The sequence below is a fragment of the Mercurialis annua genome, linkage group LG2 (genome assembly GCF_937616625.2).
Source record: "Mercurialis annua linkage group LG2, ddMerAnnu1.2, whole genome shotgun sequence".
NCBI lineage: Eukaryota > Viridiplantae > Streptophyta > Magnoliopsida > Malpighiales > Euphorbiaceae > Mercurialis > Mercurialis annua.
This window is the reverse complement of record NC_065571.1, coordinates 54,886,986-54,958,164: the sequence shown is the minus strand read 5'-3', so window position 1 is coordinate 54,958,164 and position 71,179 is coordinate 54,886,986. Positions and strand designations below refer to the sequence as shown.

Genomic DNA, 71,179 nt, shown 5'->3' with positions numbered 1-71,179 from the left:
AAAAATATTGTTTAATCCTCCTATTTGTTCTCTTTTTATTGTATCCCACACACATTAAATCCAGTCGATTTTTAATCTATATTATTAAAGTTAAAATGCTTCAATCAATTAAGAAGGCTACTGCACTTCAATTCAAAACTGAATTCTATATCCGATAGAAAAATAACCCCATGACTCATAAATAACGGTAATTTTGAGGATTCAAAATCATTCTTATCATTTTTCTGTCATTATTTATGCATGTTATCTGATTTTCAATTGTTAGGATGAACGTTTAGTTGTTCTTATCTTTTTTGCCATGAAAATTTCCATAACTGTACAAATTCGGTTCAAACATACGTGATTTGCCACGCTGGGTTAGATCGGCAAAATATTAGAAGTTGAGGGGGTTAAATGAAGTAAAATTAAAAATTAAGAGGTTTAATAAAAGATTAAAAAAATATAAGCTGAGTAATGTTTAAAAAAACAAGATGGTATAATTTTTTTTATGAATAAGATGGTATAATTTAGAAGGAAAAATTATATGTTAAGCTTCATTTTCCAAGTCTTATATTCACAATAATGGAGGAATCCCATGCCCATTATACAAAACCGCTTATAGTCTTATATTCACAGTAATAATTAATTTTACCCGTTCGCTTATAGGCTTTTAAAGCAGACTGTATTTTTATAGTATGACGTGTATTTTTCCTCTGTTTAGTTTACATGCCTTCATTTAGACATGAAACAAAAGCTATATATGTTCACACACATAAATAAATTAAATTACACTACTCTTTGAATTACTCCCTCCGTTCTTTTTTAGTTGTCCATTTAGCAAAATATATTTGTTTCTAATTAGTTGTACATATAGAATTTCAATGTGATTTTAGCTATTATCTTCCAAATTTATCCATCCCTAATAAATGACTCCATGTTTTCATTTGAAAAATATTTATTAACTAATAGGCTATAATAGTATTTTTTTTCATAATTTAAGACAAAAGGAGCATTATCTTGATATGTGTAATATTGGCTAAATGGACAACTAAAAAAAACGGGGGGAGTATTAATTTTATTAATAACTGAAAGATATTAAATTAAATTGAATTTAAGTGATAATAAATGTGTTATTTTTAATGGCCGCGTCTGTCCAGTTTAGTCATGATAGATGAACCAGATGAACTAAATTTATATTTTTCGTAAGTTAGTTGGTTTGTTTCGACCAGTTCAACCAGTTGGTACAATTTGATTTTTTGATTGCTAGTGTAAAGTTCAATTTTTATGTCGATTTGGTTAACAAATGTTTAAAAATTAAACCAAAAACTAAAAAAAAGTATTTTTCTATAACTTAAATACAAAAAATCATTTTTATCCAAACTTAAATAAATTTTGATTTGGCTTTGTTCATAAGAAAAGTTTGGTTCCATTTTTGCTCAGTCTATGGTATGGACATGGTATGCATTAGTCGGTTCGATTTCTTAGTTGAAATATTAAAAATATTTGATTTTTGAAGAGGATAAAAACTAAACCGAAATATAGAGAAAAGTCGGATCTAATTCTTTTCTATTTTTTTGAAAATTTATAATCATTAGGAGTAATTAACAAGAGCCGTCAGTCTGCTTATTTTATATTATAATATTATTAGAGTATATTTAAAATTCTCTAAATAAAAATTGATATATTCTATATGTTGATATGTCTTATATTTAATTAAAAGTAATGATTAATTTATGTACTCTTGAGTTAATTACAATGACTATTGAATTTTGTTCGATATTTAACAATTTTTAAATATAAATTGTATAGTTAATTTTTTTCCTATTATCTATATAAAACTAAGTATGATACGAAAAGATATAACTAAAAGTAAATTTTTCTTACCCGTAACTGAATTATATAAAACCGATTTATAACCGAACCGAACTAATTACTTGATTTGATCAGCTACTTCGATTAACTAAATACAGAATTGCATTAAAATTTATTATAAAATAAAATAATAAGCGCTGGCCCGTTGGACAATACTCTACTAAAATTGCAAGTATAGTTTCTCCCACGAACGTTTTTCCTTTTCCAGAATTATTATATTCGCTCAAATCAAGCCTTGAAATTACAATCATGGTTGGTTTACATTCTAACTAAAACTATTTTATGTCGTCAACTCTATCTTTAATTAGCAAGTTAACGACGTACTATTATTTTGTAAGTTTGAATATTTTTCTTCCTAAATCTTAGAATAATATTTTTATCAAACGATAATAATACTTAAAATTATGGCTTATTTGAAATAGTTTATCTTAACTAGCACTTTTGCTTAATTATCTAATTAATATCTATATTAGTAATATAGCTATTTTTTAATATATATTTAACCTATATACTATAACATTAGTAGTTTAGTTGAAGTAGTTTAACATTTAATAAGTAAAAAGGACAATAATATAAATATATTCCTCTTCTCTATCCGTTCATTCACACACACACACACACACACATATATATATATATATATATATATATATATATATATAAAAGACATAAAGATTATAAAAGACGAACTTGATATATTTATTTTGGATTAGTACATTTTAAGGTCCCTTAATTTTATATTTTTAATTTATCTAGTCCTTAAATTTCCATTTGATCTTATTTGATCCCTATTTTTTTATATTTTTAGTTTATTTGGTCTCTAAATTTTTATTTTGTTTTATTTGGCCCATAAACTCTATATTTTTTAGCTTATCTGGTCTCTAAACTTTCATCCGTTAGATAACCCAAGGAAGCGAAAAAATCAAAGTTCAAGGACCAGATAAACTAAAAATGTAAAGTTCAGGGGATCAAATAAAACTAAATGGAAGTTTAAGTATTAGATAAATTAAAAACGTAAAGTTGAAGAACCTTAAAATATTTAATCCTTTTATTTAAATAGACACATAATTAGTAAAAACTACTTGGGGTGTTTAAGTTGAGGAAACATTTGCCATTTTAATATTAAAATTGATGGACTTACCAACTTACCTACAGAAGATATTTATAATATAAGATTTGGTACGTGAACTCTGTGTGCATGCCTTCATTAAGAGATCAAATAACTTTTGATATTGACATGCAACAGAAGATATGCATCTTCACACACATTAAAGAAATTAAATTACATTACTCGTGAATTATTAAATTTATTAATGCGAGAAGGATATGAAATTAAATTGAGTTTAAGTGAGAACAAATGCATTAAAAGCAGATTAAAAAGGAAATTAAATTACATAAACAAATGTATATATATATATATATATATATATATATATATATATATATTGTTATAAGTTAAACTTGAAATGAATTAAACTAAGAAACGTAATTAATAAAACTTAGTTTAAGTTACCATGTATTAAGTGTTAGGTTATGGATGTGTTATGAAGTTACTTGCATTAAATCTATAAGTTAGCTTTATATTAATTAAGCTAAAGTTAAATAAACTTTGTATACGTTGATTTACAAAGTACTATAAATAGGCATGTAATGTTTCATATCAAATCAAGAAAAGCAAATATAAAAGTTTAAACATATTGCTTACTTCCTTTCTTTCTTTCTTTGTGTGTGGAGTGTGTTTGTGAGTATTATTAATTAAAGGGCCTACCATCTTCCAACAAAGTGGTATCGGAGCCATAATAGTGAAATGTCATCGAGAGGGAATTCTTTTTCTTTTCAATACCCACAACTCACTAAAACCAATTATGAGAATTGGTCGAATAGAATGAAAGCTATCCTTGGTTCACAAGGTGTGTGGGATATAGTTGAAAATGGTTTTGAGCTGGTCGAAGATGAGGCGGCACTAAATCAAGTCCAAAGAGATGCTTTGGAGAAAGAGAGAAAGAAAGATCAAAGTGCTCTCACAATCATTCACCAAGGTTTGGATGATGATATGTTTGAAAAGGTGGCTATTAATACTACCTCGAAGCAGGCTTGGGAGACTCTTCAATACTCTGTCATGGGAGTTGAGAAAGTAAAGAAAGTTCGGCTTCAAACTCTAAGGGCTGAGTTTGAATCACTCTTTATGAAGGAGAGTGAAACCATATCAGATTATACCACAAGAGTGTTGGTGGTAATTAATCAAATGAAGAGACTTGGAGAAAGAATAGAAGATGTTCGTGTAGTTGAGAAGATTTTGCGATCTCTCAATATGAAATTTAATCATGTTGTGGTTGCCATTGAAGAGTCAAAAGACACTGAGACCATGACAATTGATCAATTGTGTGGATCTTTGTGTGCGTATGAAGAAAGAATGAATCGTGGAAAACAAGAACATGTTGATCAGGCCTTGCTAACAAAATCCTTTAGCAAATCAAGAGGTGATTCTTCTACTAGAGGTGGTCGTGGACAACTCCGTGGAAGAGGCCGTGGTCGTGGATATGGACGTGGTCAAGGAAGAGGCGAACAAAACTCTTTCAATGAAAATAGAAATCAAAATTTTCATAGAGGTCGTGGCAGAGGAAGCGGAAGAAGCAATTATGGGGTATACGAAAGGAAAAATGATAAAACTAGAGTGCAATGTTACTCTTGTAGCAAGTATGGCCATTATTCACGGGAATGCCAAAATGAAGCAGTAGAAGAGGAGACAAAGCTTGTAGAACGCCAAGATAATGATGCAGATCAAGCTTTATTCTTTTCTAATAAGGAAGAAACCATAACTCACAAGAGTGCTTGGTATCTTGATAATGGTGCCAGTAATCATATGACTGGAGATAAAAGCAAGTTCGTGGAACTCAATACTAAAGTTAGTGGCAATGTGCGATTTGGCGATGACACAAGGGTGGAAATTCATGGCAAAGGTACAGTTTTATTTGAGACAAAACATGGCAGTCATAAACTTCTCCAAGATGTTTATTATATTCCAAAATTGAAAAGCAATATTTTGAGTATTGGTCAGCTTTTGGAGAATGGTTGTAAAATTAATATGGAAGGGCGTACTCTATGGCTTAAAGATCGTGATGGTAATCTTATTGCCAAAGTGGCGATGACAAAGAATAGAATGTTCATTCTAGATATGAAAGCAGGTGAAGCTATGTGTTTGAAAGCTTGTGTGGAAGATACATCATGGATCTGGCATATGCGATTCGGGCATTTGAATTTTGAAAATCTGAAGGATTTAGGAAGAAAGAAATTAGTGAAGGATATTCCGGTTATTGATCATCCAGGACAGTTATGTGAAGCATGTTTACTTGGAAAGCATTCAAGAAAGAGCTTTCCAAAGCAATCTGTCTCCAGAGCTACCAAGCCACTCCAGCTTATTCATTCAGATGTTTGTGGTCCAATTAATCCTCCATCGCTTGGTAAAAGCTCTTATTTCGTGTTATTCATTGATGATTATACTAGAAAGACTTGGATTTATTTCTTAAAGAATAAATCTGATGCTTTTGATTCTTTTAAGAAATTCAAAGCTCTTGTTGAGAAAGAGAGTAGTTATAAGATAAAATCTTTGAGAACTGATAGAGGAGGAGAGTTTACTTCTAATGAATTTAAAAGTTTCTGTGAGTTGCATGGAATTCGGAGGTTCTTGACCGTTCCAGGATCACCCCAACAAAATGGAGTTGCAGAGAGGAAGAATAGAACAATTCTGAATATGGCGAGATCAATGCTGAAGAGTAAAAATATGCCAGAAGAGTTTTGGGCTGAAGCAGTTGCATGTGCTGTGTATCTTTCAAATCGGTGTCCAACTAAGAGTTTGAAAGATGTGATCCCTCAAGAAGCGTGGAGTAAACAGAAGCCAAGTGTGTCCCATTTGCGAGTTTTTGGATCAGTTGCTTATGTACATGTTCCAAAGCAACACAGGACCAAGCTGGATGATAGAAGTGAGAAGTTTGTTTTCATCGGTTATGATGAGAATTCAAAAGGTTATAGATTGTTCAATCCTGACAATGGAAAGATAGTGACTAGCAGAGATGTCGAGTTTAATGAAAAACAATCGTGGGACTGGAGTTCACAAAAGGAAGGATCATATGATTTCCTGCCTTACTTTGAAGATGAAGAGCCAATAGTTCATGAAGCTGAAGTTACACCACCAGCTTCACCAGCTCCTTCATCCCAGACATCGACATCAACATCACCTTCATCAAGTTCAAGTGACAGGCCAAGGAGATATCGAAATCTTGAAGACATTTATAATGAAACTGGAAGGTTTGATGACATGAACTTATTATGTTTTCTTGCTGATGTTGAACCTTTAAGTTTTGAAGAAGCTAGCAAAGATGAGAGGTGGATTCAAGCCATGAATGAAGAGATTCAGTCCATCCAAAAGAATGATACTTGGAAACTTGTTTCTAATCCAAGTACTCATCAACCAATTGGAGTCAAATGGGTGTACAAAGTCAAGAAGAATGCTAAGGGTAAAGTAGAGAGGTACAAGGCTAGACTTGTGGCAAAAGGGTACAAGCAGAGACAGGGCATGGACTATGAAGAGGTTTTTGCTCCTGTTGCTCGCATGGAGACTATCAGACTATTGATTTCACTTGCAGCACAAAATCATTGGCAGATTCACCAGTTGGATGTCAAGTCAGCATTTCTAAATGGATTTCTTGAAGAGGAAGTTTATATTGAACAACCCGAGGGGTATGTTGTTGAAGGCTATGAAGACAAAGTGCTAAAACTTAACAAGGCTCTGTATGGGCTCAAACAAGCACCGAGAGCGTGGAATAGTCGAATTGATAAGTATTTTCAAGAGAATGGCTTCCGCAAATGCATGCATGAGTATGCTCTTTATGTGAAAGAGCAAGATGGAGATTTGTTGTTTGTCTGTATCTATGTAGATGATCTTATTTTTACAGGTACTAATCCCAATATGTTCAATGACTTTAAGAAGGCGATGGAACGCGAATTTGAGATGAGTGATATGGGACTCATGTCCTATTATTTGGGAATCGAAGTGAAGCAAATGGAAGATGGTATTTTCATATCACAGGAGCGCTATGGAAAAGATATACTCAAGAAGTTCAATATGACAAACTGCAAGCCTGTCAGCACCCCTATGGAGATTGGAGTAAAACTTTCAAAAGTGGAAGTAGATGCTGGGAGAATAGATTCAACTTTGTTCAAAAGTCTCGTTGGAAGTTTGAGATACTTAACTTGCACGAGACCGGACATCTTGTTTGCGGTTGGACTTGTCAGTCGGTTCATGGAGAAACCCACAACTTCTCATATGAAAGCAGCCAAGAGAATTTTACGATACTTAAAAGGTACACTTGATTATGGAATTTTTTATTCAGTGTCTGATGATTTCAAGTTGCTGGGTTATTGTGATAGTGATTTTGCTGGAGACATTGATGATAGAAAAAGCACTAGTGGTTTTATATTCTCAATGGGAAATAGTGCAATTTCTTGGTGTTCGAAGAAGCAACCAATTGTGGCACTTTCATCATGCGAATCTGAGTATGTTGCAGCTACTTCATGTACGTGTCATGCAATTTGGTTACGAAGGTTATTGAAAGAAGTTCACTTAGAGCAAGGAGAAGCTACCAAGATTATGATAGATAACAAGTCTGCTCAAGCACTAGCAAGAAATCCAGTGTTTCATGACCGAAGTAAGCATATCGATACAAGGTATCATTTTATCCGTGAGTGTATTGAAAATAAAGAAATTGAATTGGAGTATGTGAGAACCGATGATCAGGTTGCTGATATTTTCACGAAGCCTTTGAAATACGACAGTTTTCAGAAACTGAGAATGATGCTTGGAGTTACAAGAAGTTCAAGTTTACAGGGGAGTGTTATAAGTTAAACTTGAAATGAATTAAACTAAGAAACGTAATTAATAAAACTTAGTTTAAGTTACCATGTATTAAGTGTTAGGTTATGGATGTGTTATGAAGTTACTTGCATTAAATCTATAAGTTAGCTTTATATTAATTAAGCTAAAGTTAAATAAACTTTGTATACGTTGATTTACAAAGTACTATAAATAGGCATGTAATGTTTCATATCAAATCAAGAAAAGCAAATATAAAAGTTTAAACATATTGCTTACTTCCTTTCTTTCTTTCTTTGTGTGTGGAGTGTGTTTGTGAGTATTATTAATTAAAGGGCCTACCATCTTCCAACATATATTACTATAATTCATCCTAAAAACAACAAAATCATGAACACAAAATTGCAAGATTCATAGTTACAACAGGAGGAAGATGAAGTGGGAGTTGCTAAATGAGTTGGTCTTCTTCTTCTTCTTCTTCAGCCATCTAGTTACCGGCCGGTCACCGGATATCTTCTTACCGTCAATTTGTAGGGTTAGGCTCGGCCAAGAAAGTAGGATTCTGGTCACCAGCCATAATAACAACAATCTTTGGCTCACCGGAATCCACCCTTATTTCAACTTGTTTCCCTGCAACATCATCCTCATCCCCAGTTCTTGATCGACTATGATTACCAAAAGAACACATAAGAGCTACCAAAGAAAAAACAATAAGACCAAACGTCAGAGTTAACCCAATAAACAGATATAGCGTCAGAGAATTCCAATGCCAAAATCCAGCAGCTGGTGAAGAGTTGCTAGGAGGAGGACTACTCATTTCCATTTTTTTTCTTCTCACTTTTTTTTAGGGTTTTTAATGGAAAGGGTGTTACTGTTTTGTGGTGGTATATATAGAACCAATAGAGGTAAAAGCTGTGTTTAAATAGTGCAGAATAGTTAATATTTTCGATGAACCGGGTGATTTGGCGTGGTTAAAAAAGGTTTATTGAGGACTTATATTCATCAATTTGAAATTAAAAAAAAAATTATTGTATACAAATATTATACGTAAAAAATACATCTCCAAGGTATTTATTATCTGAAGATCAGTCATTACAACGTCATCAATTTTCTTTTCACCAACATTCTCAGCTCGTTTAACGACAAGCACATCATCCGAAAGAAAATATTGTTAACAATAATAATTTAAGCTACAATTCCTAAAAATTATAAAAATATAAAATAACACAATTATACTTACAAAATTAATTGCATCTGTATTTTCATCACCAAAATCCTTAAAGTCTTTACTAAGATTAGTCGTCATCAGCAGTCGGATTAAACTGCAATAAAAAAATTAGCTAAAAAAACAAACTTAAATAATAACAGTAAGCAACTTGTCTTGAATTGTTGCTCGATGCCTAAATATTTCTCGATCACAAGCACAACATCGTAATGACACTCAGCTTATTTTCAATGGATGCAATTGCAGAAGATTGTTCTTTTTGATTTGCAACAAAAACATCCAATTGATTCAATCGGGAGAAACTGGTTCGTTGCATAGATGATTCACCCTTTTGAACTTCATAAAATCACCAAGATTTTGATCATCACTTGAATCATCGATATTTTCGACAATTTTTGTTTTACCAGTTTGGAAAAATCCAGAATATTTACGTACCAATTTCGAATCCAACACGAAAGGATTGATGAGTGCGTTAAGTAGAGATGAATGGTCGAAAAGAATCTCAGATTATAACTAAAACAAACGAGATATGAATCAAGAACGATAATAACGATATCGAAACGAATAAACAAAGGAAACAAATATGATTTACTTACCGAATTTGATTTAAATGAAAGGGATAATGGGTATTGTTTTTCAGAGCGTTATAGGATTTTCGGACGACTAGGGTTTTGTTTAAAATCTCAAAAAAAAAATATGTGCGATGACATGTCTATTTATAGACATGTCAAACTCGCTGAGTGTGGGGGGCACATTGCACACAAGCAGGCCCGGCCTAAACTGGACCGGTTCGATATAAAATCGAACCCGGAAGCATCCCGAATCAAAATGTAACCCAAAACGAAACAAACCACCAGAAAACGAGCCCAAAATCAACTTGAAACGTGATCGAAAAACACGGGATATTACATTTAACCTGTTATGGAAATTAAAAATTTATTTTTTTATATTTATTGTTATAAATAATACATTAAGGAATCACATTATCAATCATTATATTAATTAACCATGTGCATCACACTTGCATTAAAAGTAGATAAAAATAAATTGTTACAAATTCTATAACATATATAAAAGTGTTTTAGCGGGGGAAATATTTTCATTCACCTCTTCATAATTTATAAACTTAAACTCTTAGAAATTGTTTCTAATCATAATCAACCACTAACACTTTCATAGAAATAACTAATTTCTTTACATGACATCTCAACTTTAACTATTAATTTTTTTTCCTAATTCTAATTAATCATTTAAAAGTCATGCCCAATAATTTCAAATATAAATAGTAAAATACCAATTAATAAATTGAAAATATATATTTATTAATAAAAAATTATATATTAAACATGTCATGTAAATTAAAAATTTATCTTATTATATTTATTATTATAAATAATACATTAACGGATCACATTATCAATCACTATATTAATTAACCATGTGCATCACACCTGCATTAAAAATAGATAAAAATAAATTGTTACCAATATATTTACGACCGTACATAGCTTAAATTTTGGGGATTGCAAGAAATGAATTTTAAAAATCATATACAATTAGTACATTTTATATGTTGCCGTCTTTATATGATTATAAGTATTAGCTTATTATATTATTATAAAAGAAAATTACATGTAGTAATTTCAAATATAATTACGATACATATATAATTAAAAAATTATGTTTAACAATTTTAAATATAAATTATGATAAATAAATAAAAAATATAAACCACGTACAACGCACGTACACAATAAACTAATTGAGAATAAAAATGTGTTACATAACAATTCAAATATAGAATTACTAACATTTTGAAAACAAAAACTTTACATCTTCCACTACTAAAAAACAGCTATTTAGCGACGGATTTTTCCTTCGCTAAATGGCAGAAATCCGTCGCTAATCACATTTAGCGACGGACTTAGTCCGTCGCTATATTTCTCGTCGCTAAAATTTTAACGACGGGATAAAAAAAATTAGCGACAGATTTTTAACAAATTAGCGACGGATTTAAATCCGTCGCTAATTTTTAAAAATAAAAAAAATTAATTTTTTAATTAAAATTATAAAATGAAATATTATTTAATCGGTCGCCCTTCGTAACACACCCACCCGCAATTTTCACAAATTTTCCAACTTCCCAGTAGGTCACCCATCCTTCATATTGCTCCCACCCAATCCTCTTTAACCTTATAATTCCCTCGCGCGTAACTCCACCTCAACTAACTCATATTCTAGTTATATATCTATGTATATTATATTTAAATATATCTGAAAGTAATAAAAAGTTACTCCCGCAATTTACTCCCGTAATATAAAGTAATTATTTTTTCATACTAATTATTTTTAAATAAATAAGTAATAAATTATTTTTTAATAATTATTTTAAATAAAAATAACAAATAATAAATTATTATTTTTTTAATAAATTATTTTTTAACTAATATTTTTTAAATTAATATTTATTTTTTTAATTAATAATTTTTGAAATTAATAATTTTTTTATAAAAATAATACTTTTAGCGACGTATTACAAAATCCGTCGAAAAAGGAGAAAACAAAATTGGCGGGATGATTCCCGCCAATTTTTTTTAGGATTTAGCGACGGATTCAAAATCCATCGCTAAATCTGTCGCTAATCGACTGTTTTCTAGTAGTGTTCATTGGTTGCTAACAAAAAGCTAAGAAACTGCATATTTGCCCCTTGAAAGCACCGTATACCTAAAAATAAAAATAGAAATTAAGATTAGCTAAGCACCCAATATGTTTTTGATTACTTGTTATATTTTAAATAATTCTAAAAAACCAAAAAAATGTTAAGCATATTATGCATGTACCAATTGCTCAATTGCTCAATTAAACTATTTAATCTTTTATTTCAGTTACAAATTTTAAACAAATAACAGTCATAACAACTTTATTCAAACTAACATCTGCTTCTTATGCTTTTTTTTTAAAACTTTTTCAATAAATCACTTTTTTAAATATGATCCTACTTTAACTCTACTTTCTCAATAAATCACTTTTCTTTAAATTTTTTATTAAGTCAGTTCTCATTATCATAAAAAAGAGCTGAGATAAATGTTTATCTATATAAAACATATAAAGAAGAAGTGAAAAACACTGTACATTGTATAGTAACTTTCACTTCCCCTTATAACCCTTCCTAATTTCTGCTTTGGGCAACCTGTAGTTAGATATTTAAGATAATTTGTAAGTTTTGTAGTCCATTAAGGACTTTTACTTCGTTACAGTCCATGTGGGTGGAGAAATTTAACACCGTTGGTGAAAAACCGTCCATGCAAAAGTTAAGTTAATCATTACTACATGCCGACAAAGACTTTTACTTTGCATATAGACACATGATGTAATTTAGCAGAAACGGTGCTAAACACCGTTACAACACCGTTATTTCCCTGTTGCAATTGAAGAAGCAACTTTATGAGTAAGTTTCTACGGTTGAACTAGCTTATGTGGAAGCGACATGTCCATATATTTTTCCTTGATCTTATATTCTTAATCCTTATAAATATACTGAACACTGTAAATTAGTTTTTGCAAAGAGAGAACATACAATTTTAGAATTATTGTTGTTCATAATACTAGAGTTATATATTACAATTATTATTGCAGGTGTTTATCAATTCTTTTCTAATCCACTTTTTAATTTATTTAAAGTTTACAAATCGGGAAGTTCGATAAAAAAGAACAAGGTAAAAGAGCAATTTTCCGGTAAAGATGCTCTGCAGCAAATTGCTGCTCCAGATTATCAATTCGGTTTTGATCTGTTGGGTGTAGCCATGGCTGTAAGATTTCATATGAGTTAATGGGTGCGGCGAGAAAGAATGTCCTTTTTGAAATAAAAAGGTGTTTGGTATTTGTGTGTTTAGACTTTAGATTGAATGCCCAATTGTTTGTGGTGGGATGAACGGCTTCGATTAAGATTCGCTGAGATGCAATGTGTATTTATTTATTGATTAAAAAAAAGGAATGGTAAATTATATTATTAATTGTTAAAAATACTCCATTATATAAAAGTTTCATTTCATTACACATTGCATTTTTAGCAGTTAAATAATGCTTTGTTAATAATTAATTACTCACAACGAAAACTCAAAATTGAAAAAATATGACGAGTGAAGCTCTCAAGAAAGATTTCAGAGAACCTTCGACAGAAGATAGGTCGATGATAGGAGTATTTTACTCCTATATTTAGGGTCGATTTTACTCGGTTTTCATCATGTGTAGTATTGTTTTTATACATTATTTGGCGTTTTTACGTTTAATAGTGTTTGTTAGTGTTTCAGTGGAAATTAGGTGAAAAACGACTATTTGGGGCAAATTTATGGTGGATTGCGTGTACGAGTAAAAAGCGTAGCTTGCGGACGAAGGAATTGAAGTTCACGAACGAGATTGAGAAAAGAATAGGTTGTTCCCGTTCGAAACAAAGGTTTCCCGAACGGGAACCATGCAGAATGAGCATGAGTCCCGAACGAGAAGGCCTTGTTCCGTTCGGGACTCAAGAAGAAATCACATCTCAAAGCTTTCGGATTCAAGTTTTTTCGAACGTGAAAGAGGTTCCCGTTCGGGAAAGAAGAAAATTGGGCATGTCACGAACGGAACTATGGTTTCCCGAACGGGAAAGAAGAAAAATACACGTGCAGCAGACTTTGAATTGGACTGAAATTCCTCCTCAAATTACAATTACAATTCCTATTACAAATTGATTTGTAATACGAATTAGAAGACTCCGGAACTTCTCCTACTATATAAAGACCTTGTACTAGACTCAATTTAAGATGTAGAATAATGTAGAATAATTTAGAATACATTAGTTTTAATTATTTTCTCTTAGATTAGCGTTTTAGTTTAGTTTTTTCCAGCAGTTTATAAGTAGTTTATAATTAGTTTCTGCAAGACGATTGTTGAAGATTTCAAGCTTAATCAAGACGATTCTTTCCGAAATTGACAACTCCGGTATTTATTGTTTAATTATGCTTTCTTCTTCATCATCCTTCTTGTTTTGTTTCAGTTTTATTATGAGTAACTAAAACCCTTGTTCGAGGGTTGATATGAACTTATAAATTGGTAATTATTTGGATTGGATGGATTAGTATTAATTCGTGTCTTAATTATTAATCTTATTGCTTGGATTAAATTAGCTACTTAGTTCATGATTTTGTGTTTAATTAACTAATTGAGAGATTGTTAATTAAATAGACATAGATAATTAAGAACTTAGAGAAAAACGCCGTGAGAGCGGGTTGGAATTTAGGTAGTCATTGAGTTTGCTTCATAATTATAATTTGATTATTTAATTCAGTTTTAATATCGTGAGAGCGAGTTAATAATTGGTTAGTTAATTAGGTTGTGATTTTATTCGGATCTTTGAGGCTTGAGAGGGCGGGATTCGGTGCTTTAGAATAGCTCGATTCGCGATAAAATCACTAAAAAATCCTATTCCATAATTTTACTTATTTATTTGGGATTATCAATCCTTGAACTTTTTAATCTTATTGTTTTAAACCCTATTTTATTATTTGTTTTCAGTTTATATTAGTTTAATTAAATTACAAAATCCTATTGATTTTTCTAGCTAGCCGATTAAAGAATATTTGAAATTAGTGATTAAGTCCATTGTCTCTGTGGGATCGATACTTGGTCTTCCAAGTTATATTACTTGAGCGATATCGTACACTTGCGATTATTTGCCAACAAGTTTTTGGCGCCGTTGCCGGGGACAATTGCGTATTTAATAAATTAAGAGTATTATATTCTTGATTGTGTTAGCTTTTATTTTCTGTTTTTTATTTTTATTTTTTTGTGTTTATTGGATTTTACGTGGGGTGTTCTTGTTTTTGGGTGTGCAGGAAATTTGATATTTGTTGGTTTTTTCTCAATTTGTTTTTGGTGTACCTATTTTGGAAAGAGTAATGGCATGGAATCAAAATTATATGCAGTACCGAAATTTTCAGTATAACTGTGAAATTTGTGGGGATTTTGGTCATACTCGAGCTGACTGTCATGTACTCTATCCAGATTGGAATGGACATGCCAACTATATGGGTGATCAATGGCAAGATAGTGAAACTTATGGTTGGAACGATACTTGGGAGAACTTCAATGAAAATTTGAACTTTAATTCAAGTTATCACCCACATCATAACGAATGGGATTTCAATTCCAACTTTGATAATGAACCACAACAATCACCGGATTTTCAGCAAAATTGGAATGTGGATGAAGGAAGCAAGATTGACGAATTCATTGAGGAGATGAGAACCGGTTTCCAAAATCAAGCCGCGGTCAACCACCGTCTTGAGACGCAAATTTCTCAATTGGCTATTTTGATTCAAAATATAGCTCAAGATGGTCTACCATCTACAACAGAATCAAATCTAAAAGAGCAAGTAAAAGTAATTGAGCTTCGAAGCGGAAAATCACTTGACAGTCCATATGTTACGAAGGTGGTTCAAGTTGACGATGTGCCGATCAATAGTGACGATGAGATGGCTGAAACTCCATATGTCAATGCTTTAGTTGGACATCATCCAATAAAGGTACATGTAGAGGTCGAAAAAGAACAGTGTGAGGATGGCGAACTTGAAACTCCGATTTTCCACCCAGTTACAACACCCATGAGCTTAAATAATGAAAGTGGAGAGCAATTTGGTATTACGGTACTCTACAAGGAATTTAATAAAACCTTTGATTTTAAAGATCCATTCTTAGAAGGATTTGATTCCGAGTATGATGGAAATAATACTAAATATATAAATATGCTTCATACTCCTCATGTTCCCTACTATAGAGTACAAGCATACTCTATATCATCCGAGTTTTATTCGAAGGAGCCAACAAGAAAAAAAAGGGAGAAGATGCTACCAAGACGGCTTCCTCATGTTAGGTTTTATTTTTAGCAACCTTATGCAAAGAGTCAAGCTTTAGACTCTAACTAAAGCGCACTTGGGAGGCAATCCCAAGAGGTATTATTTTCCTTTCATCTTACACTCATGTTTTTTTAATTTTTTTTATTTCATTACACTGAGGACATTGCATGAAATAGTGTGAGGATGGGGGAAAAACATATCGTTTAGTTAGGATTTTTTATTTATTTTATTATTATTATATTTTCTTAGGGTTAGTATGTGTTTGTTTTTTTATTATTATTTTATTTTTCTTGTGTTTTTATGCTTTAATAGATTGTTTTAGGGTGTTGTTAGGGTGTTAGTAGTTTATTTTCAATGTCTTGTATCGCTTTAAATCTTTGTCTTTTAAATATGAAAGTGTTAGTTGATTTGGTGTGTATCTTAATTAATTTGTCAATCTTAGATTTCCCCGAATCAATGAATGTATGAACGCGACTTCTTAATTCGACAATTGATAAGTGATGCTTGCTTAATGACTTAATAATTCGTTGACATAATCCGATGAAATAAGGGTGAATTCAAAATTTAGACTTGTTCAAATCGTTGAAACATAATTGAATAACTTGATGCGGATTCATGACATGTCGATTGTTTATTTGTATAGTCGTTTTCAAACTTTTGGCATAAGTAGCATAATTCTTGTAGGAATTGAGTTTATGGTATGACACTACACACTTTTGAGAGTTTTGAGCTTAATTTCCTTGTTGTGAGTGTTGATTTTATGTTTTATTCCTAGAACTTGCTCGGTGTCCGTTTAAAGTTACACGGTTGAGTTTTCAACAATTAGATGATTATGGCAATTAGGTATAACCTTTCTTTTAGACCACTTAAATAGACTACCCTTTATTCCCTAGATTACACCAATTTGAGCCTTAAACCTTTTTATTGTTTTTACCGTATTTTACCCTTTACCGTTCTATGCTTTACCTCTTTTGTTTACCTTATCGACTTTATATATTATTTGTTATGACTATGATAAATATAGGTGATTAATAACTCGAGATTAGTGAAAAGAGAAAGTGAACTACATTGTGCTTAAAAGATTAAGATTGCGCCTTGAAAAAAGATTGAAAGAAAAAAAAAAGAGTTAAAAAATTTGCAAGTAATAGCTAAAAAGAAGAAAAATTTCTGAGATTGCAAAAAGCAATGAGGAGAGCGTAATTCAAAAAGAAAAGAAAGTTATAAGTTCATATAAACGCAAAAGCGGAGTTAGATCGACCTAGAAGTTAATAGTAGTAATAAATAGTTTATTAAGTTGATAATTAGCCTTTGTTTTATCCTTTTTACCTACCCTTTACCTTAGCCACATTACAACCCAATAAAAGACCATATGATTTTTGTTGATTACCGAATCAAGTAGCGGAGTCCGGGACTATGAGCAAGCTTATGGTGAGTATTCATGTTTTCAATTGTGAGCTTTCTTTGTTATATACCCTACTTGTTGAAATATTGATGCCATTAGCTTAGTTTTTTACTAAATTGTGCTATGATTTGCTTAAGTGGAAAAATTGATTATTTTCCATGTCCCGCAAGTGATAGTGAAGCTTGAAGTGTGATTCAATTTGACCTTGTACTAATGAGTTAGTAACCGTTGTTATATTGAATTATGTCATAAAATTATTATTGTTATTTGATTGCATCATTATTTAGTTGTCGGTTTTAGAAGATTGTTTTTCATATTATTCATAGGGTCGGGGATTTCTTTTATTGATTTATTGTTAAGTTATATGCTAAGGATTTCTAACATATTTTGTAGAGTAAGATTTATTTCTTGCTTGAGGACAAGCAAAGGTTAAGTGTGAGGAGGTTTGATAGGAGTATTTTACTCCTATATTTAGGGTCGATTTTACTCGGTTTTCATCATGTGTAGTATTGTTTTTATACATTATTTGGCGTTTTTACGTTTAATAGTGTTTGTTAGTGTTTCAGTGGAAATTAGGTGAAAAACGACTATTTGGGGCAAATTTATGGTGGATTGCGTGTACGAGTAAAAAGCGTAGCTTGCGGACGAAGGAATTGAAGTTCACGAACGAGATTGAGAAAAGAATAGGTTGTTCCCGTTCGAAACAAAGGTTTCCCGAACGGGAACCATGCAGAATGAGCATGAGTCCCGAACGAGAAGGCATTGTTCCGTTCGGGACTCAAGAAGAAATCACATCTCAAAGCTTTCGGATTCAAGTTTTTTCGAACGTGAAAGAGGTTCCCGTTCGGGAAAGAAGAAAATTGGGCATGTCACGAACGGAACTATGGTTTCCCGAACGGGAAAGAAGAAAAATACACGTGCAGCAGACTTTGAATTGGACTGAAATTCCTCCTCAAATTACAATTACAATTCCTATTACAAATTGATTTGTAATACGAATTAGAAGACTCCGGAACTTCTCCTACTATATAAAGACCTTGTACTAGACTCAATTTAAGATGTAGAATAATGTAGAATAATTTAGAATACATTAGTTTTAATTATTTTCTCTTAGATTAGCGTTTTAGTTTAGTTTTTTCCAGCAGTTTATAAGTAGTTTATAATTAGTTTCTGCAAGACGATTGTTGAAGATTTCAAGCTTAATCAAGACGATTCTTTCCGAAATTGACAACTCCGGTATTTATTGTTTAATTATGCTTTCTTCTTCATCATCCTTCTTGTTTTGTTTCAGTTTTATTATGAGTAACTAAAACCCTTGTTCGAGGGTTGATATGAACTTATAAATTGGTAATTATTTGGATTTGATGGATTAGTATTAATTCGTGTCTTAATTATTAATCTTATTGCTTGGATTAAATTAGCTACTTAGTTCATGATTTTGTGTTTAATTAACTAATTAAGAGATTGTTAATTAAATAGACATAGATAATTAAGAACTTAGAGAAAAACGCCGTGAGAGCGGGTTGGAATATAGGTAGTCATTGAGTTTGCTTCATAATTATAATTTGATTATTTAATTCAGTTTTAATATCGTGAGAGCGAGTTAATAATTGGTTAGTTAATTAGGTTGTGATTTTATTCGGATCTTTGAGGCTTGAGAGGGCGGGATTCAGTGCTTTAGAATAGCTCGATTCGCGATAAAATCACTAAAAAATCCTATTCCATAATTTTACTTATTTATTTGGGATTATCAATCCTTGAACTTTTTAATCTTATTGTTTTAAACCCTATTTTATTATTTGTTTTCAGTTTATATTAGTTTAATTAAATTACAAAATCCTATTGATTTTTCTAGCTAGCCGATTAAAGAATATTTGAAATTAGTGATTAAGTCCATTGTCTCTGTGGGATCGATACTTGGTCTTCCAAGTTATATTACTTGAGCGATATCGTACACTTGCGATTATTTGCCAACAAGTTTTTGGCGCCGTTGCCGGGGACAATTGCGTATTTAATAAATTAAGAGTATTATATTCTTGATTGTGTTAGCTTTTATTTTCTGTTTTTTATTTTTATTTTTTTGTGTTTATTGGATTTTACGTGGGGTGTTCTTGTTTTTGGGTGTGCAGGAAATTTGATATTTGTTGGTTTTTCCTCAATTTGTTTTTGGTGTACCTATTTTGGAAAGAGTAATGGCATGGAATCAAAATTATATGCAGTACCGAAATTTTCAGTATAACTGTGAAATTTGTGGGGATTTTGGTCATACTCGAGCTGACTGTCATGTACTCTATCCAGATTGGAATGGACATGCCAACTATATGGGTGATCAATGGCAAGATAGTGAAACTTATGGTTGGAACGATACTTGGGAGAACTTCAATGAAAATTTGAACTTTAATTCAAGTTATCACCCACATCATAACGAATGGGATTTCAATTCCAACTTTGATAATGAACCACAACAATCACCGGATTTTCAGCAAAATTGGAATGTGGATGAAGGAAGCAAGATTGACGAATTCATTGAGGAGATGAGAACCGGTTTCCAAAATTAAGCCGCGGTCAACCACCGTCTTGAGACGCAAATTTCTCAATTGGCTATTTTGATTCAAAATATAGCTCAAGATGGTCTACCATCTACAACAGAATCAAATCTAAAAGAGCAAGTAAAAGTAATTGAGCTTCGAAGCGGAAAATCACTTGACAGTCCATATGTTACGAAGGTGGTTCAAGTTGACGATGTGCCGATCAATAGTGACGATGAGATGGCTGAAACTCCATATGTCAATGCTTTAGTTGGACATCATCCAATAAAGGTACATGTAGAGGTCGAAAAAGAACAGTGTGAGGATGGCGAACTTGAAACTCCGATTTTCCACCCAGTTACAACACCCATGAGCTTAAATAATGAAAGTGGAGAGCAATTTGGTATTACGGTACTCTACAAGGAATTTAATAAAACCTTTGATTTTAAAGATCCATTCTTAGAAGGATTTGATTCCGAGTATGATGGAAATAATACTAAATATATAAATATGCTTCATACTCCTCATGTTCCCTACTATAGAGTACAAGCATACTCTATATCATCCGAGTTTTATTCGAAGGAGCCAACAAGAAAAAAAAGGGAGAAGATGCTACCAAGACGGCTTCCTCATGTTAGGTTTTATTTTTAGCAACCTTATGCAAAGAGTCAAGCTTTAGACTCTAACTAAAGCGCACTTGGGAGGCAATCCCAAGAGGTATTATTTTCCTTTCATCTTACACTCATGTTTTTTTAATTTTTTTTATTTCATTACACTGAGGACATTGCATGAAATAGTGTGAGGATGGGGGAAAAACATATCGTTTAGTTAGGATTTTTTATTTATTTTATTATTATTATATTTTCTTAGGGTTAGTATGTGTTTGTTTTTTTATTATTATTTTATTTTTCTTGTGTTTTTATGCTTTAATAGATTGTTTTAGGGTGTTGTTAGGGTGTTAGTAGTTTATTTTCAATGTCTTGTATCGCTTTAAATCTTTGTCTTTTAAATATGAAAGTGTTAGTTGATTTGGTGTGTATCTTAATTAATTTGTCAATCTTAGATTTCCCCGAATCAATGAATGTATGAACGCGACTTCTTAATTCGACAATTGATAAGTGATGCTTGCTTAATGACTTAATAATTCGTTGACATAATCCGATGAAATAAGGGTGAATTCAAAATTTAGACTTGTTCAAATCGTTGAAACATAATTGAATAACTTGATGCGGATTCATGACATGTCGATTGTTTATTTGTATAGTCGTTTTCAAACTTTTGGCATAAGTAGCATAATTCTTGTAGGAATTGAGTTTATGGTATGACACTACACACTTTTGAGAGTTTTGAGCTTAATTTCCTTGTTGTGAGTGTTGATTTTATGTTTTATTCCTAGAACTTGCTCGGTGTCCGTTTAAAGTTACACGGTTGAGTTTTCAACAATTAGATGATTATGGCAATTAGGTATAACCTTTCTTTTAGACCACTTAAATAGACTACCCTTTATTCCCTAGATTACACCAATTTGAGCCTTAAACCTTTTTATTGTTTTTACCGTATTTTACCCTTTACCGTTCTATGCTTTACCTCTTTTGTTTACCTTATCGACTTTATATATTATTTGTTATGACTATGATAAATATAGGTGATTAATAACTCGAGATTAGTGAAAAGAGAAAGTGAACTACATTGTGCTTAAAAGATTAAGATTGCGCCTTGAAAAAAGATTGAAAGAAAAAAAAAAGAGTTAAAAAATTTGCAAGTAATAGCTAAAAAGAAGAAAAATTTCTGAGATTGCAAAAAGCAATGAGGAGAGCGTAATTCAAAAAGAAAAGAAAGTTATAAGTTCATATAAACGCAAAAGCGGAGTTAGATCGACCTAGAAGTTAATAGTAGTAATAAATAGTTTATTAAGTTGATAATTAGCCTTTGTTTTATCCTTTTTACCTACCCTTTACCTTAGCCACATTACAACCCAATAAAAGACCATATGATTTTTGTTGATTACCGAATCAAGTAGCGGAGTCCGGGACTATGAGCAAGCTTATGGTGAGTATTCATGTTTTCAATTGTGAGCTTTCTTTGTTATATACCCTACTTGTTGAAATATTGATGCCATTAGCTTAGTTTTTTACTAAATTGTGCTATGATTTGCTTAAGTGGAAAAATTGATTATTTTCCATGTCCCGCAAGTGATAGTGAAGCTTGAAGTGTGATTCAATTTGACCTTGTACTAATGAGTTAGTAACCGTTGTTATAATGAATTATGTCATAAAATTATTATTGTTATTTGATTGCATCATTATTTAGTTGTCGGTTTTAGAAGATTGTTTTTCATATTATTCATAGGGTCGGGGATTTCTTTTATTGATTTATTGTTAAGTTATATGCTAAGGATTTCTAACATATTTTGTAGAGTAAGATTTATTTCTTGCTTGAGGACAAGCAAAGGTTAAGTGTGAGGAGGTTTGATAGGAGTATTTTACTCCTATATTTAGGGTCGATTTTACTCGGTTTTCATCATGTGTAGTATTGTTTTTATACATTATTTGGCGTTTTTACGTTTAATAGTGTTTGTTAGTGTTTCAGTGGAAATTAGGTGAAAAACGACTATTTGGGGCAAATTTATGGTGGATTGCGTGTACGAGTAAAAAGCGTAGCTTGCGGACGAAGGAATTGAAGTTCACGAACGAGATTGAGAAAAGAATAGGTTGTTCCCGTTCGAAACAAAGGTTTCCCGAACGGGAACCATGCAGAATGAGCATGAGTCCCGAACGAGAAGGCCTTGTTCCGTTCGGGACTCAAGAAGAAATCACATCTCAAAGCTTTCGGATTCAAGTTTTTTCGAACGTGAAAGAGGTTCCCGTTCGGGAAAGAAGAAAATTGGGCATGTCACGAACGGAACTATGGTTTCCCGAACGGGAAAGAAGAAAAATACACGTGCAGCAGACTTTGAATTGGACTGAAATTCCTCCTCAAATTACAATTACAATTCCTATTACAAATTGATTTGTAATACGAATTAGAAGACTCCGGAACTTCTCCTACTATATAAAGACCTTGTACTAGACTCAATTTAAGATGTAGAATAATGTAGAATAATTTAGAATACATTAGTTTTAATTATTTTCTCTTAGATTAGCGTTTTAGTTTAGTTTTTTCCAGCAGTTTATAAGTAGTTTATAATTAGTTTCTGCAAGACGATTGTTGAAGATTTCAAGCTTAATCAAGACGATTCTTTCCGAAATTGACAACTCCGGTATTTATTGTTTAATTATGCTTTCTTCTTCATCATCCTTCTTGTTTTGTTTCAGTTTTATTATGAGTAACTAAAACCCTTGTTCGAGGGTTGATATGAACTTATAAATTGGTAATTATTTGGATTTGATGGATTAGTATTAATTCGTGTCTTAATTATTAATCTTATTGCTTGGATTAAATTAGCTACTTAGTTCATGATTTTGTGTTTAATTAACTAATTAAGAGATTGTTAATTAAATAGACATAGATAATTAAGAACTTAGAGAAAAACGCCGTGAGAGCGGGTTGGAATATAGGTAGTCATTGAGTTTGCTTCATAATTATAATTTGATTATTTAATTCAGTTTTAATATCGTGAGAGCGAGTTAATAATTGGTTAGTTAATTAGGTTGTGATTTTATTCGGATCTTTGAGGCTTGAGAGGGCGGGATTCGGTGCTTTAGAATAGCTCGATTCGCGATAAAATCACTAAAAAATCCTATTCCATAATTTTACTTATTTATTTGGGATTATCAATCCTTGAACTTTTTAATCTTATTGTTTTAAACCCTATTTTATTATTTGTTTTCAGTTTATATTAGTTTAATTAAATTACAAAATCCTATTGATTTTTCTAGCTAGCCGATTAAAGAATATTTGAAATTAGTGATTAAGTCCATTGTCTCTGTGGGATCGATACTTGGTCTTCCAAGTTATATTACTTGAGCGATATCGTACACTTGCGATTATTTGCCAACAACGAGTGAAGCTCTCGAGAAAGATTTCAGAGAACCTTCGACAGAAGATAGGTCGACCAAAAAAGCCAGATTCAGAGAGGAGGATCTACCAGCTAGTAATCCTCCGATCATGTCCTTTAGAGATAAGGTGTTGCAAACAGATAAAGCTAGAGAGGATTCGTTGGCTGGTGAGTTTGAAGATTTTGTTGTTTCAGAATCTGATGTGGTGGTCTATAGAGAAGGAGGGATGCCTTCCATCACCTTCTCTAATCGCATACAGGAGGAACTATCAAAGCAATGGAGAACCACTGTTATTGTTAAATTGCTTGGTAGATCTATTGGGTACAGAAGCTTATGCAATCGTTTGGAGAATCTGTGGAATTTCACTCAAGGGTTCGATGTTATTGACCTTGAAAACGATTATTTCCTCGTTAAACTCAAGAGTGGTGGAGATGTTGAGGCTGTCCTTACAGGTGGCCTGTGGGTGATTCTAGGGCACTATTTGTCGGTACAGTCATGGAGTCCAAATTTTAACTGTAGAGCAGAAAAAATTCAGAGAATTCAAGCGTGGATTAGATTACCGGGTATGCCAATCCATTATTATAACAAAAAAGTCCTGAGATATATTGGTGAGATGGTGGGGAAGGTAATCAAAATCGATTATTGCACGGAGTCCGCTGAAAGAGGGAAATTTGCCCGCATTGCTGTCGAGCTTGACCTGAGCCTGCCGCTTGTAGCTCAGTTCCACCTTGACGGTAAAGTCCAAATGGTTGAATACGAGTGTCTTCCTAGAATATGTTTTAATTGTGGCAAATTCGGCCATGTTAAAGAATTTTGTCCTGCGATCATTGTTAGGGATAAACCTGAGCATTCAGAAGTTGTTGACAATGTTCCGATTAACCAGGATAAACCGGCGGCCAGGGATGTTGGCGAGAATAACCCTAATTTTGGGCCGTGGATGATGGTCAGTAAAAAAGGAAAGTCAACCTACGTTCAAGGTAAAAAGAATAATTACAGCCCTGGTAATTCTATTAAGGGAGCAAATCTCAAAGGATCCGGATTTCAGATTTTGGAAGGTGATAATGATGAAATTACACCTAATTTAGGTAAAGATCAAGTCGTGGGGGATGACTATATTGATCTGACTCCTAATTTTTAGCATACTATCCGGAAAATTACTGACCGCAAATCTCATGCAAAGAAAGACGATTCTGTCCCTTCTGTTCTACGTGATGTGAGTAATGTTATGGATCAGGATAATAGAAACCCAAGCCCATCCATTCCAGGAAAAGGCCGGTTTGTGGTTAACAAAGCCAGTACTTCTTTGAATCTAAAGAATCATTCAGTTGTTACAGTTCAGTACAATACTGACAAGGAAAATACTACCATTTCCACCGTTATTCCATCTCAAATTTCTAAAGATATGCATATTCAGAGCATTGATGATCCTGGTCCAGGGGCGGTTGAGTTGAAGAGTCATATAGATAGTATCTCTAAGTCTATTTCTGGACGACAGAGTGATATCCAAGATTCAGATATTGTCATGATGGATGAGGTTGTGGAAACCACCATTATTGACGGAGAAGAAGATGTTGAAATGCATGGGAATTTGTAGGTGTCGTAGTTTTCTCACCTTAACTTATTTTATGATGATAGACAATAAAAGGATAATGGTGTGGAATGTTCAAGGAGCTGGTTCTAAGAAGTTCAGTAGGACTTTTAGAGCTTTATGTCATAAGTATAATTTTGATATTGTTGGCATTCTCGAGCCCCGGATTAGTGGTGCAAAAGCTGATTATTTTATTGATAAGTGTGGCTTTGACTCTTCGCATAGAGTTGAAGCTGTTGGTTTTTCAGGTGGGATATGGGTGTTGTGGAGACATGGGCTTTCTGTTTCTATCTTGGAGAATAACAAGTATTACATTCACATGGAAGTTACTGAAGGAAGCACCTCCTTCTTGTTTACTATAGTATACGCTAGTCCTGTTGCTCATCTTAGAATGCATCTCTGGGCAGATTTAACGTTACTGGCTGAATCTATTACGGTTCCGTGGGTTCTAGGTGGAGACTTTAACGCAGCTCTCCATGATAACGAGAAGAAGGGGGGTGTGATTGGTCGTCCTGGAGGGTGCAGTGTGTTTAAAGGCTGGTTTGAGAAATATGGGATGATTGATTTGGGGTTCTGTGGATCACCTTTTACGTGGAGGAGAGGAAATCTAGTGAAGAGACTTGACCGGTACTTATGCAATGATGTTTGGGCTAGTAAGTTCTCTTTCCATTATATTCTCCATTTGCCGAGAGTTCACTCGGATCAAAACCCGATTTACTTGCAATTCAATACCTCTCGCAATGTTAGTAAAGGCAAAAAGCCGTTTCGTTTCCTTGCGGCCTGGACAGGAGACAAGGAGTTTGAGCAGATTGTCCGTCAAAGCTGGGATAATTCTACTCCCTTCACCAACTCAATTAACAACTTCACTGTGCTTGCTCAGAAGTGGAATTCTGATGGGTTTGGTAATATATTTAAAAAGAAAGATAAGCTGTTATCTCGGCTTCGTGGTATTCAGAAAGCGAGAGATCATTATAACTCTCAAAAGCTTATTGACCTCGAGAAACAACTTACCCATGATCTTGATGAGGTTCTCTTCCAAGAGGAATTGTTTTGGTTTCAGAAGTCCAGAAACGATTGGGTGCACGATGGAGATAGAAACACTAACTTTTTTCACAAGAAAGTTGCGGAGAGGAGGAGAACAAACAGAATCTTTGCGCTTAAAAATTCTGAAGGGGTTGTTATTGATGACCAAGATGAGTTGAAAAAGATGGCCTTTGATTATTTTGCTAACATCTTCTCTAGAACTTCAGTTGTAGATGTTGAGTTCCCTATTAGAGGTAGTTTTCCGGAGATGAGTCAGTCCAGTATTGCGAATCTTGGCGCACCAGTTCTTATGGAGGAGATTAAACGTGCTCTTTGGGACATGAAGCCGTTCAAAGCTCCGGGAAGTGATGGGTTACACGCTTACTTCTACCAAAGCCAGTGGCATATTGTAGGAGATAGTCTGTACAAGTTTGTTAAAGGTATTTTTAATGGAGACCAAAGTCCAGCAGAGGTAAATCATACCTTAATTACCTTGATCCCTAAAAAGGCCAATCCGGATTCTCTTAAGGCTTTTCGGCCAATAAGCTTATGTAACGTCTCTTACAAAATTATTACAAAGCTTATTGCGAATAGACTTAAGATTATTATGCCCTCTATTATCAACCCGGCTCAAACTAGCTTTGTAGCGGGTCGTCACATCACAGATAATATTATTTTGGCTCCAGAAGCCATGCATTCCATGCGTTTAAAGAAGGGGAACAAATGAATTATGGCGATTAAAATTGATTTAGAGAAGGCGTATGATAAAATTTCGTGGAATTTTATTAGGGATACTTTGGATGATGTTGGCATTCCTAGCTACCTCTCGGATGTGATTATGAAATGTGTTTCTACGCCATCTATGAGTATTCTCTGGAATGGTTATGCTTTGGACTCGTTTACCCCTTCGTGTGGTGTGAGACAAGGGGACCCCTTGTCCCCCTATCTCTTTGTGATGTGTATTAAGAGACTTGCCCATCTCATTAATCAAGAATGTGCTGAGAATAGGTGGAAACCGTTTGTTATGAGCCGAAGATGCCCTCCTCTTGCGTATTTGTTTTTTGCCGATGACCTGCTCTTATTCAGTGAAGCCTCTTTGGAGCAGGCAAATGTTATTAATAAGATTCTCTCAGATTTTTGTGCTAGTTCAGGTCAGAAGATAAACAAGGACAAAACTAAGATTCTTTTTTCCAGGAATGTGTCGAATGGTCTTGGAACAGCGGTGGCATCTAAGCTTAATTTTTCTATCACTTCTGACCTAGGTACGTACCTAGGTATACCCCTCCTGCATGGTAGACTGACGAAGAATCATACCAGGGGTATTATGAGTCGCATTAAGGCCAGGATGTCTAACTGGAAAGTTAAGTCTTTGTCTCTAGCTGGTCGTGCTACTTTAGCTAAGTCAGTTGTTGCAGCGGTTCCTCTTTATGCCATGCAAACTCTAGCGCTTCCTAAAGGAGATTGCGATTCTATAGAGAAGAGCTGTCGGCAATTTCTTTGGGGTTCCTCTACCGATGGAAGAAAGCTGAGCTTAGTTAACTGGACGACGATTTGTCAACCCAAATTGCGCGGGGGTCTTGGCTTTAAAAATTTGAGTTTTATGAACAATGCTTTGTTGATGAAGCTTGCCTGGTCTATTATTACCAACCAGAAAAGCCTTTGGGTTGAGGTGATTAAGGCTAAGTATAGCGTCAAAGAAGACAGCATAACCAGTGTTCGAAGGAGATCTTGTAATTCTCATCTCTGGAAGGCTTTAAGCAAGATATGGCCGCAGGTTTGTGAAGGTATTAGGTGGGCTGTGTGCGATGGTAGGACAGCGCGGTTCTGGACTGATCCTTGGCTCGGTGAAAGTACTACGCTAAACCAGGTGTCTTCTATCCCTATTCCTTTGGCTTTGATGGATGATACTGTTAGTGGTTATGTGGATATTAATGGTCAGTGGTGGTGGGAAAAATTTGCTCATTATCTTCCAAACTCTTGGATTATCAAAATAGCAAAATTTATCCCTCCTAATCCTGGTTATGGTAAAGACCTTATTTATTGGGGGTTCTCAGCGTCTGGTCAATTTACTACAAGCTCTGCGTATAAACATTTAGCTGATCCAAATTGGGACAATGAAGAGTATTGTTGGAAGGTGGTTTGGCAATGGAAAGGTCCTGAGCGTATAAAACATTTATTATGGCTCGCTATACATGGTAAAATATTGTGTAATGCTGAAAGAAGTCGTAGGCATTTAACGAATGATGAGTCATGTCCGAGGTGCTTTGCGACTATAGAAGATGGTGATCATGTGTTCCGCCACTGCATGTATGCTAAGCAGATTTGGCTTAGATTAGTTGAGGGGCCTTCGCATAGCAGGTTCTTTAGCTTGGATTATAAGTCCTGGATTTTATCCAACTTGTCCCCTAATTCTATCTTCAATCATAGTGAGGATTGGAATTGTAAGTTTGGTGTAACTCTTTGGTGTATTTGGACTTGGCGCAATAATACGGTGTTGGGTAATAAGAAGACTTCGGTGAATCAGATTCTTAATGATATATACAGGCGAGTGGATTATATTACTAAGGCATTCAATGATCGGCGGGTGCATATGAATCCAGTGCACAACACCAGTGAAGTTAATATTAGTTGGGTGTGTCCCCCTGATCAGTGGACTAAAATCAATACGGATGGAGCGTATAATGCAATTACGAATGTTGCTAAGGCAGGAGGGATCGTCAGAGACACCTTGGGTCGTTGGCTTGCTAGCTTCGAAGCTAATATTGGGACGGGATCAGTTCTTGAGGCTGAATATCGTGGTGTTCTTCATGGTCTGCAGTTAGGGTGGAATCTGGGTTTGAACAAAGTTATTCTTGAAGTTGATAGCAAGATAGTGGTGGATAAGATTGTGAGCAGGACTGATGCAGGCGAGTTCTCAAACATTGTTGCTGCCATTCGAGAGCTTATGAACCGTGACTGGGAGGTTCAGATTTTTCACATTTTCAGAGAAGCGAACTTCGCTGCGGACCATCTTGCGTCTCTGAGCAACGACAACTTTTTCGGGTTAATCTTTCACGATAACCCTCCCCCTAGCCTGGTTCCCTGGATCATGCATGATCTTCATGGGACTTCTTATATTAGAAGAATTGTGTCTTAAGTGTTTTTAGGCTTTGCCTCTCATCCTTGTACCAAAAAAAATAATAATTAATTACTCACTATTTTCTTTCAAAAAAAATTACTCACTATTTTAATACTCTAACAATTACCTTTCTGTTACATAAATATTTCCAATAAATTGTATAAATTTGATTATTGTTATGTATTTTTATTAAACTTTATGTCCTATTTTTAAAATATATTAAATTATAAATTAATTATACTACAATTCATATTAAAACATGCTTGATTTGTGAGGTATAGTTAAATTTAGTTTATGTATATTTTGTTAATATATTATTAGATATTTATTTCATGCTGTTGTCTGACTTAATGATGTATTTACATTTTGACATAGTTTTTTTCGAAGCAATGTCAAGTTCCGTATATTTATATATAAAAGATTACGCCCCTATATTATTTCCATAACTAAATGTTAGTTGGGGTGCAAATTTTACACTAAAAGAATATGATTCTAGAAAATCTATTACAACATATATTATTTTTTAAACTTCTAAAATAATATTTGCATTTTGTATATAATAGTAGATCAATGATTACTTTATTCGTTACTTTATGCCATTTTTAATAATTTTCACTGAAATAACTTAAATAATTTAATAATAGGTGTTCATATTTTAACTTTTATATAATTAACTTTACTGTTATTTTATCAAACAAATTTAATAAAATTTAAAATAATTAATGGTTTTATGATGATTATAAAACGACTATATTTTTCAATTTTAAAAATCAATTGCTATTTGTTTTCACTATGCAACTTATTTCATTTCTTTAAAAAAAATTAAGTCCTTAAAGAACAATTCAAATTGATTTTTTTTAGTTTTGATTGTTATAATTATAATTTTCTTGTTCATTAGTATGTTTAATCTGTCATAAAAGAATTTTATTTTTTTAGTCTTTTTCTTTATTTTTGGTTATACGTTTATTAGCTCTTACAATATTTGTACACTACGAATTATAAATATGAAAATTAATAATGCATTTTTATTTTTGTACTATATAATTAGCATGTTTATCAATTTATTATTTATATCAAATTCCATTTCGTTTGGGTTCAGTTTATTTTTCTTTTAGCGATAAAAATTGCTCCTTTAGTTTTTACTAAAAAAAATGTATTCGAATTGTTATAGCTTGACCTCTGTATGATACAATTTTATCTATTTAAAAATTGCAGAATTAGCATGAAGATGCTCCAAGCCTACTTTCTTTGCAACTTTTACAGTTTCTCAATTGTGCCTGCTTCTTTCTGCAACACTTTATGGAATCTGTCGGTCTCTTCAACTGGTGACGGATCTTCTTTGAAAGTAGTATTTAGTTTGAAGTATATTTTAATATTGTAGTGAAAACATCACGAGTTAAACATTTGCGTTGGTAAATGTTACAAATATAAACTGTAATTGTAATAATGTTATTAAAAATATTTATGTCTTTAATATTTGGAAACTGTGTAAATAATTAATATAACATTCAAGTTGTCTTTAAATGAAAAAATAGTTTCACCCAAAGCAACGCGAGGGTTTCGTACTAGTATATAATTATTAAATATGCTCCCTCCGTTTTTTTAATTATCCATTTAACCAAAATTGTATATATTAAAATATTGAGATTGTTGTCTTAAATAATAAAAATAAATACTAATATAATTTTAGTATGTAACAAATGATTTGCAAGTTAAGTTATAAAGTCATTTATTAGTGAGGGATAAATTTGAAGATACTCTTTCCGTTTTTTTTTAATTGTCCATTTAACTAATATTGCACATACCAAGATAGTACTCTTTTTGTCTTAATTTATTAAAATAAAATTAATATAATCCTATTAGATAATAAATATTTTTTAAATAAAAATATGGAATTATTTATTAGGGATGAATAAATTTAAAAGATAATGGCTAAAATTATATTAAAATTGTAAATGGACAATTAATTAAAAAAAATATATTTTACTAAATGGACAATTAAAAAAAACGAAAAAAATAATAACTAATGTTATTTTAAAATTTTAAATGAACAATTAAATATTGACAAATTTATTTAGTTTATTGGAAAACTAAATAAATGGAGAAAGTATTTAACTTTTCTAATTAATAAAATAGACTACAATCAATTAAACCTTGGTGTTGGACCAGGACCACAAGATAAATACTAGTACAGTAGTACTCCACTGTTGGTGACCCACACACTCCACTAAGATAGAGGACAATCAATTCAATCTGCCGATGCTTATTTTCAAGAAATTTATATCTGTTTTTTTACCGTCAATTTCTTTTGCATGGAAGACACGTTTAGTAATTTTTTATACGTGTCCTTCATGCTAGTTTCTTTGCATGAAATCGTTTTGTGAATGGGATTCTGTGCTATTTATAATCACCATGTCGTTTTTAAACGAAGTCGTTTTGATGCCGCGTAGTCCTATAAAATCGTGACCGTTGACACAGTCACTTCACTTCTTTAGCTACCTGATTACTGAACTATCTATGGAAAATACTGATTATCCACCGCAGCCGGAACCCGTAGTTCTGCCTATTTCAGTGGAGCAACTGATTAACCAACTATCCACAGCCAGGAAACAACCGCCGTTAGGGTACCAGACACGGCGAAAGTTGGCTCTAATTGGTGAAGAAAAGGCTCTCGAAGTTCTCCGTATCGTCGCCGATGGGCCGATCAACGGAACTTTTGATGAATTCATGATCCACTTGTCTCACTACAGTCGGCTCATAATGCACCGTCGCGGTACGGTAATTAATTATTTTCTTTCTTGCTCTCTTTAGAATTACTGTTTTTAATTAATGATTGTTTATTATTTGTCACACTCACAGGTGAACCGGTTTTATCTTCTTCTACTCCGATATCAGTGAACGTGGAGGAAAGTTCTAGCGTTGGATCTAGTTCAACGTGTTAGAGATTCTCTGTGGCTGGAGTTGTCTGAATCGTTAGCTGTGACTTAATATTGTAAACCCTAAATATAATGAGTGCGTTGTATTAGTAATCGTCTGTAATGTAGACTTTTTATTGCATGCGTAAAGCTAGACTGTAAGCTAAACTGAATTTTGTTGCATGGGTAAAGCTTGACTATAACCTAAACTGAATTTTGTTTTGCAGACTATGATAATTTTAGTTTATATAAAATGCTAGTATTTGACATCTAAAAAGAATTTGTTAACTCAAATAATTTCATATTCAGTTCGAAGTTGAAAACAAATAACATATGGTTTGATTGATATAATAGTTCATACAAGAAAGTTTTCAACTTAATATATGGTTTATCTTGAATGTTTGTTGATGAAAAATACTAAAATAGAATTTTTGTCTCTGAGACAGTTTAAAGATTGTAATTTGCACTATTTTTTTCAATGAATTTAGCTGTACAGTTTTAAATGAATTAATATAATAGTATAAATTTAATTATTCCAAAGTAAATCCTTTCGTCTCAATAAAATTGTTCATTTTGTTTTTATTATACAGTTTAAGAAAAACAATTAATGTTTAATTTTTTATTTTTCTTGTCATACCTCTATTTAATATAGGGCCCACTTTCAATTTATTCATTAGTGGATTTTAAATAAGGTTAATATATGAAAAATTTAGTGTAAAAATTAATTATTTTTTAAAAGTGGGCAAGAGTTTTGTGACAATTTTTTTTCTTCAAAGTAAACAACTCTATTAGAACGGAAGGATTAGTAGAATTGTGTAATCAAGAAATATATAGAAATACAATTTTTTTTTATTTTGTCATGCAAATAAACGTTTAATTTTTTACTTTTTTTCTTGGCTATTTAATTACTACAATATTTAAACAAGTTTAACTGAACTGACCAAAGCCAAATCAATCAAATTAATTAAAATATTTTCCGACTAAAATCAAACCAAATTATTTATAATTAAATTAATTAATTCTTTTTAATTGAACTAACAAAGTTAACTAAACTGATGGAACTCAAATCAATCAAATTAATTAAAATTTTAACAATATAAGATCAAATGGGTTAAATTAGTTGGTTATTTTGGGTTAATAAAAATATTAAATATAGTAACTTAAAATAAATAAAGATAAATAAACAAAAAACTACATTAATAGTAAAAATGTATTTACCTAATTTTTTTATGTTTAATTTTTGGTATTCGAATAAAAAACCAATACAACTAAACATTTTTTTTTTGATCGAGAACAACTTAACGATGAAGTTAAAAGAAAACTTAGAGAGGAAGGGGTAGTCCAACTCCAAAGTCCAATTGTCTTGTCACTATGTCCTTTTTGTGAGACGACTCATAAAGAAGTGAAAAGAAAATTGTTTATCCTTTTTTAATTTCTACTTTTAAACGGTCTTTATGCTTACATTATTTGACTTCTTTTTAACGGAAAAGTGTTAATTACACTTAAAAAAATGCTTAATACACAATTCAAATGTTCACTCGACTTGATACATTAGGAAAATGAGCTATAGCATTAAGAATATGGATAATATTATAAATATACACTAAATTTATATATTTTATCATTTTAATTACGCTGTTTTAATTTTTTTTTTACAAATTACATATGCTGTTAAAAAATCTAGTGAAAAATAGTGATGAAAAATATTTCTTTAAGAATTTTTGAATAAATACTGAATCACAGTGAAAGTCAGAACAGCAGTACGTTTGTGTGCAAGTTACTCTAAGAAACAGAACCAAGTTTGATTTGATTGACGCGATTACACAATAAAAATGGCACCGCGCCTGTACTGCAGAGCGCGGGAAATGAAATTCGGCGAAAGCAAAAGGAAACAAAACCCAAACAAAACGGCGTCTTCTCTGCTTTCTGTCCGTTGTCGTTTTTAAATTTTCAAATTCCAAAGTTATTAGTGTAACACTCTCACTCTCACTCTCACTCTCACTCGTTAACTGAACTGCCATGGAAAACGCTGGCTATTCACCGCAGAAGCAACCGCAATCCGTGTTTTTGCCTATTTCAGTTGAAGAATCAATAGACAAAATCTGCTCAGAGAAGCATGTACCGCCGTTAGGTCACCAGGCACGGTGTGATTTATCTTCAGTTGGTGAAGAGAAGGCTCTCGAAGTTATCCGTACCATCGCCGGTGAGCAAATAAAGAGAACTTTCGACGGTTTTGTAATTCACATGGTTAAGAAAATTACCGGTGCTGCTAATTCACCGATGAAACGCCTTTGCATGTCTACGTCGTCTCCTAATTCTCCTCAGCAACCGAGTCGCCGTCTCACGCCTACTCGGCTTATGATGCACCATCACTGTACAGTATTTTTATTCTTCATCTCTCTGCCTCTGTAAACTTATTGTTATTTTAATTAATTACTGTTAATTATCTGTTGTAGGTGAATCAGTTTCACCTGTTACTCCAATTCCTATGCACCTAGACGAAAAATCTAGTGCTGGCTCGAATTCAGTACCAAACGTTCAAATAAGTCCACAGTTACAAGCCTTGGGTGAGCTTGAATTCAGGAAGGCGTTTCTTATACTGAGTTACATTGGCCAGTACGTATTCATTAATATATGCTATAGCTTTGATTTTCTGCTCTAATTTTGCCGACTCTGAGTTTTTTGTTGTTGTTTCGGAAATGCTAAGAACAAGGTTGGAGGATGTTTTATCAGAAGGTGAAATTCGAGGGATGAAATATTTGTCAATGGTTAGATTTGAGGCTGAGATTTATAGAACTGTTGGTCATAAATGTGGTGTACATGAAAGAGACCGTAGAAAGGTAATCCTATGTGATTAATGATAACATTAGCAATGTTTAATTTCTGCTATAATGCTAAAGTGTTGTTTATGTCATGTTTGCAGTATCTTGATTGGGATTCTGGTAGAACGCATACTTATCACTGCCATGTTTATCCAGATGGAAGTTATAGGTTCAAGGTTTGTTTAGTTGTACTTTTATATGACTATGATTTAAGTATTTCATGTGTAGGTATGAAATCTTCTTTTCCAAGGATGAACTTAGTTTCAAGTATGCGAATTCACCGAATCATTTCAAAAGCCACAGATTTCTATAAGTGCATTTTGGTATTATTTACCAAAGCATACTTGTTTATCCAATAGTATTATTTTCTCAGCTAATTATGAAATAAAATGCAGTGCTCTGAAGTTGGGATGATTTTTTTCTTAAAGAACCATTCATCATTTGGCGTTCATGCTTATATCAATTGTGTAGAAAGCATTTTTCTAGCTGGAGGTTTTGAGGTGCAATTCTTTTCTCCTGAAATCATGTCCATTATTCTTTGAGGTTATTACAGGGCCCCTATCTAGCTACCATCAGCAACTTTCTTCAAAGGGCATTAGGAGATGAGAATGTCTTGCTGGTCAAGCTTGCAGAAGAAAGTACTTATGGGAGAAGTTCAGCAACTAACCATAGTGAATACTATGCCAAGTATAGCTGGTTGGTGAGGGAAGGGATTCCAGTAGGATTACGTCGCTACCGATTTTTTGGTGAGCCCATAAATTGGTTAGCTTTTAATGGTGTTGGATTTTGAAGTTGTGACTTGATATCATCATTTAAGATATATATCATGATGCAGAATTTGTTCGATGTGTAAGGTTGACTGTTTATCTTTACTTTTGAAATTAGTATTGATTTTGGTTATTCTCCTCTACACTCATACCATAGATAGTCACTGTAAAGCATTATATCATGGTATTAGTACAATAAAGTATCTAATACATCACAACCAGCATTCACTTTTAGCCTCTAGTGCATGATTCTCTGCATGTTTTTGCATTATGGGTTGTAAGATTCTGTGTCTTGTTATTTAGTTTATTTATTAGATATTTTATGTTATGAAAAAGGAGCCAACAAAATGACTACTCATTGGATGTTGCTTGTAATTTACCTGTGTGAAAAGGTATCACTTCAGGCTGGAAGGATATGATTAAATGCAAGTGTTTTGTGTGTTCTGCAGTACTTATTCTTTTTTTAATTTTTCTAGGATCATCACCTTTCTATTTATTGTTGATAATGGTGATTGAGCAGTGTTCAAAGATGGAGGCAAAGAAGAGAAGAAGAAAGACCCAACCACTTCACCTGTGAAATGCTATTTCATTTGTGTCGAGTCTCATGCATCAAGTGAAAGTCCAGATTATATTTTGTTTGGGAAAACAATTCGTGAAGCTAGGTCTCTTTTCATGAATGTAGACACGTTGTCAAGTTTGTCCAAATATATGGCTAGGTTAGTAATGCTAAGTTTTCCTTCTCCTTAAAGGTCAGCTTTATGCTTGCAAAATCAGCAATTTGAGTACAGTTTTTTGTTTGCAATGCAGGTTTTCGCTCATTTTGTCAAAGACTATGAGCGTAGAAATTGATTGGTCAAGTGTAAATATTGAGAGAATTGATGACATACCATGTCAGGTTGTTATTATATTTCAATTAATTCCTAGTCTCTAGTTCTCAATTTATGGTTTTGTCTACTCAGGATGCAATTTCTTTTCTCTTTTTTTAAATCATTTGCAGGATGGCAATGGTAAAGTTATTGAAGATAAAGATGGAAAGCTTCTTATACATACTGATGGAACTGGGTTTATATCGGAGGATTTGGCTTTGAAATGCCTAGTAGTATATAAGGGAAAATGCATCAGTAGTACCAATACTAAGGTTGGCGATCTCATACTTAACTACCATAAACTCACAGATCAGAATGCAATGTGACTTCTCACGTACTTCTTTTAAAGACGTGTTTAATGTCCGAGTTTGTTTACTTCTCCTTTTATGCATGACTTGAGATGAACAATGACTGATGCCTGTGTTTGAGATGTATTAAAAAAAAGTAAAATAGAAAATTCAGGCAGCAGTTCTGAATAAGCAAGTGTTTTTCTTCTTCTTATGCTTAAGCCTGATTTTCCTTTTAGAAGCATGTATGTACTGATTGAAAATTGAACTTTCCTTCCACCCAACTGAGGTTATCATGCAAGTACAGTTTTTGCAACATTGTTAAGATAGTAATTTTGGTACAAGGCTAGAAGGTAGGTGGAACTGTCACATTATACTGATGCTTTTTGGTTAAATTAAATTAAGCATAACAATTTTATTTCTTCCTAATGCAAAATTCCCAGTGATTTTTTTTTTCTTCAACTAGGTTATTAACATCCCTGTCCATCTCCTGTTTCTCTATCATTTATCTTTCTGTTTCTTTCTTCAAGCCCCTGCTGATACAATTCAGGCTATTCAACAATGGTAGTGCTGTCAAGGGAACTTTCCTTGTTAAGAAGAAGGTATATTTTGCTTTTTGTAATTATGCGGAAAAGTAATAGAATTGTTTTTGTCTGATATATTTATTCCACCTTCATTTGATCTTGTCTTTCTTTTTTCTAGTTGAAGTTATCGATTTTTTGTTGTGAAACTTAATTTTTTATTTCATCTTAAATGATGTAATTTGCTCTACTAATGTCAATTTAAATTCTGCATCTTGTAGCTTCCTCCTGAAACAATGCAGATCAGGCCCTCGATGATTAAAGTTGAGCCGTCAACATCAAATATTAACACAAAAAGTTCTCTGGAGATAGTTGGAACGAGGTGAATACTGCTCTAGTCTCTCTTGTATTAATTATTATTTTATTTGCATCTTGTTGGCCATTTGGCGCAATTTCTCATCCCCTTGACATTTAGACTTTGTTAAGACATGAAAAAAGTCCAGGCCTATGGAACTATAGTAACATTTATGATGGAAAGGCTTAATCTGAATTCTATTTCATTTACTGGATATTTTATTTTGCTATATAAAAGGCAGCTGACTACAAGTTGGATTGTCTTTAAAGCAATACAACGCTTAAGTGAGTGGTTTCCTTGTTACAAGCTTGGCTCTGTTGGAGTAAGCTCATAATTAGGATTTCCAGTGCACTTTTTTTCACTTTTCCAATAGTTCATTCAATAAAATCTAGCAACTTTCTGACTTTTTTTTATTTGTAGCAATCGGCCAAAGAGAGCATATCTGTCAAGAAATCTTATTGCACTTCTTAGCTATGGTGGGGTTCCTGAAAAGTTCTTTATGGACATATTGGAAAATACTTTGCTAGATGCGCAAGGTGCTCTCTCGAAAAAGCGCACAGCTCTAGGAGGTAGTTTTCTGGTACTTCATGTCATTTGGTTACAGAAGTTCTCATACAGGCCGTTTTGACCTTTATACTAGTTTTGTGGTCTGCTGTTCAGTTTTGTATTAAATATCCTTTACAGTGGTTCACATGTCAATGTTAGTTTTTCATATTATATCTGTATTTTGTGTAATATCTGTGTATTTGTCACTGCAGTTATATCTGTAATTGCCTCTATTTTGAACTTTAGAGGACGTAACGTTTGTTATATTGTTTTGCTTTACACAGTTGCTGCCAACTACGGTGAGATGGATGATTTCATTGTGGCACAAATGATTTTATCTGGTATTCCCCTTGAAGAATCATACTTGCAACAGCGTCTGCGTGCATTGATGAAGGAGGAAAAGAAAAATCTTAAAGTGGGAAAACTTCCTGTGCCTGAATCTTATTATTTAATGGGGACTGTTGATCCTACTGGACTCCTAGAGAAGGATGAAGTTTGTATTATATTGTACGTAAGCTATTGCATATTTAATTTTCTTGTTGTTGAGCTGCAAGGCATTGTGATCAATTCATTCTATTCTTTCCATGTGTGCGCGAGTGAGACAATTATTGGCCTTCTTATGCAATAATATTAATAGGTGATTATTGCAGCTAAACTTGTGCAGCACATTATTGTTTGTTTATTACTTTCTTAAGCTTCCCATTAGTTAGTGTTGGGCATCCATTTTTTAAAATGATAACGAGTAGAAGTATATGCTGAACGAAAATGTGGATTCATGGAATTAAAAGGAAGTGAATACTGAAAGAAAGTAAAATCATAGAGGATCAGGAAACTGTTTGTGGCATATGTTCTATTACAATGACAAAAATTGTGCCTCAAATTTTGACACTAATCATTATCATTTGTAACAGCTGAAATTGACATTTTTGAGATTCCTTGTGAACATTTAAGGCCAAGGTCAAAAGGTTTACTAGTGTGTCCAGTCATTTGCACTGAAAACTTCACTTCTGGTGAAAAATCCTTTCCCACCTATTCTGGAAAATATCATTTTTAAATCATGGAAATTGTAGGGCTGCAATTTTTCTCATACTTAAAGGAGTGTTTTTCATTGTGATTTATTGCAGGGATAATGGGCATGTCTCTGGCAGGGTGTTAGTATACCGAAATCCCGGTTTACATTTTGGTGATGTACATGTTCTAACAGCGACATATGTGAAGGCTTTAGAAGATTTTGTAGGAAATGCAAAATATGCTATATTCTTTCCTTGTAAAGGACCACGATCTTTGGCAGATGAGATAGCTGGAGGCGACTATGATGGTGACATGTATTTTGTTTCTCGAAATCCTGAGGTGATCATTTTTCTCAGATTCTGGTAGTGGTTCTTTTATTACTTGCAGAAGCTCTAGTCCTGAAGAATTTTTTTAAGGTGTATGGTATTTAGCGGGGTTTTGACAACACATTTTATTGGGCCTGTCTGCGTTGCATTACATGTGGGCTAAATGCATGTTTTATCACTTTTTATTCTCAACTCACATGGTGTTTATTCTTTAGTGACTGAAGTTCTATTAAGGGTTGCATTTGAGTGAATTATTTACCCTCTTTGTCTAAGGAGTTTCAGAAACAGAGGAAGAGAGCCATTATTTAATCATTTTTGTGTGTGTATTTCATGATTCGGCTTACTTTTGTCATTGTACTGCGCATGTTTGAATGTGGATGTTTACTAGTAGCTAAGAACAACTAGAAAGTTTTTGTTTATGTTTACTTCGATTCCTAAATTATAGCTCATTTGTTTCTAAAAGTTAACCATCTACTTTTGTTTTCCCCTAGCTGCTGGAATACTTTAAACCGAGTGAACCTTGGATATCTTCTTCTTTACCCTCTAATGTGTCAACCAAAAAACCAAGTGAGTTTCCTGATGAGGATTTGGAGGATGAACTTTTCAAGTATTTTTTGCTGACCAGGTTTCAGCCAAGGTATGCATTCTATTGCTATTACAAATACAAAAATTTGACCTTCATAATGTTCTTGTTTATTGTATTTCATCTTGTTGGTAGACTACACTAAATCATTCAATACCGTAAAGTATCTGTGCTTCTTAAGTATAAGGACTGATGGATTTCTTGTTATGGAATACCCCAATTAACTCTATTTGGATTGCTTTCTGGTGCTCCTAGCTACACTGTGGGTGTGGCAGCTGATAGTTGGCTGGCAATAATGGATCGGCTCCTTACATTGCCGGATGATAGTGATGAGAGACTTTTCATGAAGAGAAATATGTGCCGGTTGATTGATATATACTATGATGCTCTTGATGCACCGAAAAAAGGCGGGGCAAAGGTTAGTCTCACAACTCTTTATTTTTTGCCTTTTGAAGCTACTTCAAATATATTCTAATATTATGATTTCTCTCAAGTTAGAATGCAACTACTTATGAATTTTGCCTCCAATGCTTTCTTCCACAGAGGTTTTCGCCTCTCCGACTATGACAAAATATCAAAAGAGTCCAAGTTAGTGTTTTGGACATTTCAATTTTTAGTCAGTTTACATTCTAAGCTAATGTCAATCTTCCCGCTCTTGGGAGATGTCCTCAGAGCTGAGGAACATGTACTAGGGTGTACATGCGACTTGTTCAGATCTTGATGGTTAAAGGTGTAAACTGACCTAAAGTTGATAAGTTGTGGGGTATCGTATCCAAAATTATGAACTTGGACTTTTTCTGATTTTTTGTCATAAGTTGGAGAGGCGAAATGAACCTTTATTGGAATTGATGTGACTATTTAAGTTATGCTCTTATGAGTCATCCATCAAAGTTTGTTTTGCTATATAGTAAAAAGGATAAATGTTTCTCTATTTTTTTGAAATGATTGTCCAAGCTTATTTATCCCACTTTAAAACAGATTGAAGTTCCTGAAGATTTGAAAGCTGATATGTTCCCGCACTATATGGAAAGGAATGAAGATATATCTTACACATCTACTTCTATTCTTGGGTTAATTTATGATAAAGTAAAATCTTATCAGGAAGATGAAGAATCATCAAAGACAGGTAAGACTTTACTGAAAATTTTCACATCGTTTTAAATTTCTGGAGCTGTCATTTGAACAAGTCTTGTTTTTTTTGTCCACATTCCACTTATTCATTTATCGAATCTATTAAGAAATTATTCAATACAACCAGTATGCCATGTCATTTTACAATACTTCTCTCACATTTATAAACACAGGAGAGGTTTGCTATAAAATAACAAGACATGGTTACCGCATAAGATAATTACTCATATCTATTAATTTATAAATATTTTTAGAAGTTTGGAAACTTCCTTATTTTGAGAACCAAGTCTCTGCATCATCCCGTCTGAAGTGGGAGCAACTCTACGGCCAGTACAGGCAAGACATGACAGCTGCACTGGACCGTAACATAGATATAAACAGAGAATTGAAAAACGAATCTGCTGATGAAGTCGTCAAAAAATACAAACAGGTGATTAGTCGAGCATCTTTCATTTGTCACCTTAATTTTCTAAAACTACAATTTTTTTCGAAACTTAAGCTAACCCTGGTTTCTCATCCTCTGCTAATCGGTCAATGGCCATGTCTGTGTAGCTACTGTACGAGGCTCCTGAGTTTGAAGAGAGCAAAAGGCCAATTGCTGACGTTTTCGAGGACGCCCTTGCTCTTTATGAGGTATGCTATGATTATGCTAAGAGCCGAGGAGATGTTTCAAGATGTGGATTTGCCTGGAAACTAGCGGGTCGAGCTCTGTGCAAATATTACATCATAAGTCAGAGTGAACATAGTATAACCTGTGTTCCTTCTGTTTTGAAGGAGATGTTTGGTTAAACCAGGTATATTGTAAAATGATATAGTAATGTAGAATGTCTGTAGGTTAAACTTAAATTAAACCAATGTTATGTAGTGTACAATTCTATCTATATTATTTATCTTCCCGTCTTATTGTCCACTGAGAGCCAGGTCGGAGCTTGTCCGTGTTCTGAGTCTTGCAACAGCCAATTCTTAATATCTTAATCCACTTTGAGAGATTAATGTTCCTCTTCAACGTGGTTTGTTTAGCATTTTGGAAGGTTCATTTGAACTGAGATGCTAATAGTTGACACCTGAAAATTGGATAAAAATAAGTGAAAGTTGTTGTATACTATGTGAATAGATGAGCAAAAATGTTAAAAAATAAATTAGCAGGATCAATCTTCCATGAATATATATTTCCTAGGAATGGTAGTATTTTGAATTTTTCTTAGTGGTTTTCTATAGGTTTAATTGTTTAAAAAACCACCAATTTTAGCGTGTTTTGCAATTTTAAATACCAATCGATTTTTTCATCAAAAAATGATGTGTATGTCGGAAAAGTGTTTTTCCCGGTCTTTGTGTTTGTCATTTTTTTGACGAAAAATTATTAGGTGTTTGAAATTGCAAAATGATACTTTATGTATTAAATTGTCAAAATTAAAAGTTCGTATTAAAATTAATTTTGCTAGCAATGAAGCTTTTTCTATGTGCTCTCCTGGTTGAAAAAGCATCTGGCCTCTCTATTCACTCAAAACTCACATGTAACAAAGTGGTTTATATTTTACAACTTTTTTTAGATAGAAAAAAATAAATGTCTCAAAATTGGTGGAACTAGGATTTAAACCCTAGTCTTAAGGTTCAACACCATACAAATTTACCATAAGGACATATGTATAATAATTGTTTTTTAATATATAGGTTATTCGGTTTTCAATTCAGTTCGGTTTTATACAAATGAAAACTGAACTGAACCAAATATAAATAGAAACCGAACTGAGCTACTATTTCGTTTCGGTTTAAAAAATCGGTTTTGATCTGTTCTTCACTCCTACACAACATTGTCCATGGAGTAATGAAGCTTATAATTTCGGACTAAGCTTCGATGTGATTCCAACAACACTGATTAGTTTGGAATTTGGAAAAAGCAGCAATAATCCACTTCATATTTAAAAAACTAGAATGAGCTTTCAGAATCAACAAATCTCGTTTCTGCAACAATCTTTAGTGAAAAAACACCTTAAGAGAGCATTTTAATTGTGTATGATTCCTTCCATGTCACATAAATAGGACATACCTTGTCTACATAATAAATGTGTCTTCCTTCAAGCATGCATTTTAGAGGAGAAATTATTAAATAGATTCAGTCTAACATGTCATCTATGGACTAGCCAATTATATTATAACACGTCATTAAAATAATGGTATTATCGTAATTTTGATTGCTACCTTTTTACACCTTTAATAGCGATATTATGATAGCCACTATTTTAATGGCATGTTATAATATGATTGGCTTGATCCATAAATGATTGGGTAATTTTTCATTTTATAGACAAAATTCCAAAATTACATCTCAAATGGAAAAGAAAAAGAAAAGAAATCTCATTAATTTTAATTATTTTTTACCATTTCCAAAAACAAAATTGTCCTTTATAAAATTTTGAGGGACAATAGTGTCATTTTCATAAATAGAAATTGAGTAAAAAGTCAATTCGATTTCCGAAGTTATGACTCGGAATTAAATAACTCACTTTCAGTTATTTTGATCAATTAGGTACAATACTCTCTATTGTTAAATAATTTAAGACAATATTCTTTATTTTTTGATCAATTAAGGACGAATTGATTCATTATGTTTCATAAATTTCTTCGTAAATACAATGTTGTCCTTAATTGTCAAAAAATAAAAAATAAAAATTTAATTGATTAAAATGATTAAATTTGAGCTATTGGATCTTGAGTCACAAGTTGAAGGATCTGATAGATTCTAGTAAACAAATAATAATTCATCGTGTCCTCTAGGAATCTGCAACTGCGAAAAACTTATTCCACACCTTCTTTGAAGAGAATTTTTTAAAAAAAAAAATGGAAAAGTTTTAACTTTTAACTGAGAAATTAAGTAAATAATTAATCCTTATCTATTTCACAATTCAAGAAAATAAAACTTTAATCCTAGAGCCAGTCTGTGCTTGGAGCTCGATATATGCTCTCAACTTCTCTTGGCCTTTCGATTCTCCGTTCACCGGTAAGTCCGTCCGGCGACTATTTTTTGTAATTTTATTATTCCTAAATGCCTTAATTTTTATATATTCGTTTTATTTTGTTTGTTTGAGTTTTTTTTTTAAGATCTGTTGAAATTAGGGTTTTAAGTTTGTATTTGTTAAGGAATCGATGTTTTTGATGGTTATTCTGATTTATTTTGTTAATTAGCGTGTTTTCTATATCTTGTTTGTGAAAAACTATACAACACAATCATTACACCTTGTTATTCATGTGACAAACTAATAATGCGTTTGCCATGTAGAATTTTTAATGATTAATAAAATAAAATAGTAATTAAAAGATTTTCTATCGCTAAGCTCATTGGCAATATGATGACAGAACCAACCATTGCTTTATTAACTTTCTTTTATCGTCCTTGTGTGACAGGAAAATGGACGGGTCAAGTCACCGAGGTGGTAGTAGTGCTGATGTGTATTTACCGAATTACAAACTCGGTAAAACCCTTGGTATTGGTTCTTTCGGCAAGGTGAAAATTGCGGAGCATGCATTGACTGGTCATAAAGTTGCCATTAAGATACTTAACCGTCGAAAGATAAAGAACATGGATATGGAAGAAAAAGGTGTGACTTTTGTATTGCTGCTGTTAACATTTTACTCCGTGTTTTACAATTACTTCGGAGTAGATTAGGTCTTATCATACTAGGTTGAAAATATGCTTTTCAACATGCTACATTTTAACTTTCTGCAGCTCCTGCTAGGATGACGGGTGCTTGTAATTTTATATGAAAAAAGTGTTCCCCTTAAAGAAAAGTATGGAACATTTAATATTAAATGTTATGAACTGTATGAAATTGAGGTAAGGGGACTTAAACATGAGATGCAAATTGGTGGTGGAACAATGAGGATTACTGTGGAATCATTTGGTGATTTTACGTTTTTCGTCAGGGTCTTAACACTGAAATCTATCCTTTTTTTAATTTTAATTAGGTTTTCTAATGGCTGTTTTTGAGAAGCTGATGCGTTATTGTCCTGCCCTTTTCTGTTTTAATAGTGAGGAGAGAGATCAAAATCTTGAGACTTTTTATGCATCCTCACATTATCAGACTTTATGAGGTTATAGAGACACCAACTGATATATATGTCGTGATGGAGTATGTGAAGTCCGGAGAGCTCTTTGATTATATTGTGGAGAAGGGTAGGCTGCAGGAAGAAGAGGCACGCAATTTCTTCCAGCAGGTAGGAATTACTTGCAGTATGCATTTATTTCCCCATCGTTTATTTTGACTTCTCAATTTGGTTCATGAGCGAATTTTTTTATCTGATGCAGATAATCTCTGGTGTGGAATACTGCCATAGGAATATGATTGTTCATAGAGACCTTAAGCCAGAGAATTTGCTTTTGGATTCTAAATACAATGTGAAGATAGCGGATTTTGGTTTGAGCAATGTTATGCGAGATGGCCATTTTCTGAAGACAAGCTGTGGAAGCCCAAATTATGCTGCACCTGAGGTTGGAGTTGTAGCATTTATTTATGATGGATTTTGAATTTTAATGTGGGAATGAAATGCTTTCATGAACTCTGTATATTAAATCCAACTGTTCTGATCTTATACAATGATCATAATTTAAGGTCACGTCATCCTTTGTGTAGGTTATCTCTGGCAAATTATATGCTGGGCCTGAAGTGGATGTATGGAGTTGTGGTGTTATTTTGTATGCCCTTCTCTGTGGTACCCTTCCTTTTGATGATGAAAATATCCCCAACCTTTTTAAGAAAATCAAGGTATCGCTTGTTAACAAGCTTATATGGAATTTTATTTCATGTTAGTTGATGGTTCAATTGACTAATATTCAACTTGAGTTTCTATTGGCTTGCCTATCTTTTCTTTGGAATGATAGTTTGGCTAATGCATTTTAGACGGTAAATTCTGCAAAATTTTAGAGTTGTGATTAGCGCCGAGCATCGGTCGATTTGGTTCGGTTCTGAGTCGACCAAAACCGACGGAGCCGAAGTAACCTAAATGAAAAACCGAACTATATTTTCTTTTTGTAAAAAACCGAAAAGAAAAATTGACCAAAGTTTTCGGTTGGTTCGGTCAATTAAAATCAAATAAAAGCCTTCATAATTTCGATATAAAATCAAACAAAAGCCTTCATAATTTTTTTGTTACTACAGTTAGTTTGGTGTTTCAGTTATTTCGATTTTACAAATCCCCTGACTGAATTGTTAACCGAACTCCAAAATTTTCCAAACTAGTCACTGAACCAGACCGTTTTCACCGAATAACAGAACCAAACAACAAATTTCGGTCTGGTTTCGTTCGACTTCTTGGTCTGGTTTGATTTTTGCCTAGCCCTAGTTTTGATAAATGATTGCTAGACTAACATAGTACATTGTTACAAGATTTTTATTTTACTCATAATCAAGCTGTACTGGAGATTTAAAAACAAATGATCAGGTGCGAAATTATTTTGAATAATTCAGTTTTAATGTTTTAATTTGTTAAAAATCAAAGGAGGATCAAGTGATTCTTGCTTTTGTATATTAGTTCTTTTTACTGTACTTGCAAATAGATTAAAGCTGCTGTGCCTGTGTGCATCATTTTTGTCCTTTAGGGTGGGATATATACTCTACCCAGCCATTTATCACCTGGAGCAAGAGATCTGATCCCAAGGTTGCTTGTGGTTGATCCAATGAAGCGAATGACTATCCCTGAGATTCGTCAGCACCCATGGTTCCAAGCTCGCCTTCCACGTTATCTGGCTGTCCCTCCGCCGGATACAATGCAACAAGCTAAAAAGGTTTTGTAATCTGCTGATTGTGTAACTAAATTTTAGTTGAGCATTAATTGATTCCATGCTATTGTGTAAATTAGTACTAGTGATTTGTTTATCATTTAAAAGTGGAAAATCCCTGAAATAAGCAGAGAACAATAAAAATCTTAACACAATGATCTTCTTTCTTGTACTCAATTTTGTTTGCCAGTTTTCTGGGTAATACATGGTATATTGGTGTTAATGCATGGGGTATATGTTATGTGTTTCAGTACATTTTGTGCGCGAGGAATTGCGTTACTGATGGGTATGCTTGTCCTTTTGGCAGATGGATGAAGAGATTCTCCAGGAAGTGATTAAGATGGGATTTGACAGGAACTTACTTATCGAATCTATTCGCAACAGAATACAGAATGATGTTTGTTCTCTCGAAAAATCTGTTGTTGTTTTGTTAATCGCTTAGAATCTACAATAGTTTAATGTTGTATTATTGATTAAAATTGTCACAGGCTACTGTTGCATACTATTTGTTATTGGACAACCGTTTCCGCGTTTCCAATGGCTATCTTGGAGCTGAGTTTCAAGAAACAATGGTGGGTTTAACTTGTATTTTCTGCTGTTTTTTTTATTATATTAGTAGAAAGTCAAGGAGTTGATAATTTGTAAACAAGCGTTATAACTGCTCAACCATACATGGGTCGAGTTACCTAAGAAAACCTGATCTGAATCACTTGGCTGAGGAACAGCTTGTCCGTTAATTCCTAATAATTGCATTTGGATGGTTTAAGCTACTGTAATTTTCCTTCTCAAAAGATTTGGGATGCAGTATTACAGACTACAGTGGCATGCCATGTGCATGAGATCACTTGATTGCCTGAGAAAAATGTGTTTTTACTATAATGTGAATGGAACTATCTCTATATGATTTTTTTTCTCTGTTCCTATCTTGGAACTGATGTATTTAATATCTCTGTAACCCGATATTAGTTACCATGTTATCTTTGCATTCCTTTTCTTCCTCTGCTAGCTAGACTGTGGGATCTTGATGTTATCTTATTTTTTTTATTGTAGGAATGTAACTTCAACAGTATGCATGCACATGAACCTATTTCTCCAGCTGCTGGATACCGCCTTCCAGGATACATGGATTACGGAATGAACTTAAAATCGCAGTTTCCAGCTGACATGAAATGGGCTCTTGGACTTCAGGTTAAATTTTTGTACTTTTAAGATCAAGGAACATTGCTAAGAGCTAGTTTGCAGTTTGTGATGAAAATTATATGAATTGTCAATAGGAGTCAATTTTTACTAGGAATAAAGTAACCAATTTCGATAGTCTGGTATATGAATTGTCAATATGAACTTTTGTTTTTAATAATCAGCTGAAAAAGTCTGATGTGCTTCAACCTTGAGATTTTCTTGTTTGGTCCTACCCTAAAGAAATTTTCACAGAACATTTATAGCGGTGATAGTGGAGTGAAAGGCTGTGTTTTAACTATTTGAATTAGCTAAGGTTGTAGGCTCTAAGTCCATGTATTCTCTCTTTTTGGAATGGCCCATTGTCTCCATATAATGGTCATTCTTTTTAGGCCTAATGTCTTAAAAAACCCCGACCTTTTAGCCCCTTTTCAATCATACCCTGACGTTGCAAATTTGTCAATTTTACCCTATTTTTCATTTTTGTGTTTCAATTGTACCCTGAAAAATTAAATTAACGTCTTTTGCGTTTGGAAATTTGTTTAAAACATTCTACATGTCTCGCATATATTAATTGTATATTTTTAAAATTTATTTAAATTTAGTTAAATTAATTAAGAATTTAAATTAGTGTTAATTTGATTATGGTTTTTAGTTAGTTTTTAAAAATAAAGGACTTATTTGTACTTTTTTGAATAAAAAAGAATTTAATTCCATGTTTATACTTAATTAATTGAATGATTTCATCATTTAAGTAAAAAAAATAACAAAAATTAAAATATTAGGGTACAATTGAAAACGGAAAATTCAAAAGTGGGTAAAATTGACAAATTTTCAACGTCGGGGTAGAATTGAAAAAAAGTTTAAAGGTGAGGGCTTTTTGAGTGATTAGGCCTTCTTTTTATATATCCTCATCTTTGGCAAAAGAAAAAAAGAAGAAAAAAATAGCTAGGGTTAGTTTGAAGTTATTGCGCTTATTTGCAAGTATAACTGATCATATTTTCTGTGTTCCCTTTAACAGTCACGAGCTCACCCACGTGAAATAGTGACAGAAGTTCTCAAAGCTCTACAAGAACTGAATGTTTGTTGGAAGAAAATTGGTCACTACAATATGAAGTGCAGGTGGATTCCTGGCATTCCTGGTCATCATGAAGGGATGGTTAACAACACTGTAAACAATAATCATTTCTTTGGAGATGAACCCGCCATTATTGAGAATGACGGAGTTGCCAAATCACCAAATGTGGTGAAGTTTGAAGTGCAGGTAATGCGGGATCACTTGTATTCCATTAGTTTTTTTGTGGATAATTATAGTATTTCAATTTTGCAACTTTGATTCGCTCAACACGAAAACTGATATAAGCTTATTGCTCCACGGTCTTGACAGCTTTACAAAACTCGTGAGGAGAAATACCTGCTCGACTTACAAAGAGTACAAGGACCGCAATTTCTCTTCCTTGATCTATGTGCAGCTTTTCTTGCGCAACTCCGAGTTCTTTAGCTTGATAAAGAGTATGCTCATCAGTCCACGGATATCTTGCTATCCCAGTGACTCAGAAATCACGATGTAAATAAGTCGTTCAGACTTTTAACGTTTACTGCTCAACTTTCGCCCCTCGATTTTATATGTGGGTAATTGTTGCGTGAAGCTAACCTTAGGTTGGCCAAATCACTAGTAGTAATCCGTATTTGACAGTCTGATTTCTTTTTCCATTGGATGTTTCTCAATGTCTGTCTAGTTGGATATTTTCATAAATTCTTAAGGATAAACCCTTCAATTAGCTGTTGCTTTTGAGCAAGGGTGTAATTAATCATTTACCATTTAGTGCATGTAACTCTTCCTGTAATTATTTTTTAGAATTCATTTTTTAGTGGACTAATATATATATATATATATATATATATATATATATATATATATATATATATATATATATATATATATATATATATATATATATAAAGACCATTCATATGGTCAATATTGTACTAAAAGTATTATTTCATCCAAAGTTCATAATCTCCCTAACCCATATTTGAACGCTACCCCTGCCTAAAACCACCGTTGACGGTGGCGGTGGCGTTAGGATGTTTACGGCAAGGATTGACCTACTGAAGATCAGTTTGTCACTCCTTGAAGTCGCTAGGTCACCTGAGAGCCAGGTTTGCAAGAATATAATTCTGCATTTTGCTGGTTCTTATTGTCCATTCTTGGAGTTGTGAGTTCTCAAATATGAATCGGGTGAAGGATGATTAGATGCTGATTTAAAAAATTGCAGTAGCCAATTTGTAATATCTTAATGCAATTTGAAATATATATATATAGGATTAATCTTCAACGTGGTTGGTGAAGATTTTGGATGGTTCATAATTATCATTTGAATTCTATGTTTAGTTGAGGTGCAATTAGTTGACTGCAAAAGGTTGCATTTGAATGATTGAAGAAATTGTAATTAATGAAAGTTTAAGTACGATCAATTTGCAATATATTTATCTTAGGAGTGGTAATTTGACTATCGTCTACTTTCTGCTTTAGTTTTCTTAGTCTTTTTCTATATGTTTATGTTGAGAGATTAATTTGTGAACTACAATATCATATTATGACACGTTATTAAAATAGTGGCACTATCGTAATTTTATTCATGATTTTTTTACACTTTTAAATAGTAATATTACGATAGTGCCATTATTTTCATGATGTGTCATAATTCGATAGGTGTATTCCACTGATGACGTGATGGATTGAGTCTACCTAAAAATCATGTTTATGTATACTAAAGTGTAATTAGCTCGAAGATGCTTTCATGATAAAAATAATAAATATTAATGTAGAAATTGTGTAAATATATTGGATTTTTCAATTTAAATTGGAATTTCTCTGAAAAATAAAAATAAAATTTAAAATTTATATTCATATTTCACTATAAAAAAAACATTTCAGCACTATAACAACTGGTTCAACTAAAGGAGGGATAGGTATCAAGAGCGGAACTGTAAAATATAGTAACGAAAGTAGTTGCCTCAAAGTCATAACTTTCTCAAAATGATATTTATTCCCTTACGTAAAATAGGCTACTAAACTTATTTATGGGGTTTGATATCCGTCCAGGCTATCTATGTCCGTCTATGTTCGGCTAAACTTGGACAATAAATTTTATCTCAAGTCCGGCTCAAATTTGTAAAAAAATTACATGTCTTAGATTTTTATTTTTATGTAATTTTTCATATAAGTCCAAAAATGTCCAGCCCGAATCTAAATATATATAGTGTAAGGGCAGGTTTTGAATAGTATATATAAGGTGTCAATAATAACAATACAAACATTAATGATATAAACGAGTGAGCCATTTATGGTCAAATGATGATACTGTCAACCAGTCATTTATATACTAAATTATTAACCACTAAATGAGCCAGTTAAAATAAAAAAAAAAAATTAGAGATAGAACAATTGTCATTCCAACTGCTAATCATCAATAAAGAGAATTTTTTTTATTTATAGATTATTGATCATTCTCTTTAAAGATGAAAAGACAATTTATGGGAGTAACAATTTTTCATATAAGTCTAAAATTCTGCCATTTTTTAAAATGCCAAATAGTAGTCATAATATAGAATTACTCTACCATTAAATTTACGTCTATGGTTATTTTGTTTTATAAAAAAAAAATACTATTTTATTAAATTATCACTATTGGAAGAATTACAATGACATTATTAATTAAAGTAACACTATCAAAAAATAGTTTTATAAAATCTTATTATTAGTAAAAGTACAAAAGTGTGATACCTTCTTCGTAAATATAAGAATTAAGTAAAATAATTTTTAGAAGTATATGCACCAAATAAAAAAATAAAAAGAGAATTAATAAAATTATTTTCAAAAATAAAACGACCAAATACAAAAAACACCAAAAAAAAACACATTAAAAATGAAATAAATGAAATGTAGAATATATTTATGATATTGCCTAATAATAATCCAAAGAATATCCACATCCATATCCATTTTAACACCCGACAAGTACCCACCTAGTCCATTCGCCAAAAAATAAAATAAAAAAAACGATTAAAACTTTTAAAACCATTCCTCTTTCTTACTGTCCCTCCACCGCCGAACACGACAAATTTGTCGTTAAATATCTCTCTCTCTCCATTTTGCTGTACGAATGAAATTGAAAAGACGAGAGATATTTTATTTTCTCCATCTTTAAAATAATTGCTCTCTCTTTTAACTTTCTTCCTTATAATATCACACTCTCTTCTCAGTTCTTACTTACTAAATCATCTCTATTTCTGAACTTGTTATTAAACACTGCGTTTTAGGGGGAAAAAGAGTCAACCGGGAAGTCAATAGTACAATGGAGAGCACAATGAAGGAAGTAACAGGTGGAGGTTCTGTGCTCGATTTGGATTCTAAAACCGCCGTCGGCGGTGGCGTTGAGGATGTTTACGGCGAGGATTGCGCTACTGAAGATCAGTTTGTCACTCCTTGGACTACCTCTGTCGCTAGGTTTATTACTTTCACCATACGTTACTTCATTTTTTTTTTCTGTTTTCCAGCTTTTAAATTTTTATATGTATGTTACTGCCTCACTTTGCTGTTAATGATTGATTTATTCAAATTTAAGTTTTGATTATTTTTATGAGTAGTGATCGATGGTGATCGAGTATGAACTGCTTGTTTTTGCCCTGTTTATCAGTAGATTCTTATCGCTTTCCAATGTCCGAGTTGATCGTGTGTTCTCTATTGAGTTCCTAATTTTTATTTCTAATTTTTGTTTTCTTTTGGACTTTTTTTAATGCTAATATTAATACAATTTCGTGCAACACTGCGATTCCGTCTTTAATTTTGTGTTTTGCTAAAATTTGATTTGACAAATTAAAAGAAGTTATTAGGTGGATTGTTCATTTTTTTTATGCTAGGAGATTAGATGTAAGTAATTTATATGATGATTTTTAGATTGTTGCTCAATATGTAAATGATGATATGATTGGCTAAATGCAGTGGATACTCGCTGTTGAGGGACCCGCGCCATAACAAAGGGCTAGCATTCAGTGAGAGGGAGAGGGATACTCATTACTTGCGCGGCCTTCTGCCTCCGGTTATTGCATCTCAAGAGCTCCAGGAGAAGAAATTGATGCATACTATTAGGCAATATCAGCTCCCTCTTCAGAAATACATGGCCATGATGGAGCTTGAGGTAACCTTGTTCTAGTTCCATGTCCTCAAAGAAAATGATTTGCATTGTTTGGTATTAGAATACTAATCAAAGAATGGATTTATCGAGCTACATTTATACTTTGCTGGTTTACATTTTGGTGAATTGCAGGAGAGGAATGAAAGATTGTTTTACAAGCTGCTCATTGATAATGTTGAGGAGTTGCTTCCTATTGTTTACACTCCGACAGTTGGTGAAGCTTGCCAGAAATATGGAAGTATCTTCAAGCGTCCTCAGGGCTTATACATTAGTCTGAAGGAGAAGTGAGAATTCTTTTGTCCAATCCTTTTGTGATTTAAGTCCGTTTATGAGCTTCCATTTTGCTATATAATGTGGACCATTTTCAGGGGAAAAATTCTCGATGTTTTGAAAAACTGGCCAGAAAGAAGCATTCAAGTAATTGTTGTAACTGATGGTGAGCGGATTTTGGGACTTGGTGATCTTGGATGTCAGGTAATAATATTTTGAAATGCATACATATGAATGAAAGAAACGTTTTAATTTCTACTATAAATTTATTAGATATGTACTGAATTAACAAATTAATTTTGACTATTACTGGAATGATAATGTACATGATGATTTTGACAATGCTACAGGGGATGGGAATACCAGTGGGGAAATTGTCTCTATACACTGCACTTGGAGGAGTTCGCCCTTCGGCAGTAGGCATTTTAATTCCTTGCTTTGAGCATTACTTCTAGTTTTTTTGGTTAATTCTGTTTGCTCCTTGCATAAAAGTATTTAGAATACTGTAGCATGGCTGTCTTGAATTACAAATTTTATGGTGCCATTAATATCTGTATCCTATCTAAATGATTATCTCTCACTTCCTCTTCTAGTGTTTGCCAATCACCATCGATGTAGGAACAAACAATGAGAAATTGTTGAACGATGAATTCTACATTGGACTCAAGCAGAGAAGGGCAACCGGCCAGGTTTCAGAATTATTTTGGAATTCTTGGGTGCTCTCTAGATTATGGCTTGCACATTAACTGACTGTTTTTATTTCCACAAATCTATTGTCAGGAATACTCTGACCTGCTACAGGAATTTATGAGTGCTGTAAAGCAAAACTATGGAGAAAAAGTTCTAATCCAGGTCAGGAATTAATGAATCAATGCTAAATTTATATAGGCTTGACAAAGTCATGAGTTTCTCACATGTTTTCCTGTTTGTCTGTCGACTTCTCTCTCTTTTTACCTGCAGTTTGAAGATTTTGCTAACCACAATGCTTTTGACTTGCTTGCAAAGTATCGTACAAGTCATCTTGTATTCAATGATGATATACAGGTAGTAGATAGTTCTACTATGAGCCATTTCTTGAGGCAATTTTATACATCTCTGACATGTTCTTTGTCCTTCTATTTCAGGGGACAGCATCTACTGTTCTAGCAGGGGTTATCGCATCATTGAAGCTGCTTGGCGGTTCCCTGGGTGATCACACTTTCTTGTTCCTTGGTGCTGGAGAAGTAAGGATTCTTTTCCATGCCATTTGTTTTTCTCTATATACTTATTGGGAAATGAAAAATGAAGAACAATTTATGATCGGTTCAATAAGATTTGGCATTTTAGTTTCCAATTACTCTGTTACACCACATTCTCCTATACATCGCCTTCTGGTGATGTGATTAACATGTAATATATGATCATTCAGTTTAAATATTTAATCTAATATGATTTACTTTATGATTTTGCAGGCTGGAACTGGTATAGCGGAGCTTATAGCGCTTGAGATTTCAAAACGGGTACTACTATTACGAAGTTTTTTTTTATTATGCTTATCACCTGTTAACATGGATATGGGATGATGGTGTTAGAAATATTCAATCATTGTCTTGATTTATCTCTCTTTCTTAGATCAAAGCTCCTTTGGAGGAGACCCGTAAGAGGATCTGGTTGGTGGATTCGAAGGTAATAATTGGACTGAATATCTTAGTTAAAGAATTTTAGCCAGAGATTAGAGTTTGGTTTGAACTGTTTAGTTTTTCTTTATTCTGTCTTTAAATGGTGCATGTTTGGTCCAACAGGGACTGATTGTCAGCTCCCGGAAGGATAAGCTTCAACCATTCAAGCAGCCGTGGGCTCATGAGCATGAACCTGTTGACAATCTCCTAGATGCTGTCAAGGTGTGAAATATAAATCCTTAATTAGTACTTATTTTTCTAGAGTTCATAAAGTCCCTCACTGTATTCACCCACTTCCTCAGGCAATCAAACCAACAGTTCTTATTGGATCATCTGGAGCTGGAAAAACATTTACGAAAGAAATAGTTGAAACCATGACTGACTTGAATGAGGTTCTATTCTACTCTCTAGTGGTGTTTGCTTGAAATTTCGCACTCACTGAATCCGATAACCAATATTTAGCTATAAGAAAATGACTAATATCAACCTGAGAAAGCTGACACTCTTTTCTTCGTGGCGGACACACAGAAACCTATAATCTTGGCTCTCTCCAATCCAACATCACAATCGGAGTGTACAGCTGAAGAAGCTTATACCTGGAGTAAGGTAAAGTTTTCAACTTATTATATTTCACCAGTTAGTAGAGGGCTCATTATCTAAGTTAACTGGAAATTTATTATTGGATTTATATCAAATTGAAGGGCAAAGCAACTTTTGCTAGTGGAAGTCCATTTGATCCTGTTGAATACGAGGGCAAAGTTTTTGTTCCTGGCCAGGTAATGTATATATGTGATTATTTGTATTGGTATTATGAGTTTGTAAGTTCTAGTGATTTGAGATTTGCTCTCATTATTTCAGGCCAACAATGCATACATTTTCCCTGGATTTGGGCTGGGATTGGTCATGTCCGGGGCAATCCGTGTTCATGATGATATGCTTCTGGCAGCCTGTAAGTGCTACAATTTTTAGCATATCATTTGGGAGTTTAATGATTTTTTATTTTCTTTGCATGCTGAAATATGTTAAGACATTTATTTAAGGGTGTGCAAAATTTGAACACCCGAATCGAACCGACAAATTCAGTTTTTGGTCATTTTTGGAACTGGCTAAATTTTGGTACAAACCGAACCAAAAAGGCTGAACTGAGACTAGTTCAGTTTGGTTTGAAGAAATTTAAATTCCTATAAATTTAATTGGTTTTGTTTTTAAAATTTAATTTAAGTTTGGTTCTGTTCAAACTGAATATACGCCCCTACTCACACTTGCATCTGTGCATCTGTGTTACAGCTGAATCGTTGGCTGGACAAGTAACAGACGAGCACTATAGCAAGGGGCTAATCTACCCACCATTCTCCAACATCAGAAAAATCTCAGCTAATATTGCTGCTAATGTAGCTGCTAAGGCCTATGAACTTGGTAAGTACTGTCCTTGGATAATTAAATTTGAACTTTTAAACTATTTCATTTTGATGATTAAATTTCAATTATTATTTCTGGGTGATTAAATTTTAATTTCATTTCCACAAGAAGATTTTTGATGACTAAACTTTACTTTATTTCTTCTTCTTTCATTTTACTGGCAATCTTTTTTGCTGTAATTGAATTAAAGTCCAATCACAAAAAGTAGTACACTTTAGTCGCTAAAATAAAATAACTTGAAAATTCAGCGACTCCTATGATCAATTAGTAATACTATTTTTTATTTTTCGTATTTTTGAAGGACTGGCTACACGTCTTCCTCGCCCAGGGGACCTTGTCAAGTATGCTGAGAGTTGCATGTATAGTCCCCTGTACAGAAATTACCGATAATTTTGTGGCTTTATTGATGAGAAAAGCTACTTATAAAGAGTATAAAGTGTGTATTTATCATAAAGAAGAGAGAGACCTGTGTTAACATGTGTGGTGTGCTGTGTAAGTTATTATTCGAGTGTGTGTGCCTAGAAGCTGTAATTGTAAGTTCAATAAGATTTTTCATTCTGAATAACTTCTTTAACTACCTGTTTCTAAATTCAACATATTCTCGGAGTTAATAAGTGTGACTATCAAATGTCTTTCTCGTGAAAGTATACTGTTTTTCTTCTATTTTTTTAGCTGCATTTTCAATCATCAAATATCTAAAAATTAGAAAATATGGTGATTTTTATGATTCTGAGAAAATAGTAATAATTTAAAACCTAACTTTAAAGGTGATCGTAATTAATTTATTATAAAATAAAGGTTTAATAGAAAAATAAATTCAAAGTCTTTATGCGCGATTTATCCAAAATTTTTAATTTTTATAATTATGTTTTAATTTTAATATTTCATTACAATTTTAACCATTTTTGACATTACAATACCTAACTTTATTTGATTTTTTTTGTTCATTTTTAGCTTCAGATTTAATATTTTTTTCTTCAACAACCAAAAAAGTTAAGAGAATTAAGAATTATATTTTAATATTAATTTTGATTTTAAAATTTTAAAAATTAGATTTTACCAATTACGGAATTAATTTATAAATTCAACTAAAAATTAAAACAATTAAATTGATTGGAAAAGAATTAGCTACAATTGCAACAAAATAATAAAAAATAATAAAATCAGAACATTATAACAAAAAAAAAACAAAAGCTTTAAAGAAAATTACAACGGGTAAAAATTTGAATTTATTTTGCTATTAGAACAAAACAATAAATAGCAAACTTATCCAGTATTTAACAGTTTGTCACTTTCTGATGGCTGCATAATAGGACTCCTAAAGGAAAAAAATCATTTTTAGTGACATTTTTAAGACCATAAGCGAAGAGCAGCTATCTATAAAAGTTAGCTTATCCGGCCATGTAAGGCGGCTATCGTTATTAACTGTAGCTACATAGATTTACAGAAACAATGCAGTTTAAAGAAACAATGGCCTCAAAAGAGTTGTACAGCTCTATCGGAATTCATATTTATGCATATACACTTGATAGATCAGAGAGCAATTGCTCATTCGAAGCCTACAAACAATCAAAATTTATTGCTAAATTACACTTACATACATACAAATTCACGTTCAGCTACAAATACAGCACATTCAAGGGGACGTGAATCCTATAATTTATCAGCTCCTCATTTATTTCAAGGGAACTGCTGATCAGAACACAACCATAGATTCACACTTATAATTAGAATCATAAACTTGCGCGGCATCAAATTTGAGGTTTACTGTATTTATTCAAATCACTATGAGTATCCTTATACCTTTGGCTTAGGTAAGTCCCACAAGTGATTGGTGGATATCTGATAAAACATATATAGAGAGCAGTTGATTAAAAGAACTAATATAGATCTGACAGTATATATGTACTTTTGTGGTATGCACATTGCAATAACTGGAACATGATTGCAATTCCAACTTACTTGGGAGGATTGTTCTCTGACTTGCATGTAGGCAAGCACTCAACTAGACAATCGTGACTAGGTTCCACAAAATATGCTATCTGTCCGATACGAAGCAAATGAAACAAAATGAAAAAAGGAAACATAATTCTTTCTCTTTGAGCGGAACTTTTGATAATCATTAAGTTTATGCTTGACAGAACTAACATAAATTACAAAATTATGCGAAGTTTGATGCACAATAGGAAAATTATAATAACAAAATTATAATTTTCAACAGATAAAAGCGGTCCCAATTATATAAGATTTGAGCCAAACGGAAAACGAAAACCAAGAAGGGACCTTACCGAATATCTCTCTTGACCGTTCCCTACAACTCTATGCAGAGTGGACCTGCATATATTTTATACAGTAAACATGGTTAGAGTGAGGAAAATAAACTAACAAATGAATAGAAAAAGCCTTAAGGCACATTTGGTATCCAATTCCTTGAAAATGGAATAGGATTCAAATTCCATTTTTACTTTGGTACACTAATTTTTATACTATTTAAAGGAAAGGAATAAAAATTGTGAAATTGGGATTCCAATTCCCTGTGATACTAAACGTTCTTAGGGTATGCTCATGACTATCACTGTTCACAACTATGATATGTTAATAGCATTCTTTGCTAATGCCAAATGCGTTGAATAACCTCCCATATAATACAGCATTTGTGTGTCATTATCGAATGAAAATATTTAAAAATCATATAAAGCAAGGATAACAGAACCTGAAAATACAGTTGCTCCAGCGCTCCAACATATCCCCAAGATTAACTATAAATGCGCTGTATGACAAAAATTAATAAGAAAATGTCACTTGTGAATTAGGAGATTTTTCATTAATTCTATCATTCATGCAGCCATACAAAATACCGTGCTTCGTTATGCCAGGAGGATTTACAGCATACTAAAGAAAAGTACAGATGACTAATGATAATTTTGTTTCCCGTGAAATAGAAGTAACATACGTTATTCAGTTAAAGTCCATCCAGGAACCTATCAATATAATACTGAATCTGGAGTTTACATGCCTTTATTACTGCCTAGCCATGAAGAGAGATTTTAATCCCCTTACAGAGAATACCATAATATCCACCGAAAAATATTTGAATTTGGAACAATTATATAAATATTTCCAATTTAGAACAAAAGGAATACTAGCTGCTCAATATGCTTTCATTTTTTTAAATCTGTGGAATACCCAATATATGATTTTCAGATCATCTAATGAAGACCTAACCGCCTAAGTTATCACATCTAAGGCAGATAAGGCTATAAGCTTAATGATCTCAGAGATATGCATACCACAACCAGTTACCTAGTTTTTAGCATAAAGATGCAGAAGCAACACAATAACACTATAAAGTTTTAAAATAGGTAAGCCTTCTAGTACTAATTGGCTAAATATCTCTAATTAACATAATAAATAATTTCAACTTCTAAATTATGACATAGCCTCACCCTTTTAATGGTGCTACATTTTCCCATACTTGAGGTTGAGCATCCTTATCCTTGCATATCTGTAAGAAGATTAAAAGAGAAAAACAATAACTACTCAAATTGCAATTAAGGGAAAAAAAACAGAGCCTAATAAATATAGTAAATTCATTAAATTTTCATACTTGGAGGCCAGAAACATCATCTGTGGCTAAAAGGGTAATCAAACCATAGTCAGAATGAGCTCCAGCTCCAAATATTCCTTTTGATGGATCAGAAACATAAGCTGGACATGGAACAATAAAAGGAAAACAAAAGAGCAAAGATATAATTTCAATTAAAAAGAAAACAATAAAAGTGCTGATATTAAGCTCCACAACTTGTAAATCAAAATTTAACCTCCATAGCGCAGCAAACGCATGACTGCAATTGGCTGGCCAAGCATTTCCGGTTTGTCAAAAAAATCAGCATCTAGATCAAGCGCAAGTGCTATGATCCTTGCAACTTTTCTTGCAACCTCTCTACCAAAAGCACCGATCCAAGTTTAAATACCGTAGACAAAATTTTACATAATATAGTTTAACATCCTTTAATTTAATAAACAAATAAACGCTTACAATGCTTCTTGATGAAACCTCTCAATTGTTTGCCTCCAACCAGGCAAAAGAGCTGAAATACACCATGCACAAATGTAAAAAATAAAATAATCATATGCCATTTATCGTTAATCAATTAATAAAATCCGGTTTAATCAAAATAAGCAAATCAATAACAGCAGCCATTAAATTATCCATAAAAGTCGACAATACACATGCCATAATTTATAAACAAATAATCAAATCAATAATATTAAGCAATAAGATACTTTCAAATTACCGGCATCAGGCCAAACATTCGGTCCGTAAAAAGGTTTATCAGCTTCAGGATCATCTTCAGGCACTTCAACTCCAATGTAGTATCCCTCTTTATAATCTCCTACTAACAAATAATATAACCACAAAACGATAAAATCAAATTAGAGTAACTTTTTTTCCTCTCAACTACTAACTTCTTAATTTGGAGAAATTCTTTAGTAGACTCGCTTCATCTGCACACTGAGCCAATCACATTACAACACGTTATTAAAATAATGGCAATATTGTGATATCGCCATTAAAATCTGTACACATTTCATGAGGTGTTATAACGTGGTTGGCTCAGTCCACGGAAGACTAAGTATACCTAAGAATTTCTCATTGATTTGAGTAAAAAACAAACCGTGGACTTGATTATCAGGATCCAAAAGCTCATCAAGAACAGGAGTGTAACCTCTATGCTTCTCATTCCTCAAAACCTTCATTTTTTCAGTTATTGGCAGCTCAAAAAATCTCTTACTCTCTCTAAACACTTCTTCCATAAATTCTTCGCTTATTCCGTGATTTATCACGTAAAAGAATCCACAATCCAAACACGCCTTTAACAACAGAAATTAATGAACAAAATTGTAAAAATGAGTTTTAAAATTATAAAATTACGAGAGAATTGAGATTAAAATGGACCTGTTTGAGCAAATTAATTGACTGATTAACATCGGAGGTAGAGAGATCGATGCAATTTAGGGCTGAGATTTTTTCATTTAGCGCGGGAACTGTTTTCTCCATGGCTGAGTTTTGAGAGCTCAGAAGAATAAAAATTATTTTGAAATTGTTGTGTTTTGCTAAGGAAAGAAGGGGGGTTTTTATATTGGAAATCAAGGTAAAGACGATGTCGTTTTATTGATGATAGTGGGACCTAAGGTTTCTTTTGGATTATTTTAATTTTTTTCTCGTGTCGGAGGGAGTGGCTAATGACCAATTTAGTGGTGGTTACAAGTACAACTACTTTTATCGTTACTTAAAACTTAAGAGCACATGCTTTCTTTCTTTTATCACTACTCATAAGTTGTTGTTTTTTTGGGTTAATGTCATAAAAATTTATTAATTTTATACGTTTTTTTATTTTAATCACGCTATTTAAAAATCATCAATTTCATACACAAACTATTAATTTTTTTCAAATCCATACACCATTCAAAAATTCAGTGAAAATTGCCGAGTTGACAATCAGATAGTAATATGTTATAACGAACCGGACAGTAACACATCTTTTACCATATTTTTAAACGGGTGTATGTATTTGAGAAAAATTGATAGTTGGTATATAAAAATGACGATTTTTAAATGGCGTGGTTAAAATGATTAAACATGTAAAAGTTGATGAATATTTATGACATTACCTCTTCTTCTTTTTTTAAAAACATAATGTTAGATAATTACTTATTTGATAAATTTTTCAACTGCGGTTATTAATATGTTAAATAAATTAAGAAGATATAAATATTTTTACTGATTTTCTATACTATAAACAAATAATTATATTTAATAAAAATATTATAATATAAATAATTTAATTTTATATAATTTATAAATAATTAAATTATTTACAAATAGTTTAAATAATTGACTTAATTATCCAAAAATCTCTCATCTTTTCGACCTTTTTTGGTTTGTTGTCCGGACTTTCAAAATCTACATTTTTTTTCATTTTTCAATTTTCATTTTCCATTATAACCATCATGATAAATTGGAGTGTAAAAAAATAAAATCAAATACACCCTTTATACTTCATATTTGAAATTTTTGATGGTAAAAAGGTAAATGGAACAATATGAAGCAATACGAAAGGTAAATTTAAATGTTTTCACTCTAATTTAAATAAATAATTATAATTAAAATTAAAAATTGAGAAGTAGGCTAAAATTGACAATTTTAAAAGTTTAGACCGTAAACAAAAAAGTTAAAAAGATGGAATATTTTTGAATAATTAAACTTTAATTTTTAAATATATTGTCAAATTAATATATTTTAGTGTATGGTTAGTTTTATTAAAATAAGTAATCAAATTTGAACGGCTATATATATAAATTGTTGAAGAAAATATCTAAAATACATTTTTTGTATCAACAACCGTTTCATGCTTAAAAAGTTGACATTTGGTATATTTTAAAAGCAAAAGTTAATAACTGCAATTAAAAACCGAATGAGATAACGTTCAAAAATGACTCTAATGTTTACTCTGTGGCTCATATGGCCGCCTAACATTAGACAGAAAATATTTGTTCCTCTTTAATAACGTTAGGGTTATATATGTTCCACTTTAGTAACGTTAGAGTCATTTTTGAGCTCGAAAACATTAGAGCAACGGCTAATTGTACGCCGCATCAGCCGAGTTAACATTCAAACACGCTACCGTTATATGTACGGTACATTTGTTCCATTTTAGTAATGTTAGGGTTCTTTTTTAGACTCGAAAAACATTAAGGGGCCAAGTGAGCCACAGAGTAAACATTAGGGTTATTTTTATACCTTAACCCAAACCGAATCAAACACTCATTTTGTAGTAATATTATTTTTTCATCATAAAAAATAAATTATATTATTAAAAATATATACGCTAACTTTTAATTTACTTTTATAAAAAATTATAAATATTAAATTAACCAGTTTTTATATTTCACATTACAATTTGTTTTAAGTAATTTTTTTTATTTAAGCATAAAAAGTTACAGATAAGTAAAATCAATAAAAACTAATATCTGCAATATAAAATCAATGTAATGAAACAAATGAAATTAGCAAATGAAATTTTTTTCCCATCATTTTAGTAATGACCATAAGCATTACTTAGATCTCCAAAAAAAAAATACTAAAATAAAAATACATATCAAATATGTGACTAAGATTTAATATACAATCATGTCTTCTCAATCATTTCTCAAAAAAGTAAAATTTCTCACTATGGAGCATTAGAATAAATGGATGGCCCAAAATATCATATAGCTGTTAAAGTAATAATTTAGGAGTAGTGACTAATTATTAAATTATTATATATTCAAAAGCATTATCCAATTATAAAACAGCAATACATTTTTGGAATTTTATTATATGTTGTAATTTTTGTAAATTCATTATATAACACTTAGTGGATGGAAATGAAGTGAATGATGACTCGTCTCCCACAATTGTTACATTCTTCTTCTTTTAAAAGGAAAAAAAAATCAAATAGAGTATATCAAGCTTAAGTTAAAACTTAAAAATATTATAGGAAAAAAAATATTTAGAATGTGCTACCTAACAAATGAGCCACAATATTCTAATTACCTAAAAAATTGGTCAACCAAAATCTGTAGCATGCAAATTCATAAATAACTCTGAATTTTTAATCGAACTAAAATTCATGCTTACTATTTCGAAAAAAAATTCATATTTACAAATCAACAAACGAATATAAAGCTTTCAAACTACAGATCTTAAAAACAAATATTGATAAAAATAATTAAATATAGAGCAAATTATTCTCAGGTCCTCGACATATATTATAATTTATATTTTTCATCTATTTTATTTAAAAATCAAACGATACAGTCTTTTATTTTTATTTCCGTTAACGTTTTAATCACTCTGTCCAATTTAATTTGATGTTAGTCAATTAAGTTAAATGTTTAGCGATAAAAAAATAAGATTTAGTTTAATCTTTAAACTTGTATTTTTGCTATAAAAAATATATTTTTATGAAATTTAATGATTTTAATTTTAATTTTTTATATGGCCTAATGGCAAACAAAAGCCAAACCTTTATGACTTGTTGCAATTTAAACTAAATTTTTTAATTTTTAAAATAATAGCCAAATTGCATTTTGTTGTTGCAATGATAGCCAAATTGATGGTCAAACTTGTAACAAAAAAATCCAGATTTGACTATTATTGCAACAAAAAAATACAATTTGACTATTATAACAAAAATTAAAAGGTATGGTTTAAATTGCAACAAGTCGTAAAAGTTTGATTTTTTTTGCCATTAAGTCTCTTTATATTTAATAACGTTTTAATTTTTTCAAAAAAATAATATATTTTTTATTTTTAAAAGTAAATAAATTAAGAAGCTAAAAAAACTAAAAGATTTAAATAAAAAAGAAATAAAAAAAATTAAATTTGATCTATTAAGCCTTTATTGAACATCTCCTAATTCAATTTGGTGGTCAAACTTTTATTTGTTTTAATTTGATCGTTAAACTTTAATATGTTTTCAATTTCATAAAATTCTAATTTCATTCCAACTGAAAATTTCTCTAAAAATGCATAAATTGTAGCCGAATTTCATTTTATTTTTACCTTAAAGCTTGCTTTCACTAATATATAATGTAGCAACATGCAACATTGATTTAGCATCACTTCAAATGAAGTCAAGTTTTATTCAAATTAATCACTTTAACTAGTTGTTTTTTATCCGGGTTCATCCTTCAATCAATCATTCGTACGGGTAAAAGAGGTCGGAGTGGCTTTTATGGGCTTTTATTGCAATATACAGTGTATTGAAGACAACAAAAAGTTTACGATTGTTAATTATTGTAAACAAACTAATAAAATTATCCATTTTGCAAGTTTAGGCAGCATAGCTATAAAAACAATTTCTATTACAAATGTTTATTGGCTGGTTGTAAAAATAACATAACACAACTATTATATGAGATAAACAGTCAAGTTTTACACAATGAGCACTCAAGTTCTATACAATGAGCGGCGCTGAGGCCTGAGAACCATTCCACTGATGTTGCGTTCATTGTATTTTTACATGTATATTCGTATAATTATCAATTGCTAGAATTAGAGGTTTCAATGAATAACTTCCATGCAATAGCAATAATTTTCATTTTCTATGATAATTTTTCTGCTGTGCCTGGGAACTGCGTGTTATAATACATGGACCCATGGGCGGAACCACGGGAAGGTCAGGAGGGTGGGCCGACCCTCCTTGCCAGAAAAAATTAAAAAAGAAAACACATTTTTTCATATAGGGGCGGTTATAACCCCTATAAGTGATATTTTTCGTTTTTTTATGTAGTTTTATTTTTTTAAATAGTGAAACGTAAAATTTCGACCCTCCTGATTTTGAGTTCTGGTTCCGCCACTGCATGGACCATGGACCGCGGCTCTGGCGGATGTCATCAGACAAGTTACAACAATTCTTGAACCTTATCTGGTCATGTGGTAGTATTATGTAAGCTGGTATGCAAACATCTATTTACAATAATCTATAAAATTGCAAAAAAATATTAAGTCGTGAATGACATTGCTAACTTTGAAAAGTTGTAATTGCATTATTATGTAAAGGTAGTGAATTTATTTGTAACTAATCCAAATAAATATTAGAAGATTGTTCAATAAAGTTTAATTCCTCTACTTATAGCTATCAAAGTATTTCTCTCGCTAAACATATAGCTAGAACATCTAAAAATAAATATTCTCTTGTTTCATAAATTTAGGCCAATTTGAATTTAATTTTGTCCTTTACTAAAAGCAAATAATTGAAGATTCACAGATATCAACTTCAAGAATATTGATGCACATAATCATGTTTAAGCTGTAAAACATCATGTTTGCAGTTGCAGCTTGTAATTTGTATTTGTGTATTTTCAGCTTTCTATCGATATATATCTTTTAAAAAAAAAATATCATTAATAATTTTTCTACATTAATAATACTGAGAGATATTGTTACATATTAAATAGAAGTTTAACTAAAAATTAGCAAATCAACAAGTGTTTCCTTTAAGTTAATCAACTATGTTTTTAAAAAACAGGCCTATAATATAGATTAGAAAATAAAATAAGAGTTGAAGATGTTTTTTATAGGCTCTTTTATAGCTTGTGTTTCTATAAATTGTTGCAGAACTCTAATTTCCTCATACCCAAAATTCTCCATTGTGACTTCTTTCAAGTCATGCCGCCAGCATTTTGGCATCAAATGGCAGTGCGCGCATGGTGCATCCTCCTCCTCCTCCTCGATTCCTCTTGGGGTGTAATACTGAAACTGCGAAAACGAAAATAAAAAAGCCGCAATTTAGTTAAGCAATGCATACTAATCAGAGTAGCTTATAAACTAAAAACCTGCATACCTTGAGAGATTTAGGTCTTGTCCCAGAACTATTTAGAAGATAAATCGAGTCGGGATGTGGCGCAAGCCAAAGCAAATTGTTTATCAAGTCTATGAGTTTTGAAATTGAGTAGTCCACTGTCACTTTCAAATGTTTGAGGTCATGCCTTGGAGGAACTAACTTATTTTTCCAATCAGTAGGAACCATCAAATCCTGAAACAAGAAAAAGACTAAATTGGAAGCAAATACGAGTTAGTTTGATGTACATATATGAAAATTTATGCGAAATTTCTTACTAGTCCATGAATTTTTCATAAACCAGGTTTAGGTAAGAATTTTCGATATGTATGTATGTAAAAGAATTTTCGATATGTATGTATGTAAAACCTGGAATGTGCAAGAAAGATTCAATTCGCGGCAATGTCCGACATATGAGAGAAGACGCCTCAACCACTTTGAGGATTCATCATTACAATAAGAATCAAGTATCGACAGTTCAACCTTTACTCTTGGAGAATAAATTATTAAACTTGTAGGTTTCATATTCCATTGATACTTAATGGAATAGCGAAATACATATAGATTACGCGCATCAATCTCAACTTTTTGTAGATCAACATATTTCACAATAAATAGCTCAAATATCTTCAACTTGCTGTGAAGAATCTTGAATCTTTTCAAGCTATTGCAGTCACATAAACTCAATTTCTCGAGGAACGGAAATTGAACGTCGGAAATATGACTCGTAATCCAATGGTCACTGATGCAGTTAACATTGCTCAATGTTATACTTTTCAGAGATGTGCAAGCTGAAATGCTCATATCGAAGGGCTTGAACTTATTCACTGGTTTAATCCCGCATTTAAACGATTCAAGATTCGGAGCAACAACCTCCACACTCTCCAATTTTTCACAGTCCACCACCTCCATTGTCTTCAGTTTATCACTAACAATTTTCAGGGTTTCAATCTGACAAACATGGAGACTCAAGTTCCGTAGCGTCGGGCATCTCAGTATTCTTAAACTGAAGCCTTTCAGCTTCAGAACAGTTATTGAGTCGGAAAATACGTCCCCCACAGGGTAGTTATAAAAAATAAAATTTGCAACTTTGCAGTAAGAGACATCAAGATAAAGTTCTTTCACAAAATTCTCTAGGGCATACTTGATCCCCGAATCAAAACGAACGTCGGATTTACAATATTTTAAGGGAGCACAGAACCTGAATCTCTGCAAGGAGATACCGGGGGCGCGACTAAAGAAGTATTGAATGAGATTAATAATGAATGATCTTATTAATCAATGGTACAAGGCTATATACAGCAAGTGAATGGTAAGAGTTAGAACTCTTATTATACAAGATAGATATTGAAGTGTTTAACTATATCTAAAAATGTACAGCTATATAATAGAAGTTGTGTATTTAATGAACACTACAAGTCAGCTGCAAACCGTGTGCTATAGTATAGCTTTATCACCCTCCCGCAAGTTGAACGGGTTTTGAAGCAACGTTCAACTTGTTTCTGAGAAATAGAAACTTGGATTTACATAGTGGCTTTGTTAACAAATCAGCAATTTGGTCATCCGTTGAAATGTACTTCACAAATAGGTCCTTCTTAGAAACTCTATCACGAACAAAATGGAAGTCGATCTCCAAGTGTTTAGATCGAGAATGAAAAATAGGTGCCGTAGTCAAATAAGTAGCACTTAAATTATCACAAAAAATTGTAGGAGCAGTCGAATGAACACCAATTTCTGTGAGCAGCGATTGTAACCAAATAACTTCTTGAACAGCCGCTGCCAATGCGCGATACTCAGCCTCCGTAGATGAGCGAGAGACCGTTCGTTGTTTGCGAGAACACCAAGTAACAAGATTATTGCCCACAAAGATGGTATAACCAGTAGTAGACTTCCGGTCATCAATTGAACCACCCCAATCTGAATCACTATAAGCTGAGATAGTAGAAAAGCTAGATTTCCGAATGAACAGACCAAGATCCGTAGTAGCCTGCAGATACCGTAATATTCGCTTCACCGCTGTCCAATGAGTTTCTGTCGGTGCATGCATAAACTGCGAAACCTTATTGACAGAATAAGATATGTCCGGTCTTGTTAACGATAAGTATTGTAAGCTGCCAACAACACTACGATATAAACCTGCATCATGAAAACCTGAACCATCATTGAGGGACAACTTAAGAGATGGACAAGCAGGTGTTGTAACCCCTTTAGCTGCACTCATGTTAGTTTTGGCAAGGATATCACGTATATATTTTGATTGTGTGAGTAACAATCCATTCTTTTGCCAAGAAACTTCCACACCGAGAAAATAGTTGAGAGGTCCCAAATCTTTAAGCTTAAAATCTCGACTAAGAGATTGAATCATCGAAGAAAGATAAGTGAAATTATTTCCCGTAAGAATAATATCATCCACGTAAATTAAGCAAAAAAGCATAATGTCCTTGGACTTAAAATAATACAGCGAAACATCGGTCTTTGAAGCAACAAAACCAAGTCGTTGTAAAGCAAGAGAAAGACAAGTAAACCATTGGCGAGGAGCCTGTTTAAGACCATATAAGGATTTACGCAAACGACATATATGATTCGGAAAATCAGAACTTACAAAGCCTTGAGGTTGGTGCATATAAACTTCTTCATCCAGAGATCCATGGAGAAAGGCATTGGAGACATCCAATTGACGAATTACCCATCCATTAGAAACAGCTAAAGATAAAATCAACCGAATTGTTGCCGGTCGAATAACAGGACTAAAAGTATGATTGTAATCAAGTCCGGGTCGTTGATGAAACCCTTTAGCAACTAGTCGAGCTTTGTGCCTATCAAGTTTACCATCAGAGGTGTATTTAATTCGAAAAACCCACTTACAACCAATGACATTTGGTTGATTTGAAAAAGGAACCAAATCCCAAGTATGATTAGCAACAAGAGCATCAATTTCCTCAGCCATAGCTTTGCGCCAAACACTACTGCGTGCAGCCTGAGTATAACAACTTGGTTCAGTTTCTGGTTGAATAGCAGAAATGAAATTTTTTGGCTTTAAAGATCCAGTTTGAAGTCTTGTTATCATATGATGTTTGCGGTGTATTATTGGTGAAGAGGAAGAGGGCTGGTCAGAGTTAGATTTAGACAAATCAACTAGCAGCGGTAGACCAGGAGAGGTAGATGTGGTCGTGGTGTTGTGGTCGGTATGTGGAGTGGTCGGATTATTTTGGATCAAAGGAGTTGTCGAAGGAGTTTGCGGACTGATTGGTTCAGCTGTGGAGGAATCAGACAAGCTGGTAGGTTGATTTGGTAAGGAATTTTGAGTTGTAGAAAATGGTGGCAGCAATATAGTAGCAGGGATGGATGCTGGAGAAACACCTTGCGACACATCATTGAATGGAAACACCTGTTCATCAAAGATTACATGGCGTGAGACAATAATTTTCTTGGTAACAAAATCTAAACAAAAATAACCTTTATGAAGTTTGCTGTGACCAAGAAATACACACTTAGCGGAACGAGGCGCTAATTTATTTGGAGCATACGGCCGTAGCCAAGGATAACATAAACTGCCAAAAACACGTAATTCATTATAATTGGGTACAGATTCAAACAAGACAAAGTAAGGACTCTTATTGTTGAGGATAGGAGTAGGCAATCTATTAATTGTATAGACAGCGGTAT

General features: G+C 32.7%; 5 protein-coding genes across 6 annotated transcripts; 4 read left to right on the top strand and 1 right to left on the bottom strand.

Moving 5' to 3' along the window:
• The first annotated feature begins 31,870 nt into the window (after positions 1–31,870).
• On the top strand, positions 31,871–32,664 carry LOC126669627 (uncharacterized). Its single transcript, XM_050363142.2, has 2 exons — positions 31,871–32,268; positions 32,355–32,664. The coding sequence occupies exons 1-2, from the start codon at positions 32,013–32,015 to the stop codon at positions 32,435–32,437; spliced, it is 339 nt and encodes a 112-aa protein (XP_050219099.1). The 5' UTR covers positions 31,871–32,012; the 3' UTR covers positions 32,438–32,664.
• A 1,490-nt stretch (positions 32,665–34,154) lies between these two features.
• LOC126668830 (probable RNA-dependent RNA polymerase 5) lies at positions 34,155–42,535 on the top strand. Its single transcript, XM_050362035.2, has 18 exons — positions 34,155–34,784; positions 34,867–35,026; positions 35,118–35,250; positions 35,334–35,408; positions 35,786–35,978; positions 36,520–36,715; positions 36,807–36,894; positions 36,997–37,137; positions 37,683–37,754; positions 37,955–38,055; positions 38,449–38,597; positions 38,859–39,081; positions 39,699–39,924; positions 40,403–40,548; positions 40,750–40,912; positions 41,473–41,620; positions 41,880–42,055; positions 42,178–42,535. Exons 1-18 carry the CDS (start codon positions 34,430–34,432, stop codon positions 42,412–42,414), a joined length of 2,982 nt encoding a protein of 993 aa, XP_050217992.1. The 5' UTR covers positions 34,155–34,429; the 3' UTR covers positions 42,415–42,535.
• Positions 42,536–44,327: 1,792 nt separating this feature from the next.
• LOC126669170 (SNF1-related protein kinase catalytic subunit alpha KIN10-like) lies at positions 44,328–50,421 on the top strand. The gene is made up of 11 exons (XM_050362558.2): positions 44,328–44,623; positions 45,028–45,221; positions 45,653–45,837; positions 45,929–46,111; positions 46,254–46,385; positions 47,219–47,404; positions 47,706–47,795; positions 47,887–47,970; positions 48,449–48,586; positions 49,596–49,838; positions 49,962–50,421. The coding sequence occupies exons 2-11, from the start codon at positions 45,032–45,034 to the stop codon at positions 50,073–50,075; spliced, it is 1,545 nt and encodes a 514-aa protein (XP_050218515.1). The 5' UTR covers positions 44,328–44,623; positions 45,028–45,031; the 3' UTR covers positions 50,076–50,421.
• Positions 50,422–52,759: 2,338 nt separating this feature from the next.
• LOC126667680 (NADP-dependent malic enzyme) lies at positions 52,760–57,766 on the top strand. Its single transcript, XM_050360723.2, has 18 exons — positions 52,760–53,087; positions 53,583–53,778; positions 53,908–54,059; positions 54,144–54,249; positions 54,396–54,461; positions 54,639–54,734; positions 54,826–54,897; positions 55,006–55,089; positions 55,170–55,268; positions 55,497–55,544; positions 55,657–55,710; positions 55,827–55,925; positions 56,006–56,095; positions 56,232–56,309; positions 56,405–56,479; positions 56,562–56,652; positions 56,991–57,119; positions 57,424–57,766. The coding sequence occupies exons 1-18, from the start codon at positions 52,936–52,938 to the stop codon at positions 57,510–57,512; spliced, it is 1,776 nt and encodes a 591-aa protein (XP_050216680.1). The 5' UTR covers positions 52,760–52,935; the 3' UTR covers positions 57,513–57,766.
• Positions 57,767–58,580: 814 nt separating this feature from the next.
• Positions 58,581–62,241, bottom strand: LOC126670190 (2-oxoglutarate-Fe(II) type oxidoreductase hxnY-like). Of its 2 annotated transcripts, none has more exons than XM_050363855.2 (11): positions 62,083–62,241; positions 61,802–61,997; positions 61,421–61,522; positions 61,162–61,213; positions 60,944–61,065; positions 60,730–60,830; positions 60,569–60,627; positions 59,836–59,892; positions 59,411–59,456; positions 59,085–59,164; positions 58,581–58,964 (listed from the first exon to the last, which is right to left on the bottom strand). In XM_050363855.2, exons 1-11 carry the CDS (start codon positions 62,182–62,184, stop codon positions 58,874–58,876), a joined length of 1,008 nt encoding a protein of 335 aa, XP_050219812.1. In that variant the 5' UTR covers positions 62,185–62,241; the 3' UTR covers positions 58,581–58,873. The 2 variants fall into 2 exon arrangements, with proteins under 2 accessions (XP_050219812.1, XP_050219813.1); XM_050363856.2 differs by having other exon boundaries at positions 61,421–61,519.
• Positions 62,242–71,179: the final 8,938 nt, after the last annotated feature.

What these genes read in the sequence shown, in the direction of transcription:
- LOC126669170 (XM_050362558.2), top strand. Translation starts at nt 45,032, where the DNA reads ATGGACGGGTCAAGTCACCGAGGTGGTAGTAGTGCTGATGTGTATTTA. An exon ending in CAAATTATGCTGCACCTGAG is followed by an intron (nt 46,112 to 46,253) that starts GTTGGAGTTGTA and finishes TCCTTTGTGTAG; the next exon opens with GTTATCTCTGGCAAATTATA. An exon ending in CTGAGTTTCAAGAAACAATG is followed by an intron (nt 47,971 to 48,448) that starts GTGGGTTTAACT and finishes TTTTTATTGTAG; the next exon opens with GAATGTAACTTCAACAGTAT.
- LOC126668830 (XM_050362035.2), top strand. Translation starts at nt 34,430, where the DNA reads ATGGAAAACGCTGGCTATTCACCGCAGAAGCAACCGCAATCCGTGTTT. An exon ending in ATGGAAGTTATAGGTTCAAG is followed by an intron (nt 35,409 to 35,785) that starts GTTTGTTTAGTT and finishes AGGTTATTACAG; the next exon opens with GGCCCCTATCTAGCTACCAT. An exon ending in TCGTCAAAAAATACAAACAG is followed by an intron (nt 42,056 to 42,177) that starts GTGATTAGTCGA and finishes ATGTCTGTGTAG; the next exon opens with CTACTGTACGAGGCTCCTGA.
- LOC126667680 (XM_050360723.2), top strand. Translation starts at nt 52,936, where the DNA reads ATGGAGAGCACAATGAAGGAAGTAACAGGTGGAGGTTCTGTGCTCGAT. An exon ending in TGGCCATGATGGAGCTTGAG is followed by an intron (nt 53,779 to 53,907) that starts GTAACCTTGTTC and finishes GGTGAATTGCAG; the next exon opens with GAGAGGAATGAAAGATTGTT. An exon ending in TTGGTGATCTTGGATGTCAG is followed by an intron (nt 54,250 to 54,395) that starts GTAATAATATTT and finishes ACAATGCTACAG; the next exon opens with GGGATGGGAATACCAGTGGG.
- LOC126669627 (XM_050363142.2), top strand. Translation starts at nt 32,013, where the DNA reads ATGGAAAATACTGATTATCCACCGCAGCCGGAACCCGTAGTTCTGCCT. An exon ending in GCTCATAATGCACCGTCGCG is followed by an intron (nt 32,269 to 32,354) that starts GTACGGTAATTA and finishes TCACACTCACAG; the next exon opens with GTGAACCGGTTTTATCTTCT.
- LOC126670190 (XM_050363855.2), bottom strand. Translation starts at nt 62,184, where the DNA reads ATGGAGAAAACAGTTCCCGCGCTAAATGAAAAAATCTCAGCCCTAAAT. An exon ending in GAATGTTTGGCCTGATGCCG is followed by an intron (nt 61,214 to 61,420) that starts GTAATTTGAAAG and finishes GGTGTATTTCAG; the next exon opens with CTCTTTTGCCTGGTTGGAGG. An exon ending in ATGATGTTTCTGGCCTCCAA is followed by an intron (nt 60,628 to 60,729) that starts GTATGAAAATTT and finishes ATCTTCTTACAG; the next exon opens with ATATGCAAGGATAAGGATGC.